Raw genomic sequence first — 56,985 nt, forward strand, 5'->3', positions numbered from 1 at the left:
GTACTAGCTCGGGTCCCACCACGGCTTTCACTCCCACTTCATCCCAATACAGTGGTGATCAACATTTCCTTCCATAAAGGGCTTCGTATGGAGACATTCCAATGCTGCTGTGATAGTTGTTGTTGTATGCAAACTCAATTAAGGGTAAATGAGTGCTCCAGTTGCCACTGAATTCAAGGGCGCATGCTCGCAACATATATTCTAAGGTTTGTATGGTTCTCTCAGTTTGCCCATCGGTTTGACGATGATAGGCCGTACTAAGGGTAACTTTCGTTCCCATGGCCTCTTGAAAGCTCTTCCAAAAGCGCGAGACGAACCTCGGATCTCTATCAGATAGGATGCTCACCGGAACTCCTTGCAGCCTCACAATATTTTCCATGTATAGTGAAGCCAGCTTGTGGAGATTGTAATTCATGCTGATGGGCAAAAAATGCGTAGATTTCGTGAGTCTGTCTACGATTACCCATATACCGTCGTGGCTTTGCCTTGACTTTGGCAATCCCACCACAAAGTCCATGGAAATATGCTCCCATTTCCATTCGGGAATTTCCAGAGGTTGCAGTAATCCTCCAGGTCGCTGGTGTTCTGCTTTGACCTACTGGCATACCTGACATCTTGAGACGAATTCGACTACATCTCTTTTCATGCCATTCCACTAGAAATTATCCTTGAGGTCTCTGTACATTTTTGTACTGCCTAGATGGACTGAGAATTTTGACTTGTGCGCCTCTGCCATATCTCTTGGCGAAGGTTATCACTGTCGGGCACACACAGTTTTCCTTTCATCCATAAGATTCCCTTGCCATCAATTTGATGGTCTTGAGACTTCCATTCTCTGACTTACTCCTTAATTTTGGTCAATACCGGGTCTCGATCTTGGTTTAACTTGACGGTCTCCTGTAGACATGGCTGGGCCGTGAGGAAAAGCTAGAGTCACTTTGCCTGGGCCCTTCCGACTTAGCGCATCAGCCACTTTGTTTGCTTTACCCGGATGGTAGCTTATGGTCAAATCATAGTCCTTCAGAAGTTCGATACATCACCTTTGCCTCATATTAAGTTCCTTCTGGGTGAACAAGTACTTGAGGCTCTAATGGTCCGTAAAGATTTCACATTTAGCATCATAGAGGTAGTGCCTCCAAATCTTTAAGGCGAAGACAACCGCTGCCAGTTTTAGATCATGCGTAGGGTAGTTCTGCTCGTGCGGTTTCAAATGCCTTGATGCGTAGGCGACCACTCTTCGTTCTTGCATGAGTACGCATCCTAGACCTTCGTTAGAGGCGTCACTGTAGATAGTGAAATCTTTATTCTCTGCGGGCGGGATCAACACTGGCGTGGATGCGAGTTTCTCTTTCAATGTCTGGAAACTCTTCTCGCAACTTTCATTCCACATGAACTTAGAATTCTTCTGTGTAAGTTTCGTCAATGATACGGCTGTCGAGGAAAACCCTTCGACAAAATTTTCGGTAGTAACCTGCCAATCGAAGAAAGCTTCTGATATCAGTGGCGTTTTTAGGTCTCGGCCACTCTGTAATTGCCTCTACTTTCCTTGGATTCACTGACACTCCTGCTTTTGAGATCACATGTCCCAAGAAGGACACACTCTTTAGCCAGAATTCGCATTTGCTGAACTTAGCATAGAGCCCATTTTCTCTTAAGGTTTGCAGATAAAGGTGAAGGTTCTCTTCGTGGTTTGTCTCATCACAGGAATAGACGAGGATATTGTCGATGAATACCACTATGAAATGATCTAGAAATGGATTGAATACTCTGTTCATCAGATCCATGAATGCTGCCAGTGCGTTTGTCAGGCCAAAAGGCATCACTGTGAATTCATAATGCCCATATCAGGTTCGAAAGGCTGTTTTGAGAATATCTTCAGCCATGACCTTCAACTGGTGGTAACCTGTCCTCAGGTCCAATTTAGAAAAGACGGCGGCTCCTTTAAGCTGATCAAACAGATCGCCTATCCGAGGTAGAGGGTACCTGTTCTTGATTGTGATATTGTTCAGTTCTCTATAGTCGATGCACAATCTCATACTCCCATCTTTCTTCTTCACGAAGAGTACTGGGGCTCCCCACGGGGACACACTCGATCGAATCTGCCTTTTATCTAGCAATTCTTGGAGTTGTTCTTTCAACTCTTTGAGCTCGGCTGGTGCCATTCTATAAGGTGCCGCCTTAGAGATTGGTGCATCACCGGGAACCAAGTTGATTTCAAAATCAACTTCACGGTTCGGGACCGTCCCAAATAGTTCTTCTGGAAAAACATCCGGGAACTCTCTCACTATCGGGATGTCCTCCAGTTTCAGCTCGACTTCCTCTTTTACTTCACTGACCATTGCTAGGTAGATATCTTCTCCGGACTTCATGGCTCTCCAAGCTTGAGATGCGGAAAGCAATGACTTCCGTTCCTTGGATTTACCATGATACAAGACTTCTTCTTGATTCGGGGTTCAGAGTTTGACTTTCTTACCTTTACAATCTACTATCGCATTATTTCTTGCTAACCAATCCATCCCTAAGTTGAGGTCGAAGTCGACCATGATCAACTGTATCAAATCGGCGCTAAAAGTCAGGTTGCCAATAATGATTTTACAATCTCTGTAAATTTCGTGAGTTTCAATGGCCCTACTTGTAGGTGTGGCTATTCGAAAGAGCTCAGTTAGTTCTCGGGCTTACATCATAACTTCTTAGCAAAACTCTTAGACATAAAGAAATGTGTAGCCCCACAGTCAAATAACGTATAAACAGGGAATTTTTGAATTAGGATGGTACTTGACACGACTTCACTTGCGTCGTCTGCCTTTTCCTGAGTAATGACAAAGACTCTGACGTTGAGCTTGTCCTCCTTTGGTTTACTAGGGCCTTCTCTCGCATTTGGCCCAGTTATTTTGTTCGGTCCTGCTGGTCGGTTTGTGGCGATAGGACACTCTGCAATTCTGTGCCCCGATTTTCCACATCCAAAGCATACACCGCTGGCCCTTCGGTATTCCCCGGGGTGTCTGAAGCCACATGTTAGGCATGGCTTGAGTCCTTGATAGTTAGTTGCGGGGGATTGCCCTGAGGGAGGTCCACCTGATTGATTGGGCCTCTTGAACATTGGTCTTCCTTGAGAAGGCTGGCTGTTAAGAGGTCGCTTGTTCCTGTTTTTCCCATTTCGTCAATGAATGTCAGCTTTGGCTCGGATAGCCGTGCCCATCAGGTCTGAAAAGTTGGCAGGTTGATAGACTGCTAGAGCTGATTGGATCCTGCTGTTCAACCCCTTCTTAAAGCGGTGCAATTTCAAAACTTCGTCCGCCATGATTGCCAAAGCATAAGATCCAATGGCATTGAACTGGGAGGTGTATTCCACAACTCACATATCCAGAGCTTGAATGAAATTTTCAAACTCATTCAGTTTCTGCAGTCTGACCTTGGCTGGAGAATACTGTTTCAGAAAAGCTTCTTGAAAATGCTGCCATGTGATTGGTCCCGCAGCTGTCATGGCTGGCGAGATTGCTTCCCACCACTTGCCTGCTTTATCCTCAAGGAAAGGCACAATGACGTCCACTTTCAGTGCCTCGGGAACTTCCAATAGTCGCAGCTGAGTCTCCACACTTTTCAGCCATCTCTGGCTAACTTCAGGGTCGGCATCTCCACTGAAGGTTGGACACCTGTTCTTGCGAAGTGATTCATAGTGAAACTTGATTCCTTGCTGTGGTGGAGGTGGTGGTGGCTGATTGGCGTTTGGGTTTACTAACTATTGCAATGTCGTTGCCACGATTGTGGCTATAGCCATCAAGTCTGCCTGGTTAAGACTGAACCCAGGTGGAGGTCCATTATCCTCCTCGTTGGCATGGTTGTTGTTAGCATAGCGGGGGTTGCGGTTTTGTCTCGGAGGTCTACCAGCCATCTCCTACAATTTAAACGTTTCTAAAAATTTGTTGTGCATAACGACATGATTGAATAAATAAGTTATGCTGGAACAACTGAAATTAATAAATAAACATAACTTTATTGATTTCTGAATATAGAGAAACAACTGAATGGAAACAATCGTACTAAATGAAAATAATATAGCAACAATAAGAAAATAAACTCCTAGTAATAAAGAAAAGGTCACTAAGATATTCTAGCCCTCTATCTCTCCATCTCCAACGGCTGCTATAGGCTCCTTTATCTCTACAGGCTCTTCCTTTTTCGGCTGATCCTCTGGCTTGTCTTCATGAAGTAGCTCTATCATATGTGTGAGTTGGGCATTCTCTCCAGTAAGCTGTGCGACTTGCACCTTCAACTCCTGTATCTCTGCATCCACCTCGTCCAACAGATCACTGGCATGATGTTGGTGCTGCTCACGCTCCATCTTTCTTCTGCTTGACCTGGCTCTTCAGACTCTCAACCTCCTGGGTGAGATGGTGGGTCACATCCACAAGGCTGCTCACAGCCTCACATGAATTCTCCAGTCTCTTCTTACCTCTGGCATTTTTCTGCCTCTCTTACTCCAGCTCCTTTCGGTACCACTCTATATCTTCTCGCAACCTTCCCTCTCGATACAGGCTCTGCTCTATGACTTCCCTCAAGTCCATGTTTTCTCCTCTCACAGCTCTCCCTGATAGATCTCCTTCTTGAGCTGGACCCATATCTCCTCCTTTTCTATGGCTAGGGTCTCAATCTCTCGTCTCCTCTCGCCTAGTCTGGCTCTAAGTCGCTTCATATGGCGCGACTAATAATCAAAGGCAAGCTGTTTCATATGAATAGTAGCCTGGGCACGAGTGCGGAATCGCAGGGTTATTGATGGAACCATTTCCTCAAATCAAAAATGGAAATGCTCAGAATCGAAAAAAGACAATATAGAACAAGAGACAATATGCTATGTATACGAAATTTTCGAGAAATATATACAAATATTTTTTTTTCCAAAAATGGAAGTTTGGAAATAGGCACATGGGTTCGAAGCATATGTCGAGAGGATTCCAGAACAATTGACGGATTCGAATTCGAAATTTCCTATGAGAAGTTATAGGGTCTACGAATATTTCATAAAACGGCAAAAACGAAGTTTCAGAGGCCTAAACAAAGGAATTTCGCGATTTGGACCCTTACCTCACAACAAAGTGGTGATTTTCGCTCGTTGAACCGTTTCGAAGTGGATAGCATTGGTGTTTCTCAAAAATTCCACCGAAAATTTCTTTTTGTAACATTTTTTCTCATTTTTCCCCAACCGGATTATGAACCTAGGCGGCTCTGATACCACTTAAATGTCACGTCCGAAACTCAGGGTTGACACCGGCGTTGTTTAAAAATCACACAATCGAAAAACAATCAGCCTCTTAGCACAGTGTAAACCAAAACCAGTTTATATGTCATAATTCAAATGAAATAACAATTTTCTTTACAATCCCAAAATAAAAAAAAAAACGATAGAATCTAATGCGGAAACGTTACAACTGAATAATAAAACTTAAACTTAAATATAAAAACTGGATAGTTCACCAGCCCCAAAACTGGTCCGACTCCTCTTTCTCGAGTTCTTCCTCGGGTTTATCTAGGAAAAGGTTGTAAGGGGGGGTGAGTATTTTGGGAAATACTTAGCAGGTGGGGGCCGTTCGAGCAAAATATAACAACATGCATAAAATTACGAAAACACATGACTTGCATAACATCATTCATATCACATTCATAACATTTACCAAGCATTGAGATTCATATAATTTTTATGGTTTACTGATATCAATCCCTAATTTTTATTCCTATAAGGGGGCGAGGCCATATAGCGGTTATATCCCCACCGCGTAAGGGTCATGTCAAGGTTGGGATTTTCCACCAATATACAGTCGACTCCTCACAGTGCTCGAAACCGTATGACAATCAACAATAGAAAAGAGTAGGAGAAGATTTATAATTGAAGAATTTTCGAAAACAACATATGCATAAATTCGAAATTTCAACTTTAAAACAAGCCTACTTACCGTATATCTTGATGCTAAAAACGTGGACTGCACGACCTTGGATTGGATTGCTCCTTGCACTTCATTCGGGCAGCACTTCGGCTAGATTTATAGGCTAACCTTGGACGATTTTTGGTGCAAGATTTCGGCTAGGATAGCTGCTGGAATTTTCGAAATTGCAGCAAGGGATTTCGAGATTGTGGTGTGAGAATGGCTATGGTTGATGCACTATTTATAGCTGAGAAGGATGTGGCTCGTTATGGTGGCTAAATCATGCCTAAAATTTCCTCAAATCTCACAATATTTGACTCCAAATATCCTTGCCATTTTCGAAAATTCAGCTACCTAAGTTGTGAGATTTATTCCTTGATCCCATTGCCCTCCATTGATTCAAAAATATAGGTGGCTAGGTAAATGATTTTGTGCCAAAGTTTGATGGATTATTTTCAATTGGCCTAGTATCTAACCATCACAATAATTAGGCTTCAATATAGGGAAGATTTCGAAATTTTCTTGCAATCCTAATGCCTTAATTCCTCTAAACTTGTATGGTATTCCAATATTGTAAATCTCCTTCCCAAATTTCGAAATTTGCATGCCTTGGTGCATAAACTAATACCATTTAATTAAACATTGCATTACCAAAAATTATTACAAAATAATCCAATCCAAAATATGTATAACAAAATTTAATGGTTACACACGCAGGTTTTCACAGGGTTTACTTTTTTTTTAAATGCCATGAAAATTAAGGAAAACTTAATGAAGCATGTGAGTATCAAATAATTAGATTATTGGTGATTTGTTGTTATTTTCGAGCTAAGAAATACGGTGTAAACGGGTTGATAAATGTGAAAATATTGGATCTTTTAAAAGACATACCTAAGTTTGAGTGGTGGAGAGGACTAGAGAAACAAAAGCAATTAAAGAATCACATGCATTTGCCTGTAAGATTTTATTATAGAAACCAAAATTTAGAGATGACAATAGGAAAGCGCCATCAAATTTTATCCTTTTTCTCGTTTAGAGGTGGTCGGTACGGTTTATAATATCGAAATTTCGGATGCCGTATACTATATCGAAAATATCGGTATAAGAAAAATGATACCGTTACCTTACCGAATTTTCGGTATACCGAAAAGTCGGTACGATATCGGTAAAATATCGTCATACCGAGAGTGTATATAAAAAAATTCATTATCTTGTAATTCCAAGGCCAATGATTACCAATACTAAACAAATCCTCAAGTTAGTCAAAGAGACCAGGAAAAATATATACAAAACAAATCCATAAAGATAATAAACACCAACCACAACATGTGTCTGGAGATCCAAGATATCAATGAACACCAATAAACTTCAACCGCAACATGTGTGACTTTTTCATCCGCTATCTTTGAAACAATATCTGAGGTCCTGTGATTTCTGAGGCCTGTCAGCTTTTCAACAAGTCGAGACTCAGCATCTAGTCCTCTAGCTAGCTGTAAGGTTAGGCTACAGAGATAAGACTTCGTAATAGTTTAAATTCTCAGCTATGAGTCCAGTTGCTTCACTGAACTTTGATTTGAAATATTCCAACATGATGAGTTCAAACATAAGTTAAATTTTTTATTTTGTACGGTATCGATATATATCGTTTTATAAAAAAATACCTTATATTTTTTAAAATTTAACTTTAGTATTTAAAAATATTATATATTTTTTTAATTTATATATATTATTTTGGTATTTCATTATATACCAAAAATTTCAAATTCCCTACCGTTATCATACCGAAAATTTCGGTATTGGTATTATACCTTACCGAAAATTTCGGTATACCAAAAATTTCGATAAATCCAGTATTTTTCGGTACGGTAATCTCGTTATACCGAAAAATCGGTATTTTTTTCCATCCCTATTCTCGTCCACTCTTCTAGCTAATCAGGGAATTCCCATCCTCGATCCTATCACTTCCCTATCCTCACTTCAAATACACATTTGAGTTAGCGAATGAATATATATTTTTTACTAATAATATTTTTATTATTAATTCTTACCATTCTTATTATCGAGCAGGTTCAGGGATGGGGTAGCATCCCTATACACACCCCGATTTGGAGTGTGAATTTAAAAAAATTCCTCAAACTTGAACTCATACCCGATAACGCGCCCTCAAACCCATCCTGTTTCGGGTATTCTCCATTGGGTTTCGATTATTTTGTTTAATTACTGACATGACATTAAATAAATTAGTATTTTTCGATATCATATAAGACATTCTCGATATCATGTCAACATTCTACCGAAATAAAGCTAAACTGTGAAAAGTTAGTTGACTAAAACTCAAAATTGAAAAGTTAGTGAATCAAAAAACTAAATTTCTATATTCGAATTTACGAAATATTGCTCGAATACAAATAGGAAAAAAGAATTCTTCTGAGAATGAGCAAAAAATTGTGACGCACTCAACATTTGCAAATTGTACATATACTGATGTAAAAATCGCTAGATAAGAATCCCCAAAGAAGAGAACTAGTTAATTAACTAACTAGTATACAAAATTCTACTCCCTAAAATCAGTATAGTACTCCATATATATCATATTCTCCGCAATCTAGAGGTTAAATCAATAAATAAATCTTCGCTGCACGGGATGGTGAGTCCACCCATTGGATGATTGAACCCGAATTCTTTTTCCGTTTGATTTAACAAATCTTGGAACAAAGCTTTGTTCAAGTAAGATATAGGAATCACAAATCTCTGCTTATTTTCGGTTTCCCCAACATAAACAGCAAAATGTCCCTTCGGAACATCCTTGGATTCCTTGGAGTTTGATCTTCACTCACTCGACAAAGAACGTCTAAAAATTTGTTTCATAGCCATTGTTGTTTTACCGATGCAAAAGGCTCGGAAGGTGAAGGAAATAAAAGAATGTCTTTGTGAAGAAATCGGAACTTGTCAAGATTAGTTTTTTTATTACGATTGTTGATTGTTTTGGACTGGGAAATGTGTTGTATATATAAATAGATTAAAATGTCAAATCTTTCAAGAAGGCAGTTCGCCTTGAGCGATCAAGAGGTCCATTGGATAAGTCGTGGCTGGAAAATTTGAGAAACATAAGCACATGAAGCATAACATGGCTTTGCCTTCCATTATTAATGTTGAAGTTATTGTTTCCTACCCCATCTCCTACGACAAGAACTGGAGGGCCCTGCTGAAATAACTCAGCTAATGAGTTGAGATTTTCAATTTTCTTTGGATTCTTTACGAGATTTTCTATGCAACCACAAATATTACATAATCCTTGCAACGACTTAAACTATCCGGTGTGTGATTCAACGCGTGTGCCGTAACCTTTAGCACGGAGGGGATGTAAGATTTATCTATTGAGGCTATGTGAAATTAGAGCAAGAGATCCCAGATTCTAAATTTAGTGAGAGGCTACTCCAGGAACATACAAGAAATTGCTTTGTATAGAAATTGTTGAAATCTCCCTACTTTTCCGCAAAATTAAATATTGCAGAAGGATGGTACTCCAAGTTTATGGCCCACTCTTTTTGGAAGATCTGAATTACGGCATACGGCACATCGCGCGACTTTTCTTTCCCAGATCATATCATATTCCTCAGTCAATTAGACCTCTCTCGATATCCATTGAAGAGCAAACAAACTGATAAATTGGGCCCAAGACATCATCATATAAAAATCATCCCACTTAACATTTAGTAAATAACCCCTCAATTTAAAGAATTTATACCAAACAGAGTTGTGGTTCACATGAATTTGGACCAACTGACTGTTTGATCAGAAGATAACAAGATAAAGTTTGGTGGGGTGTGGCTTATTGTAACGTGAATGATTTGAGTAGGGTCATACAAGACTTTGTGGCTGATGGTGGTGGGGAAAAAGGGTTCTGAAATGACAGATGCTTCATAATATACGAAGATTTGAATACAATTTCATGTGATTCTTCATGTGATTTCGTTAACTTTAATTTTCGCCAGCCACCGTACATCCACTTGCTGTTTCTCTGGACCACAATAAATATTGTAAAGGATTAAATGACACTCCAAATTCATCTATATATATATTCCTCCAGTAAAGCTTCAAACCAACAAACCAAGTACTACTCAAACATTTCTGATTCAAGTTTTCCGTATAACAGTTCAGAGTTCCTTGCTCCAGTAAACAATATTTTAATACAAGAAATGGCCATTCGACAAATTCTTAAAAGATCTTTATCAAGCGAGAAAAGATCGAATTCGACACGACGAGCTGATGTTCCGAAAGGATATTGTGCTGTTTACGTGGGGGAGTGTGAATATAAGCAAAGATTTGTTATTCCCGTGTCATATCTGAACCATCCTTCATTTCAAGATTTGCTATGCCAAGCTGAAGAAGAATTCGGGTATTACCATCCAATGGGTGGACTCACAATTCCTTGCAGTGAAGATTTGTTTGTTGATGTCACATCTCGCTTGAGCAGATCATGATGTATTATTCACTAGAATTTATATATATTAGTTAGCTGGTTTGACGGATTCTAGTCTTCTTATCTATTCGAACCACTGTACATATTAGTGGGAAAATATTCAAAATTATGAATACAAGAAAATTTTGGTAAATATATATTGTGTCAATTTTTTTCATTCAAATGCATTATCTTGTTCTAGTTGTAAGTATAAATGCTTTGTCCAACACTCTGCAAGATCTGAAATACAGATATACGAAAGGAGATTTCATGGTTTATTATTTTTCTATTTGCATAGGATGAGAACGATACTTTTTTTCGTTGTTATGAACATCTTCTAATTCCTGTGATGCTCAACTTGTGCTAACTTGATAAACCGTGAGAAATTTACTTCTGATGCATTTCTTTTACCAAGATAAAAATTTCTTTCAGATCCCATTGATGACCAAAACTACAAAATACATTTTACAGTACGACAGACGTTATCCATTTTAACGTGTGGTAGAAGATAAAGACTTTATAATGGAATAGTTAACTCATTAAATCATGTATCTGTCATGTTCTCATCTCACATCATTAATAAATCTAGTTTTTAGATAAATCTAAAGGTCCGTAGGTGACTAGAAAAGTAGATATATGAAAGGGATCTAAAGAAAATTGAAGTGTTTGAAGAGGACCCTTCGAGTGTTTGTTGAAGAAATTGGTAGGGAACAATGTCTCCAACATGACTTGTAGCGATTCACGGAAGGCAAAACCATGTTACTCCTCATGTGCTTCTGTTTCTCTAACAGTAAACATGGCATGTGCCAGTGACACCCTTAAAATCCCCAAAATGACTTTACTTACTGTTTTATCTCACCGATTAGCCTCGAAAACTTTTATGCATGCTTGGATTTCTCCTTTTCTAATGCTAACACCCATCATTCAAATTCATAATTTTTTCTGATCGATTAAGAATTTGTGTTGAACTACCACAAGTTGCACAACTTACACTCGATGTAGAGGAAACAATTGTTGATGTATCCATATACGAGTTAAAAGCTCTTGTTGCCTCGTCTATGCTTGGTAAGAACTGTGAGTAGCTCCACTAAATTTGTTTATTTGAGTATGTGGTTCTTGTTGGTTCCACGTGCGGAATTTGAGATAATAAAACCCGAAAATAAAGAATAAACTGAACACCGAGATTAACGTGGAAAACCCCTAAAAATTATTAGGGTAAAAATCACGGGCAAGATGAAAAGAATTCCACTATAATATTTTGTGGTGTACAACTCACTTCACTGTGTTTCCAAAGAGAACACACACTCTCTTAATATAGGAGAACAAAACACCTCACAAATATTATAGAACTAAGCACTCAAATGCTTATAAGATGAGAGAAAACTCGAAGAAGGGATGATTTCAAAATGAAGGAGGGAGCTCTATTTATAGAGCCCATTGACCATGTGAATACACGTTAAAAACGCGTATTCATATTTCCACGAAATTTCCGTCAGTGGAAAAATCCATAACATGTCACCACTCTCCAAGCTGAGATAGCGCCTGTTGTTTCCATTTAGTCTACATCCATTACAGATTAACCCAATTGCATGAAGACAATTGCACTTACTAAACCAGAGATCCTAATCTCTGTTGAAGCCAACACAAGAAAGAGATTGGAAAAGAATAATGCAGCTCACGAAAAAACATACTACAGAAATCAGAAGGAAAATTGTCAAAAGACAGAAGTACTGAAGCTCATTCAATCAACACCGATAAATGAACTACTCAAGCAACAACTGGAAAGCATAAAAAAAATTCATTAGCAGTAATGCGAAGAAACAAAACAACAATAAACTAAGTGCAGTAGTTGTTGAGTAATTTATTTAGACTACTAAATGCATATGTCAAAAGCCAATCAAGAAGAATCAAGCAAAAAAAATAATGGTATAAAATAGAGTACATATCCCAGAAACCACAAATAAAAAAGAAATCATAAAATTGAAAATTATTAAATCATGACACGACGTTCTCCGAATAATCAATAATAACAGAAGACATGAAGATGACAACTTGGATAACTAAAATATCACTAATATAAAATATATCACAACGACAACAATTCATCTCAAGCAATTATCTCAACAATAAAATATATCCCAATGGCAACAATTCATCTCAATCAATCAACAAATTTATCCCAAGAAGAAACTCACCATCTTTTCCAACTGTGAATCATTTCAATCGACTATCTCTTTCATGTACCTCATCACACAATATCCACATTCAACCGAACCACTTTGTTTCAGATTACCCTATAATGGAATTGAAAATTTAATGCAACACTCACAATCTAATTAATAACCATTACCAATTCATGTATTCATAAATAAGTACGATACATACCGTCAATATTTTAAAACCTGGCCCTTTAGAAATACCCTTCGAGGCATTGTACATCTTCACCCCACTACATTTTAAAAAGTAAGAAGTTATTTTTTTGCATATTTATAAGTTAATGTATTCAAAATCAACATAAGCTACTACCTACTTTGTCACAATAGTTTTCCATGTATCATCTCGGTTCCTGTTAGACGTAGAATCCAATAAATATATCATATTCTTATCTTCGTTGACGATTGTCAAGATCCAATGGTACCTGAAAAAATGAAATTACAGCATTGACTATCATGAAGTAGAAATCTATAAATAACTAAATTCTTACCCAGTGTTGTATGGGATGAGGCAGATGCTATCTCTACACACTGCTTCCAACTGGTCAACAATATGTTGTGATAATTCACGGCCATCTATGCCAATCAGGGCATGTAGGTATATTACCGGGATCCACAAACGAAAAATAATCAGCCTTGTCTTTTTTCTTCAAATATTTGTAGAGGTGACTGCATGAGATAGATGCACAAATATATCGTTTAGAAAATTTTCAAAATATGAACAAGTACCACAAAAATATTATATAAATGCACAAATATTGTAAGTTAGACATTGTATATACCCCATGTAAACTAAAATTTGTCTGGCACTTATCTCCCTCATCTCCATAAAGCGTAAGATATCTTCTCTTGGCAACCGTATGCTTTTAGGACGTCCAAACATAGCGTCCTCAAACTCAATGTATATGGTATCCGATTCATTCAGCAATCTAACAACATGAGAGTAGATATACTTGCACGACATGGGTGATGTATTCTCAATTTCTTTGAACTTGTCGCGCTGACCAGGAACATCCGCAAGCGCAAATGATTGAGGTTTCCCCTTCCTCTACAATTTAAAATATTATTCATACAAGTATTTTAAAATAAAACATTGTTCGAGCAACATATCTGACAGTTACAAACACAAAGTCAAATGAAAACCTAAAGTACCTTTGTCGTTGGAAAAATAACCAACTCTTTAGGCCAACAAACAATGACTCCAACAGCATCATTGATGATTGTTGGTCCAAACTTAATTGGGATCGGAAGCTGTGCTTTTTCATGTAAGACAACATCAATAGATAACTTGAAGTTCTATTTCCCAAGTGGAACATGGTGAATCATAACATTTGGACCTCCTTCTGATATTATTGTGCCATAAGCCACCACGTTTTCGCGTTCTTTTACAGCCAGATGACATTTTTTCCTCTTTCAAGATCAAAAAGACATGATATATTTTTATATGGAGGTGAATAGAATTTAATTGACATTAAATTCAGAGACATACAACCTTCGTATTTGAAGTGCCGCAATCATAAACTTCTTCCACATCATCTGACAATTTTGAGTCTTTCACTCCTAAGAACTTGTTTGATGCTACAGTCTCAGAAGATCGATCATTGATTAATGGAATCACAGCAGCAAGTTGAGACCTCAGCATCTCCAATTCAGCTTTCAAACTTTTAGTCTCCTCCGATTGTGCTTTTACATTTTCAATCACAGCTTTTGAGATTGTTTCTCTCTTCTTTCTTGGAGTTTTAAAGTATACTTTTGGTTTTACGAAACCTCCCACACCTCGAACCCTTCCGTAGTGTTCTTGGCTTCCTAAGGTAGCGGTTAACACGTCATTCATTCCAAAAGATTTGAACTCTCCTTTGCCTTTCTTTTCCAACAATTCATCCTACAATTGTAGACATGACAAATCAATTCACAAACTACAGTGTTATTTATCTAGGCAATATGGCGATTGAATAAAACTAAACATTTACAATTTTTTCAGCTACTTCTGATGTCTCCGAACATGTTATGTTGCCAGATTTGTCTTCTCGAGCTTTACGCCGAAGCACAGATCTATCAACTTCCTCATCTTCAGGAACCAATTTTTTGTTCCGCTACAATTTCAAAATTCATATGTTTAATAACATGAAGAACATGCTAAAAATTACAAATATTTTGCTCTGTTTCTTACCAGTTCAGCATCCAAGCCGATGTAACCCTTGCGAGACATTCTGTGGTGATATTTACAATGCATGGTCCGTTGTTTTTGTTTTTCATGAGTAACCTGCATCATTATGTTGGCTCAGTTAAGTATTGAATTTAATAAATTCGTGAGGAGACATATCAATTATTAAAGTACCTCCCATGATGGATCCAGTCTCGCATCCACAAATGCTTTCCAATCCGCTAGTGTGAGTTGATACTGACTTGGTGGAGAAATCAACTTTTCAGGATTATCTTTGTTCGGCCAAAAAAATCTACTAGTCAATTTGTTTTTGAGATCTTGCCACTTCTGAGATGCTGAATTCATCACAGCATACTCACTTTGTGCCGCTAGTTCAAAGACATTCTGCAACAAAAACAGATTAGTTAGAGGTGCAAGTATGACTGTAAATTCAAATTGAAGCCTGTACTTACCGAAATCTCTTCCCACAGTTTTTGTTTTATGTTTTCTGGAACTTCAGACCATGACTTTATACTGATTGGCACCATGGCTCTAGCAATAGAACCAACGTATGATTGTAAAGCCCTTCCATTTGCATTGTATGCTGACCGCCCCATGTCATCATAATCAATCTTTTCTTTTTTCCCCCATCTGGCAGTAGCAAGATGGGGGAAAAACCGTTTGAAAGAATGTGCATGAGGTCGCCTACATGGATCACGAGGGCTCTCGGGTGGGGTGGTACCGTGATCCAACCCGAGCCACCCTCCCGGATCATTTGTAAGCCGCTTGTGTTGCTTTGGTGGATAATGCTAAGGATGGTGGAGTCGGTGTGGGCCGCCAACCCCATGGCACGGTCTGGATCCGAGCATGCTGGGTAGGAGTTCAACTGTAAGACGTCGGTTCCTCCTTCCACCTCTCCTTTTGGGCCGGCCCATTTGACTTCCTCTTGGGTTATGTCCAACGACCCAAGCATAAGCAACATAAGCTGATGTGCTAGGTTTTTCATCTCTTTTTTGCATAGTTCTAGTGTATCACTGGAAAATTTTGAGAAATACGATTAATAATGAGCATAGTTAGCATGATGAATTTTCTCTTCATACACATGTTTGGAGGCAGATTATAGGTGACCAAAATAATTGGCCAGCAACTGTACCGACTACTAAGGTTGCTATAAGGATTAATGCCATCAGCTGCAATTGCCAGGGGAAGATTTCTTGGTTCACTTTCAAAGTCGAGCCACATATGATCCACCAACTTCCAAGATGATGAATCAGCTGGATGACGTAACTGACCGGGAACTCCTGTGGTTTCTGCATGTCATGTTAAATTTTTGGATGTATGTAGAGATTTAAACATGTGCTTAAATCTTTGTATGGGAGGGAAATACCACAACACCTTTGCAGGAACATCCTTTCTTCTCAACAGTTCTTCTTGCTTAGCTTCCACCATGACAAGCCACATTTAGGGCAGTTTACGCAGTCTTTATATTGCTTCCTATAATGAATGCAATCATTGGAACAAGCATGAATCTTTTCATGACTCATCGCCAAACAACTCAATGTCTTTTTAACATCATATATTTTGGTTGGCAGGTTGTGATTATCTGGTAGCATATCCCCAAAATCCATTAGTAGATCGGAAAATAGAGCGTCACTCATCCCATGCTTTGCTTTGGTGTTGTATAGTTTCACAATTGCACTCAACTTTGTGTAACGCTTACATCCATTATACAAAGGTTTCTCTGCTTTCTCCAAAAATTCCATAAACGCTTCTGGATTTTCTGTATAGTTATCATATGCTGCCTCACACATATTAGTGGTTTCAAAGTGTCCGTGATAGTTACCAATTGGCTCCTTGTTGGTGCTCCAATTTACTTTGTCACTTTCAGCAGACTCACCGTGCCAAATCCAATTCACATAATTTTGACTAAAACCATGGAAATAAAGATGCTCTTGAATGGACTTATCTGGTCTTTTTTTAAGATTTTTACATTTGCAACAAGGACAATGAATTAAATTGTGGTCAATATGGGGATTCTCTAAACAACCTCTGATAAACAATTCAACACCCTCCTCGTACTGTTTTGACCTTCTATCCGAGTGAATCCATGATTTATCCATTTCAGTAAAGCAAAATACCAGAAATATATAACAATAAATTTGATCTAAACCTGAAAATATTACATTTAATAATGTCATTTTCAATTTAATCTCTTGAACGCAAAAAAAAAACGAAAGAAGACTATCTATTGATGAAAATAAAGCAACATTGTTCCTAATTAATTTTGATTTGAATTACTCTCACATGTGCCGAAAATTGGGAACCCAGAGACGGACAACCAAGGCGACAACAAGAAATTATCCAATTATAGTTCCAATCAATACCATACCTCGGGAAACTGGTGACGGACTAACACATGTAAAGCAATATCGTTCCAGTCAAAATGGATAAGAAACAAAGGCGCAGGGGACGGCGGTTGTGTATCTCAGTCGCTTCTTCCGGCTCAGTGCTTTGAACGGTGGTGGTGGTGGTGGTGGTGTTTTGCTTCCCTCTCGGTGAGTGGAACGGCGGTGGTGTTGGTGGTTCGAAGCGAACGTGGTGTATCTCCAGTCGTAGCTTCTCTCTCGGTGCTTGGAACGGTGGTGGTAGTGGTGGTGTTGTTCGTCCCGCCTTCTTCTCTCTCGGTGGTGGAACGGTGGCGGCGGTGCGTGGAATGGCGGCGGCGCGGCGCGGTTCGAAGCGAAGATGACTGAAATTAGGGTTAATTTTGAAAGAAAATGTGGATCGATCGAAATGAGCTCACGTGTCTAAATTGAAGGAATATATATATGATATAATCGATATTAAATTAATTAAACTTATCGGTTCATCTTTTACTTCAGTATTAACTTATTTTCCTTATTTTTTACTTCATCAACATTGATATGCCGAAGTAAAATATAATAAAAAATACAGTGAAGCCCGTGTTTTTAAACATCCGAAATAAAATATATTATTTTATTTCCCTTGTGTTATTACTGAAGTTATTGATAAAGTATTACTTTGTAATTTACTATTGCCAAAGTAACGCATGACGAAGTAAAATCCGATTTTTCTACTAGTGTGATGGCGACGAAAAAGAAATTAAAAATTCGTCACTCCTCGAATTGGATTGAAAATTAAGCCATCTGATTTTGGTTTTGGGGATTTTAGGTGAGTGACTGTCAAATGTCACGTCTACCGTTAGTTTTAATTATTAAAGTGAAGAAAAGACTAACCCTGTCAAAATTTGGAAACGTTTGGACTAAACAGGGTAAGTCGAAACATTTGGGACTAAACAGTGAAAATGGTCAAACATCTGGAAGTGAACTGAGTCTTTCTCCATCACCTGTCATATTTACCATTAGTTTTAATTATTAAATTGATGGAAGGACCAACTCGATTAAAATTTGTAAATATATATAACTAAACCAGAACGGCGAAAAATTTGGGACGAAACCCTAAAAAAACCAAAGATCTAAGCCTGTACCGTGTCTTTCTCTAAAAATTTATAAGCTTTTTCGTCTTTCGCAAAACTTACAAAAATGGACATTCGGAAGACTCTTAGACGATCTTTATCAACTAAAATATTGGACTCGAGAGGATTAACATATGGGCATTTTCGTGTTTATTTTTGGGAGAGCGAAAACAAGTGATACCCCCATAAAGATCCAGGTCATTATTAAGCCGGTTTGTCACTTGGATAGTCGAGATCATAGCCATTATGCCGGTCAGTTTCCTAAAGACCTGGGCAAATCTTCTCTGCTCGGGCACTGCGGCTCTTCTCGGGCAATCATCATAAGCCCGGGATCTCCACCGACCACCCGAGTACTCTACTACCCGGGTCACCTCGAAACTTTGCACCATACTCGAGTGTGATGTTTACAGGCCGTCTATTCTGTCAGAACCACTTGGGTTTGGAGTATCCTAGAAGTAATCAGAAGCTAGAGTATGGACAACCGACTTGCCATACTTAGTAGGTGGCACGAGAATCTAGGTACCTACCCCATTTTCTACTATAAATAACAGGTATTAATGTCATTTAATGATTCTGAAATCTTTGAACTCTCAAGCATTACACATATTTTCTCTAAAATATTGCTTGTGTTTACCTGAAATACCTGCTGACTTAAGCATCGGAGTGGATACGTCGGACACCCCTCCGGCGCCCATTCACGAGTTACTTTCTTGTTTGTAGGTGTTACTCCAAGCCATTATTTTCACTCGAAATTCTCAAACACTATAAATTGTTGATTTGATCCGTTGGAGCTCCTTACCCGGCTCACTCATTTCAACGAGATCACATCATTGGCGCCGTCTGTGGGAAACTTGAGTTCAAGACGTTGATATGGCTCATACGAGAAGAACTAACCAAGATAATTATCGGGCCCAGGAAGATGGAGGGCATACTTCGAGACAAGGTAGTGTTAATAACACCGGACCAAATCTCATTACCATGACCCCGGAAGAGTTGAAAAAGATTGTATCTGATTCTGTAAAGCAAGCCATGACCAGGAAAAAAGTTTCTCAACATGTTAGACCACACGGAAATAGACAGGAGCGAGAGCAGGAGCAAGAGCAGGAGTTGAGGGAGGAGGATGAGGAGGAGGTAAGATGAGAAGACGAGGAGTCCAGCGTCGGGTCCAAATCTCCTACTATGGCGGAGGAGTTTTTGGAGTTGAGACAGAAGATGAAGGTGCTAGAAGGGTAGTTGGAGAGTAGGGGTACTTCCCGGGCAGTCACCAGGGGATGTCTGTTTACTGAGATAATTGTCCGGAAACCTCTTCCCGGGAATTTTAAATCTTCCAAAATAAAGGACTACGATGGCAATGCGAACCCTGAGGAACACTTGGCCAGATTTGAAAACATGGCCATGCTGCACTGTTACACTGATCGAATAAAGTGAAAGGTGTTCCTGACGATATTGGTAGATTCTGCCCAGAGATGGTTCGAGGGATTAGCCCCTCAAAGCATATATTCCTTCAAAGACTTTCAAAAAGTGTTCTCACATCATTTCAGCAGCAGCAAAAAGTACAAAAGACTGCTTTTAGTCTTTTCGAGGTCAAGCAGAGCCCAGAGGAGAGTTTAAGGGCTTTTATCAAAAGATTCAACAGAGTGGCTCTGGATTTCCCCCATTGTGCCACTGAAACAAAGACTACCGCATTCACCCAGGGCTTGAGGAAGGGTGAGTTTTTCAAATCATTGACCAAGAAGGTGCCCGGGGATTTCGAGGACTTATTGTCCTGGGCAGAGAAGTATATCAATATGGAAGAGGCTCAGAAGCAGAAGAGGGAGGCTGTAAAGAAGAAGAGAGGAGACCGGGTGTCTAAGCCCGAGGAGAGGGGACAGAAGAGGGGTAATCCAGGGCACTTTTCTCATCACGTGCCTCTGAAGATTGCCAGGGAGAGGGAAGTGCAAGAATGCAGGAGAGACTTGGTCCCGGACAATCAATTATCCCTGCCAGAGAGGAGAGGATTCTGCTCTCTCCACAAAGTGTGTTATCATAACACCGAGGACTGCAAAATATTGAAGGGAAATTATGTCTTACCTTCCATCCCGGGACCCAGTCACGATAACCAGAGACCGAGATTGCCACCCTGGACATCTCGGCAGCCAGGATCCAGTGCCCGAGGGGGAGGTATGAGGAATAGTCCGAGGAGTGAGCCTGGGAGAAGAAGAGAGCCCGAGCCCGAGAGAAAAAAGAATTTGCCCCCTGCTACGGGGTTGATTAATGATATCGGGAGGCTCCAATGATGGAGACTCCAATCGGGCTCGGAAATCAAGAAGTATGAGGGAGTATATGGAGGTAGAGGGGACGAGAAGGAATGAGGCGGTCATCAGTTTTGGCCCGGAGTATTTGAAGGGGGTGAATCTGCCCCACAATGATGTCCTGGTTATCCAAACCCGGGTGGCAAATTATGACATTCTGAGGGTCTTTATTGACCCGGGCAGCTCTGTAAATGTAATTTTTAAAGATGCTTTTGTGCAGATGGATTTGCAGAGCTATCACTTGGAAGGTGTGGAAACTGTCCTCTTTGGCTTTGCTAGCCATGTGGTCTACCCAGAAGAGGAGATTGTTTTACCACTGCGGTGGAGTCCCAGGATCTCAAAAAGACGGTGATGACTTCCTTCACTGTGGTGGACTCCCCATCATCATATAATATCATTCTGGGGAGGCCGGCTATGAATGAGCTGAGGGCTGTGGCATCTACCTACCACCAAAAGATAAAGTTTCCCGTGGGAACCCAGGTAGGATAAGTCTGGGGAGATCAACCTTCTTCCCGAAAATGCTATGTGGAAGCAGTCCGGACTGATCAGAGCAAAAACAAGAGAGAAGGGAAGAAAGCAAGGGTGAATGAAGTAGGAGGAAGAGTGGTGGAGAGAGGGGAAGTACATTTTGTAGCAGAGGAGGAGCAGGAGATGATAGAAGTCGGACCAGGCCAGCAAATCCGGGTGGCTCGGGACTTAAGTGCATCCACCCCAGTTAGTTTGATTAACTGTTTGAAAGCTAATATTCATGTGTTTGCCTGGTCCCAACAGGAATTGACATGGATTTCTCCCCTAATATCGGAGCACCAACTGAACATTCTCCCGGGATCTCACCTGGTGAAGCAAAAGAAGAGACACTTTGTTCCTGAAAAGGACAAAGTTATTGATGAGCAAGTGAAAGAACTTTTGAAGGCCGGCCACATTCGGGATATTCAATTTCCTACATGGCTCTCGAATGTGGTGTTGGTGCCTAAATCTACCGGGAAGTGGCGGATGTATGTAGATTTACGCGATCTTAATAAAGCTTGTCCCAAGGATCATTATCCCCTATCTAGGATTGATCAGCTGGTGGATTCCACCTCAGGTTTTGAATTGCTGAGTTTCATGGACGCATATACCAGGGGTATCATCAAATCTCCCTGGCCAAGAGTGATCAAGATAAGGCCAGCTTCATCACCTCGGGAGGTACATTTTGTTATATTGTAATGCTTTTCGGGTTGAAGAATTCAGGGGCTACTTACCAGCGTCTAATGAACAAAGTCTTTGAGAAGCAGCTGGGACGAAATGTGGAAGTTTATGTGGATAAATTATGGGAAAGTCCCGGGAGGTTGCGAACTTTATTGTTGATCTAGAAGAAACTTTTGCCACTCTCATTCATTACGGGATCAAGCTTAACCCTGCCAAGTGTATTTTTGGGGTAAAAATGGCAAATTCTTGAGATTCATAGTGACAGATCGGGGGATCGAGGTGAATCAGGAGAAAGTCAAATCTGTACTGTGCATGCCATCTCCTCGATCTGTCAAAGAAGTACAGAAGCTGACCGGGAGGATTGCTTCCCTTTCTCGATTTATTTCCCGGTCAGCACACATGAGTTATCCTTTCTTTCAAGTCTTGAGGAAGGCCCAACAATTCGGATGAGATGAGAAATGTGAATAGGCCTTCCAGGATTTGAAGATTCATCTTGCAGAGCTCCCTGTATTGGTGAAGCCGGAGCCCAGGGAGAAGCTATTCGTATATCTATCTACTACAGAGTATGCTGTCAGCTCAGTTCTAATAAAAGAAGAAGGCTCTGATCAAAAGCTTATCTATTATATCAGCCATGCTCTAAGAGGACCCGAGCTCTGGTACAGTGAAGTAGAGAAGATTTCTTTGGCCTTGATCATGACCGCCCGGAAGCTAAGGCCCTACTTCCTGTCACATCAAATCATTGTTCTTACCAATAGTCCTCTCGGAAGGATTATGACTCACTCAGAAGTATTCGGGCGAATGATCAAGTGGACAGTAGAGTTGGGGGAATATGACATCAAGTACAAACCCCGGGTTGCCATCAAAGCACAAGCTCTGTCAGATTCTTTACCAGAAATGGTCCAACCCAATGAAGAGGAAGTATGGAGAGTATTCGTTGATGGGTCGTCTAGCCTTGCCGGGTGTGGAGTAGGGGTTGTGATAATATCTCTCCCGAGAGAAAAGATTAAACTGGCACTAAAGATGGACTTCCGGGTAACAACCAATGAGGCCGAGTATGAGGCTGTTCTGGCTGGTATCCAAGTTGCCCGGGAAGTCGGAGCTTCCCGGATTATTCTGTATTCCGATTCGCAACTCATCACTCAACAGATATAGGGCGTGTATGAAGATAAGGATGACATGATTCTAAAGTACTTACAGCTCATCAAAGCCCGAGCAGAAGTCTTTGCGGATTGGGGTATTGAACAAATACCCCGGGAGGAAAATGGCGAGGCAGATACTCTGGCAAAAATGGCTGCTCCTTTGTCAGAAGTTAGCACTCGGAAGGTCTTGCATGTTTCCCGGTTGATCCTTTCCACTGAGGAAGAAATATTACCAACACCTGAGGACTCCTGGATGACACCAATCATCAAATTCATTAGTAATAAAGAGATATCCGAAGACAAAGCCCGAGCTCAGAAGATTAAGAGACAAGCTCCCAGGTTTGTTCTCTTAAATAATATGTTGTACATGAGATCATTTCAGGGACCTCTTTTGAAATGTTTATATGAGAAAGAGGTGGATTATGTCCTCCGAGAGATTCATGAAGGGTGTTGTGCTGAGCACCTCGGAGGAATATCTATGGCTCGGAAAACAATTCTTGCTAGTTTCTTGTGGCCAACTCTTAGTCAAGAATCTGCTCGGGTGGTCCAATCTTGTGAGGGCTGTCAACATCATTCGAATTTTAAACATAGCTCGGCTACTCTCATGAAGTCTATTTGGGCATCTTGCCCTTTTGATAAGTGGGGCATAGATATTGTGGGTCCTTTCCCAATTGTCCGGGCTCATATACCCTGGCGCTCGGGGGGTCATTTTCTACCGCCCGGGCGCCACCTCTTCTGTACAAATGTTTATGTTCGTACTATTTTGGCGTCCGGCCTTTCCAATCAAGTTCTTACAACGTCAATTCATATACAATATTCATTTTCTCAATTCCATTGTCATGATATACATCAAATACATAATCACATATCAAATTCATTAATTATCGATAATCATATAAGATTTACGATAATACGATACACGGTCCTTACATTTCTCCCCCTCTTAAAAGATTTCGTCCTCGAAATCTCAAACATCTTTATATACATAACATTGGCAAACATTTAATATGTCACCAGTTATAGTACATATCAAAGCTAAAATCAGTAAAAAGGTCAGAATACATCGAATACAATGGAACAGATGTCATAGAATCAAACAAATGCGGATACGAATCTCGCATCTTGCTCTCCAATTCCCACGTTTATTCTTCAATACCATGTCGTGTCCATTGTACTCGAACTAGAGGGATCGATTTGTTTCTCAATATCTTTTCCTTTCGATCCATAATGCGAACAGGTTGTTCAACATAGGAAAGAGAAGGATCCAGTTCAACCTCATCAGGTGCAAGTACATGTGATGGATCTGGTTCATATTTCCTCAGCATTGAAACATGAAACACATCGTGAATGGCAGATAGAGCTGGTGGCAATGCCAATCGATACGCAAGATCATCAACTCGATCAAGAATCTCGTATGGACCAACATATCGAGGAGATAACTTCCCTCGCATGCCGAATAGAACAGTGCCTCTAAAGGGAGATATTTTCAAAAACACTCTGTCACCTTTCTGGAATTCCAAGGGTCGTCTTCGTTTGTTCGCATAATTCGTTTGACGATCCTGAGCAGCTTTCATTCGCTGCCGAATTAACTGAACCTAATCGTTCATTTCCTGTATCATTTCAGGTCCAGTCAATTGTCTCTCACCAATCTCATCCCAGAATAACGGTGATCTACATCGTCTCCCATATAGAGCTTTAAACGGTGCCATACCGATACTCGTCTGAAAGCTATTATTATACGAAAATTCAACCAATGGTAAGGCATCTTGCCATCCCATTCTGAAGTCCATCACAACAGCACGCAACATATCCTCTAACGTTTGAATCGTACGCTCGGTCTGGCCATCAATTTGAGGATGATAAGCAGTACTCATAGCCAAACGCGTACCCATCGCTTCTTGAAAACTACCCCAGAATTTAGAAGCAAATCTGGGATCACGATCAGATACAATCGAGACTGGTACACCATGCAGTCTCACAACATTCTCAATGTATAAACGAGCCATTCTCTTATAAGGATAAGTCCGCTCCTACGGAACAAAATGTACAGATTTCGAAATCCGATCAATAATAACCCAAATAGCATCACAGCCCTTGGGCGAACGAGGTAAATGAGTCACAAAATCCATAGCAATATGTTCCCAATTCCATTTCGGGATTTCAAGACTATGGAGTAATCCTCCAGGTTTCATTCTCTCGGCTTTCACTTGCTGGCAGACAAGACATTTAGAAATAAACTCAGCAATGTCCTTCTTCGTACGTTTCCACCAGAATTGAGGCCTCAATGTCAAATACATTTTTCGACCTCCAGGGTGAATGCTGTATTTGCTACAATGTGCTTCTCGAAGAAGGGCAGATTTCAAATCAGAATTATCAGGAACTACCAGCCGACCATTAAGTCGTAAAGAACCATCAGATGAAAACTGGAATCCAGACTGATGTCTTGCAGACACAAGTTCTTTCGACTTTTGGATCTGAGCATCGCTTCGTTGGGCCTTTCGTATTTTCGATATCAAGTTCGGCTCAATTTGCAATGCTGAGACAGTGACAGAATTCCAATTCGAGTGAAAAGTCCTGCCAGAAGTACATATATCCTCGTGTACTTTGGCGACATTGACAGAAGCTAGAACAGAATCATGAACTTTACGGCTCAGGGCATCCGCAGTAACATTCACCGATCCAGGGTGATATTGAATCTCACAATCAAAATCTTTCATGAGATCCATCCACCTGCGTTGCCTCATATTCAAATCAGATTGAGAGAAGAGATATTTCAGACTTTTATGGTCCGAATATATAACAAACTTTTCTCCGTACAAGTAATGGCGCCAAATCTTCAAAGCAAATACAATGACAGCCAATTCGAGATCATGAACAGGATAATGAGTTTCATGAGATTTCAATTGACGAGACGCATAAGCAACCACTTTGCCATGTTGCATCAAAACACATCCTAAACCTTTACCAGACGCATCTGTACACACCACAAATCCTCCGATACCTGAAGGAATAGTAAGCACAGGTGATGTGGTTAATCTCGTCTTCAATTCAAGAAAACTAGCTTCACATTCATCTGACCAAATGAATCGCTGATTCTTCTGTGTCAGTTGAGTAATAGGTTTAGCTATTTTCGAAAATCCTTCAATAAAACGACGATAATATCCAGCTAAACCCATGAAGCTACGAATCTCAGGAACATTCGTAGGTCTTGGACAATTCAATACAGCTTCGACCTTCGCAGGATCAACAGATATGCCATGTCTCGAAATGACGTGGCCCAAAAATATCACTTTGTCCATCCAGAATTCACATTTGGACAATTTAGCATATAAATGACTAGTACGAAGAGTTTGAAGTACCAGTCTCAGATGTTCAGCATGCTCCTTTTTCGATTTTGAATACACAAGAATATCATCAATAAAAACAATAACGAATCGGTCTAGATAATCTCGGAAGACACGATTCATTAAATCCATAAAGATAGCAGGAGCATTCGTAAGACCAAAAGGCATAACCAAGAATTCATAGTGGCCATACCTCGTACGAAAAGCAGTTTTGGGCACATCTTCTGTAAAAGCCCGAAAATTCTTACTTTGAAAATTGGCGGAAAATTAAAAATTTTTCTTTTAAAATAAATGGAGTGCCTCATCCATAAAATCAACTGATGAATCAAGTTCAATTTTTAAAAATAAAAATAAAATATAGCAGCGGAAGAAAATAAAGTTTGCCAAAAATAACAATTCAAAGAATGTCCAACAACTGGTAAAAATGTTTGAGCATAAAATGACATGTGCTGAAACTGAGGTCCTCGGGTGCCACTACTGCCAACCCAAGCTGGCTCACTGGTCCCCGCCCTCGGCCTTGGCCTCATCAGTACCTACAACAATCAAGTCTAGTGAGCCTAAAGACTCAGCATGCAAATATCGTAGGTAACGAGAAAATGTAATTTGTATGGATAAAATATCATGTCATGAGGCTTACTTAAAATAACTTGTACTGAGCAATTATAATACGTGCATAACTGAACAGAAAGTCATAGTAAATAGATTGTTTGCTCCTTAGAGCCCTGTACTGAAATAACTGATAAAAATTTTCTGTTGAGATTATGGTCTACGCCTGTGGCCCCTGCACTGAACTGAACTGATCGGTAACTGGCTACCGGGGAGTATCAAACTGAACTGAGCTGACCGGTCACTGGCGACCGGGTGGTACCAAACTGAACTGATCGGTCACTGGTGACCATATAAAATAATGCTCCCATAATAGTGAATTGACCACAAGCAATATCGCATAAATCTCAAAAATAAGTATTTTCTATTTTCATGCACGTAATATAATTAAATGGCATAATGAAAATATCCTGTATATTTTACCAACTGGATTGGATCGTTCCTAGGCTCGCTGCAACCTAAATATGCCATGAAAAATATGCAATAACTTATACTTGACCAAACTATGCAATTAAGTTTGAAAATGCGACAATTACATCTAACGACTTCGTATTTAATCATGACTCCGAACCAACCCGAACCAACACTGAACAGACGTATAGTCATGATTAGAATACGCTTAAAATTATGAACTAATGCTCATAATATGATGAGGGTCGAAATCTAGGTCAAATGGTGGCCAAAACAAGAAACGCTCTTTCGAGAGTCAATTTGGCACATCGCACCGTAAATTCTCGTACGACCTCAAAAATGATCCGAATCACAAACGGTCAAAAATATGACCTTCCTAACTCAATGGGGCACTGTTCAGTCCAAGGCCATAGGCAAAAATCCGACCGATAACTCGAACGAGCCTCCAAACCAACACAGCAACTTGCTGTAAATTTCCAGCAGCTGTACCATCGCGTATCTTGTGTTGTTTACGAGACTACCGGCCATTGGGGCGTGAACCACCTACCAGAGACTCTTACCAACATCCCAAGGAATGATTTGAACCATGGCTAAGGGCCCTAGGCCAGCCACAATCCTCACCATTCCAGCAACCAACCAAAAGCTCTTACCGAGGGCCCTCATGCGTGCGTGTGTGGTGTTGTGCTTCGCTTGCTGTCTCGACTCGTTCCAGTGGCCATTGATTGACCATAGCACGATCTAGACATCTAGGGGCATGGTATGAAACGTGGCTAAGGGCCATAGGCCAACCAAGATCCATACCAACCCAACCAAAGCCGAACTCATATGCTGTCAAAATCGAAGGGGGCCGAGAGGGGAGGGGGCTGTTCTTGTTTTTAAATTGAAAACCGATGAGCCATGGACCAAGCCACCAAAAGGGCGAACTTAGTCTCGTCTTAGACATGCTAGGGGAGTGATCCAACCATGGCTATAGGCCCCTAGGGCAGCCATGATCAGATCCTTACCCTTGGACAACAAAACTGAATTTTTGAAGCTCAATATGACACTCATGGGGGATGTGCTGTCATTGACGAATTCTAGTGTGTATGGGACTGGAACCAACATTCTATCATGACCCTAACATGTCCTAGTACATGTTCATATGCAGATTTGAGCCCCTGGAACGAGCCATCCCTGAAATCGAAACAAAATATACCAATCGTGAAGCATGGTAGAACCAAAAATCTGCATGTTATATTTTTCTGAAAATTCTTGGTGTGTTTCGGTTTTTGCATGGAAATGATGATCATGTAATGTAAAAATAATGATAATAGGACTTGATTGAGGTTTGAAAGAATCTAGACATGCCTTGGTTTTCGTTTGAATGAAAAACGAAAGAATACGACGACTCGACGCGGAGGAGGTGGAGCGTTTTCTTATCTTGCTTCTTGCTCGATTTTTCTCTCTTGTTTCTAGCTATGAGGGTCACGATTTTTATACTCTATAAGCTCTGAATTTCGGTCATGGGGGGAGGGAGAATGATGGTTAGGAGAGTGAGGGAAGTGGGTGCAAGATATAGGGGATAACTCAAGACCAGGTCTTCACCTTTTGAATTTTGAATTCTAGTTTGATATCAAATGATTTGTTGGTGCTTGTTGGAGTGAGGTGGCCGATCATATTACCATCTAGACTAGGTGAGGATAAGGTTGATCATTAATTAAATGGTGCTCCCAAAAATAAAAGAATTATCCCACTAATTAAATACAAAGAAAGGGTCTAAGGTGTTGAGTTGGCATATCAATGCTTAATCAACTAAGGGTGGCCGAAATTACACAATAAAAATGAAGGGGAAAATGTTGTTTAGTTGATAAATTTTAATACCTTAAGAGCCTTACCTATCCCTCAAATAATTTAGTGAACTAACCCCTTAATTATTGAACTTAAATGAATTTATTTTCTACTCACCTCAAGTAGCTTAAATAATTCCTTAAACTTCTTTATTAACTTATTTGCTAGCTAAAATAAATCCTGGAAATATTTCCTAAATCTTAAATTTATCTCTAAACTCCAACTCCAGTCCGGCCTCACTGAAATAACTGAAAGAATAAAATTAAACTGCTGGCTAAAATAATTAACTTCAAAGAAAAACATTTAAATAATCATGCAATGAAGTCAATTAAATTCAAAATATTAGAATTATGCATGGCTCGTACGTAGTCTAATTTACGGGTTCTACAATCCTTCCCCCCTTAAAAGAAATTTCGTCCTCGAAATTAGAACTCACCGAATAATTCTGGGTATCGACTCCTCATTTTTGGCTCAGACTCCCATGTAGCTTCCTCCTCTGAATGATTGAGCCATTTGACTTTGACTCGCTTAACCAACTTGTTCCGAAGTTTCTTCTACTGCCGGTCTAGGATCTGCACTGGTCTCTCCTCATAAGACAGGTTCGGAGTAAGCTGCAATGGCTCAAAGTTCAGCACATGCGAAGGATTCGCCATGTACTTTCTCAGCATGGAGACGTGGAACACATTGTGTACTCCGGCCAGATTCGGCGGAAGAGCAACACGATAAGCTAGCGTCCCAACTCTGTCAATGATCTCAAAGGGTCCAATGAATCTCGGACTGAGCTTCCCTTTCTTCCCAAATCTCATGACACCCTTCATAGGTGCCACTTTCACAAAGACATGATCGCCCACTGCAAACTCTAACTCTCTCCTCCGCTGATCGGCATAACTCTTCTAGTCGACTCTGAGCAGTCCTCATCCTATCACGGATCTTGACTACTACATCTGCCGCCTGCTGAACAATCTCTGGACCCAACTCTGCTCTCTCTCCTACTTCATCCCAATGAACAGGAGATCTACACTTGCGGCCATATAGTGCTTCATACGGAGCCATACCAATGGAAGACTGGAAGCTGTTGTTATAGTTGAACTCAATCAATGGTAAGTTCGACTCCCAAATCCCGGAGAAATCAATGACGCAAGCACGGAGAAGATCCTCTAAGATCTGAATAACTCGCTCTGACTGCTCATCTGTCTGCGGATGGAAAGCTGTGCTAAACAGCAACTTCTTACCCATAGTCGAATGCAAACTCTTCCAAAACGAGGAAGTAAATCTGGGATCTCTGTCAGATACGATAGAAACTGGAATACCATGGAGTCAGACTATCTCTCGGATATACAGCTCTGCATACTGAACCATGGTGAAAGTCGTCTTAATAGGCAAGAAGTGCGCTGATTTGGTAAGACGATCTACAATCACCCAGATAGCATTCGATCCTCTGGCTGACCTCGGCAATCCGATCACAAAGTCCATGGTAACATTCTCCCACTTCCACTCGGGAATAGGGAGAGGCTTGAGTAAACCTGCTGGTCTCTGATGCTCGGGCTTCACTAACTGGCAGGTCAGACACTCGGACACAAATCGTCTGATGTCCTTCTTCATACCAGGCCACCAATACAATAGCTGCAGATCTTTGTACATCTTCATACTCCCTGGATGAATAGAGTACGACGACGTATGGGCTTCTGATAAGATATCTGCTCGGATAGAATCACTGCTAGGAACACATATCCTGCCTCGGTATCTCACAATACCATCACTGACTGAATACAAGACACTGCCCTTGGCTTCATCTCTCTTCTTCCACTGTGCCAATTGCTCATCTGCTGACTGACCACTGCGAATACGGTCCATAAGGGAAGACTGAATGGTCAAGGTAGATAGACGAGGAACTCTACCTCGAGGATAAGTCTCGAGATCAAACCTCTGTATCTCAAACTGAAGAGGTTTCTGAATCGTCAAATGAGCCATCACTGCAACTTTTCTGCTCAATGCATCCGCAACTACATTAGCTTTACCCGGGTGGTAGCTAATGTCACAATCGTAGTCTTTTACAAGCTCCAACCAACGCCTCTGACGCATGTTCAGCTCCTTCTGCGTAAAGAAATACTTGAGGCTCTTGTGGTCGGTAAAGATCTGGCATTTCTCTCCATACAGATAGTGCCTCCAAATCTTCAAGGAAAAAACTACGGCGGCCAACTCTAGATCATGGGTAGGGTAGTTCTTCTCGTGGATTTTCAACTGTCGAGAAGCATACGCTATCACTCTCCCATGCTGCATCAGAACTGCACCTAAACCGAGCTTCGAAGCATCCGTATAAAGGACAAACTCGCCGGGCCCTGATGGCATGGCCAAAACTGGTGCTGAGATAAGAGCTTGCTTCAAAGTATCGAAGCTCTTCTGACACTCCTCGCTCCAAACAAATTTCACATTTTTCTTGGTCAGTACTGTGAGTGGAACGACAATGGAGGAGAATCCCTGAATGAACTTTCTGTAATATCCTGCTAGCCCAAGAAAACTGCGGATCTCGGATGCATTCTGAGGCACAACCCAATCTCTGACTGCTGCAACTTTTGCTGGGTCTACCTCAATACCACTACTAGAAACGATGTGGCCTAAGAACGCCACCTTCTCTAACCAGAATTCGCATTAATGAACTTTGCGAATAATTTGTGCTTTTGCAATGTCTGCAACACTGTGGCCAGATGTCTGCTGTGATCCTCCTGATTCTTGGAGTAGACGAGAATGTCGTCTATGAATACTATCACAAGCTGGTCAAGATACGACTGAAATACGCGATTCATGAAATCCATGAAGATCGCTGGCGCATTCGTCAGTCCAACGGCATCACAAGGAACTCGTAGTGACCATAACGAGTCCTGAAAGCTGTCTTCGAGACATCAGCATCTCTCACCCTCAACTGGTGATAACCGGAACGCAGATCTATCTTGGAGAAAATCGAAGCTCCCTGCAACTGGTCAAACAGATCCTCAATCCTCGGAAGTGGGTATTTATTCTTCACTGTAACCCTGTTCAACTCCCGATAGTCAATACAAAGCCTCATCGAGCCATCCTTCTTTTTCACAAATAAGACCAGCGCGCCCCATGGTGAAAAGCTCGGGCGAATGAACTCCTTGTCGAGAAGTTCCTGAATCTGCTTCTTAAGCTCTGCCATTTCTGTCGGTGCTAGTCGGTACGGCGCTTTGGATATCGGAGCCGTACCTGGCATAAGCTCAATGGAAAACTCCACCTCTCTCTCGGGTGGCATACCAGAGATGTCTTCGGGAAAAACGTCTAAGAAATCTCTGACAATCGGAACATCTGAGGCTGACTGGCTGGGTTCCTCGGGGACAGATAAAAAGGTCGCTAGAAATGCCCGACACCCTCTATGCATGAGCTTCCTGGCCTGAACATAAGGAATAATGCGCAGTAAAGGAAAGTACCTGTCCGGCTCAAATAAGAACTGCTCCATTCCAGGCGGTCGGACAAGAACAGATCTCCGTTGGAAGTCTATCAACACTCTGTTCCTCAATAGCCAGTCCATCCCTAGGATAATGTCAAATCCCGGCATCGGTAGCACAATCAGATCCGCATAAACAAGATTACCGTGCAGCTCCAGGTCTATATCTCGGATAACATTGGTGGCTGCCATCTCCTCGCCTGACGGCAACACTACTGAAAAGGCTATGTCTAGCCCAATGGTCTTGATCTTGAGAAAGTTTGCAAAGACCTCCGAAATAAACGAGTGAGTGGCCCCTGAATCTATCAAGGCCTTGGTAGCGGAACCAGATATAAAAATTCTCCCTGAAAGAGCGGAACTCTAAGTTGAATCCAGTAGCTACAAGAACTAAACTTATAGACATGCAATGGTCAAAGTTCTTCTAACTTAAATCTCCAAAATACTACTGAGTAGAGTATGCAATCCTATCACAGTTCTAAGTTCAATCTTAATCTTTATTCCCAAAACACGGAAATTAAATAATAACTTAAAGTTTAAAGGTACCTGTCAACAACATAGTCTCCGGGTTGGTTTCCGCGGCATGGAGAGCAAAAACTCTGCCTTGGGTAGGCGGATTCCTCTGAGGGCACTGCAGCAACATGTGGTCTGGACATGCCACACATAAAACACTTTCCTAAGCCAGACATACATGCTCCAGGATGGCGGCGTGAGCACCTGGGACAGACTGGGTGCTCATAAGTCCTCGGGGCTGGGCGTCCCCGCTGCTGCTGCTGTTGCTGGCCTCTGTTTCTAGGCGGTCCATGAAAAGGCCTCTTGTTCTGCTACTGATGCTGATGAGGAGGAGGGCGGTGTGGTACCTGGACTGGGCGCTTGCCCTGGCGATCCCTCTCGATATCCCGCAGATCCTGCTCTGCGGCTAGGGCTTTGGAGACAGCAATCTCATAAGTAGCAGGGTCAGACACCCTAACATCCCGGCGCAAGATCGGCCGTAGACCCACCAGGAAATGCATCAACTTGGCTTTGGCATCATTCGCGATCAGGGGCACAAAATGACAGCCCCTCTCGAACTTACGGATGAACTCCGTAACCGTCATGTCTCCCTGTCTCAGGCTCATGAACTCAGTGGTCAACCTGGTGCGAACTTCCTCAGCAAAATATTTGGAGTAAAAAACCTCCGTGAAGCGTGCCCATGAAAGTGTAGCCAAGGTCAGGGCTACTGACGCTCCTTCCCACCATAAGCGGGCGTCTCCAGTGAACAGATAGGTGGCACATCGGACTCGGTCTGCGTCTCCCAGCTCCATGAACTGGAAGATAACCTCGAGGGATTTGATCCATCCCTCGGCAATCATGGGGTCAGACGTCCCAGAAAACTCCTTCGGGTGCATCTTCATAAACCTCTCATAAACAGCCTCGGGCCCTGTCGGCCTGGCTGCGGCTGCGGCTGCGGCATTGTTCCCCGCAAACTGTGCGAAGAACTATGTCATCCCAGCTAGCATCTGGGCACTCATGTCAGGTGGAGGCGGTGGTGGAGGTGGAGGTGGAGGTGGAGGAGGAGGAGGAGGTGTCTGCCTCTCTTGTCTCTGATCGTCATCGTCCTCGCGACGGTGCTCGCCACTACCTCTCGGGCGTCCTACTTGACGTCTAGGGGGCATACTGTTCCAACATAACCCATACGTAACTAACATGCATAATTTCATAATTTATTTTAAATGAACACTGAAATGCTGAAAATATGGTCGAAATTATTTCATGGAAACATGCTGTCAAAATAATTCATGCTTTAAATAAAATGCTGAACTGTAAAACTTACAGACCGAAGGCGCGGCTTCGTGAGCTTCTCGTGGTCAGTAGTAGTGTAACCCTATACAGAACCACCGCTCTGATACCAACAGTAAAAGCCCGAAAATTCTTACTTTGAAAATTGGCGGAAAATTAAAAATTTTTCTTTTAAAATAAATGGAATGTCTCATCCATAAAATCAACTGATGAATCAAGTTCAATTTTTAAAAATAAAATAAAATATAGCAGCGGAAGAAAATAAAGTTTGCCAAAAATAACAATTCAAAGAATGTCCAACAACTGGTAAAAATGTTTGAGCATAAAATGACATGTGCTGAAACTGAGGTCCTCGGGTGCCACTACTGCCGACCCAAGCTGGCTCACTGGTCCCCGCCCTCGGCCCTGGCCTCATCAGTACCTACAACAATCAAGTCTAGTGAGCCTAAAGACTCAGCATGCAAATATCGTAGGTAACGAGAAAATGTAATTTGTATGGATAAAATATCATGTCATGAGGCTTACTTAAAATAACTTGTACTGAGCAATTATAATACGTGCATAACTGAACAGAAAGTCATAGTAAATAGAATGTTTGCTCCTTGGAGCCCTGTACTGAAATAACTGATAAAAATTTTCTGTTGAGATTATGGTCTACGCCTGTGGCCCCTGCACTGAACTGAACTGATCGGTAACTGGCTACCGGGGAGTATCAAACTGAACTGAGCTGACCGATCACTGGCGACCGGGTGGTACCAAACTGAACTGATCGGTCACTGGTGACCATATAAAATAATGCTCCCATAATAGTGAATTGACCACAAGCAATATCGCCTAAATCTCAAAAATAAGTATTTTCTATTTTCATGCACGTAATATAATTAAATGGCATAATGAAATATCCTGTATATTTTATCAACTGAATTGGATCGTTCCTAGGCTCGCTGCAACCTAAATATGCCATGAAAAATATGCAATAACTTATACTTGACCAAACTATGCAATTAAGTTTGAAAATGCGACAATTACGTCTAACGACTTCGTATTTAATCATGACTCCGAACCAACCCGAACCAACACTGAACCGACGTATAGTCATGATTAAAATACGCTTAAAATTATGAACTAATGCTCCTAATATGATGAGGGTCGAAATCTAGGTGAAATGGTGGCCAAAACAAGAAACGCTCTTTCGAGAGTCAATTTGGCACATCGCACCGTAAATTCTCGTACGACCTCAAAAATGATCTGAATCACGAACGGTCAAAAACATGACCTTCCTAACTCAATGGGGCACTGTTCAGTCCAAGGCCATAGGCAAAACGCCGACCGAGAACTCGAACGAGCCTCCAAACCAACACAGCAACTTGCTGTAAATTTCCAGCAGCTGTACCATCGCGTATCTTGTGTTGTTTACGAGACTACCAGCCATTGGGGCGTGAACCACCTACCAGAGACTCTTACCAACATCCCAAGGAATGATTTTAACCATGGCTAAGGGCCCTAGGCCAGCCACAATCCTCACCATTCCAGCAACCAACCAAAAGCTCTTACCGAGGGCCCTCATGCGTGCGTGTGTGGTGTTGTGCTTCGCTTGCTGTCTCGACTCGTTCCAGTGGCCATTGATTGACCATAGCATGATCTAGACATCTAGGGGCATGGTATGAACCGTGGCTAAGGGCCATAGGCCAACCAAGATCCATACCAACCCAACCAAAGCCGAACTCATATGCTGTCAAAATCGAAGGGGGTCGAGAGGGGAGGGGGCTGTTCTTGTTTTTAAATTGAAAACCGATGAGCCATGGACCAAGCCACCAAAAGGGTGACTTAGTCTCATCTTAGACATGCTAGGGGAGTGATCCAACCATGGCTATAGGCCACTAGGGGAGCCATGATCAGATCCTTACCCTTGGACAACAAAACTGAATTTTTGAAGCTCAATATGACACTCGTGGGGGATGTGCTGTCATTGACAAATTCTACTGTGTATGGGACTGGAACCAACGTTCTATCATGACCCTAACATGTCCTAGTACATGTTCATATACAGCTTCGAGCCCCTGGAATGAGCCATCCCTGAAATCGAAACAAAACATACCAATCGTGAAGCATGGTAGAACCAAAAATCTGCATGTTATATTTTTCTGAAAATTCTTGGTGTGTTTCGGTTTTTGCATGGAAATGATGATCATGTAATGTAAAAATAATGATAATAGGACTTGATTGAGGTTTGAAAGAATCTAGACATGCCTTGGTTTTCGTTTGAATGAAAAACGAAAGAATACGACGACTCGGCGCGGAGGAGGTGGAGCGTTTTCTTATCTTGCTTCTTGCTCGATTTTTCTCTCTTGTTTCTAGCTATGAGGGTCACGATTTTTCTACTCTATAAGCTCTGAATTTCGGTCATGGGGGGAGGGAGAATGATGGTTAGGAGAGTGAGGGAAGTGGGTGCAAGATATAGGGGATAACTCAAGACCAAGTCTTCACCTTTTGAATTTTGAATTCTAGTTTGATATCAAATGATTTGTTGGTGCTTGTTGGAGTGAGGTGGCCGATCATATTACCATCTAGACTAGGTGAGGATAAGGTTGATCATTAATTAAATGGTGCTCCCAAAAATAAAAGAATTATCCTACTAATTAAATACAAAGAAAGGGTCTAAGGTGTTGAGTTGGCATATCAATGCTTAATCAACTAAGGGTGGCCGAAATTACACAATAAAAATGAAGGGGAAATGTTGTTTAGTTGATAAATTTTAATACCTTAAGAGCCTTACCTATCCCTTAAATAATTTAGTGAACTAACCCCTTAATTATGGAACTTAAATGAATTTATTTTCTACTCACCTCAAGTAGCTTAAATAATTCCTTAAACTTCTTTATTAACTTATTTGCTAGCTAAAATAAATCCTGGAAATATTTCCTAAATCTTAAATTTATCTCTAAACTCCAACTCCAGTCCGGCCTCACTGAAATAACTGAAAGAATAAAATTAAACTGCTGGCTAAAATAATTAACTTCAAAGAAAAACATTTAAATAATCATGCAATGAAGTCAATTAAATTCAAAATATTAGAATTATGCATGGCTCGTACGTAGTCTAATTTACGGGTTCTACATCTTCGTCTCGAACTCGTACTTGATGATACCCAAAGCAAAGATCAATCTTCGAGTATACAGAAGTACCCTGAAGCTGATCAAACAAGTCATCAATACGAGGAAGTGGGTACTTATTTTTCACAATAGCCCGATTCAACTGCCTATAATCGATACACATTCCCATCGTACTATCTTTCTTTCGAACAAATAAAACTGGAGCTCCCCAAGGTGATATACTCGGTCGAATATATCCCTTATCGAGAAGGTCCTGTAATTGTTCTTTCAATTATTTCAATTCCAGAGGTGCCATGCGATAAGGAGCTTTAGAAATAGGCGCAGTCCCCGGCACAAGATCAATACTAAACTCAACTTCTCGATGAGGGGGAAAATCAGGAATCTCATCGGGAAATACATCCGGGAATTCTTTCGCAACAGGAATCTCAGATAAAGAAGACTCCTTCTTTGACACATCAATAGCGTAGATAAGATAACCCTCATCTCCGCTAGTCAACAATCGGGACATTTCCAAGGAAGATACCAATGGAATTTTGGCTTGGGAACCCTTGCCATAAAAATTCCACTTGGGTCCATCATTCGGTCGAAATCGAACCACTCCATGACAACAATCAACAGTAGCTCGATTTGTCGTCAAGATATCCATGCCAACAATACAATCAAAGTCGTGCATTGGGAGGACAATCAAATTCAAAAATACCACATTATCCTCATATATCAATACACAATTATGCACAACTTTCTCAGACAAAATAATCTTCCCTGCTGGCGTGGCTATCGACAAAGTATCATACAACAGGGTACACTCAATATCGTGAGATGCAACAAATGCATGAGATATGAATGAATGAGATGCTCCTGTATCAAATAAAACACGTGCAGGATAATCGCAAAGCGTGCAAATACCTGCAATCACACCTCCGGGAGCTTCTCTCGCTTGATCCTCAGTCATGGCATACACTCTCACTTGAGGAGGAACTTGGGCACTCTGCCCACCCGGTCCTCGATATCGCGGGACACTCGACTGCTGAAAAGAGGGAACAGGAACAGCAGGTCTCATCATAGTATTAGAGCCACCTCTAAATCCTGGCTGGGGTTGAGCAGAAGTCGTACCCCTGTTCGGACATACTCGAGAGAAATGGCCTTCCTGCCCACACTGATAACAAGTACCAAACATACCTCGACACTGCTCGATAGTATGTTTGCCTCCACAATAGCTACAATAGGGAGCAATCACAGGACTCCCTCTCTGTGATCCACTAGAACTCGAAGAAGACGAAGAAGCAGAGCCAGTCTTCTTGAACTTTTTACCTCTCGGTCGCAAAGTAGGTTGCTGAGCTGACACCGGAGGTGGAGGAGTATACTGTGGACCTCCTCTCCTAAGTCCAGCCTCGGCTGCCTTGGCTCGTTCAACTGCCTCTGCATAGCTGGTAGGCAATCCAGAAACAACATATGTATACAAAGCAGGATGTAAACCATTTACAAACCTATTATATTTTGCCCTCGCATTCCCAGCTACGTGAGGTGCATACTTCAGTAAAGTAGAAAAATTCGAAGCATACTCTGCAACAGACATCGTTCCCTGCTGCAGATTATTGAATTCATTCTCCTGAGCAGTATAATAGGAAGGAGGGGAATACTGCTCCAAAAACTGGGCCTTGAAGACATCCCAAGTGACTTCAATCCCCGCCTCTTTCAATCCATTCTCAGCGGCTTCCCAGCAAGATTTAGCTCGGTCTTTCAGCTGATACAAAGCAAGTTTCAGTCTCCGAGCCTTGGAATACTCAACAATATTAAACAAGTGCTCGATATCCTTTAACCAGGCTTCAGCTCTTTCAACACTCTCGGTGCCAAAGAACCTCGGTGGTTTCAGATCCTGGAATCGAGCCATCACAACATCCATGGACAACCCTTCAAATTGCCCAACAATCCTCTCAGTACTGCTACTCGCAATTTCATTTGTGTGATCCATCTACAACTCAAAAGATGAATATCACCATTTCATTTCAATTCATAATGTCATCATCTCATAACATCAATCTCAACATATACTTACTCAAATCAAATCACACATAAGAGCAAGTAATACAAATAAATCAAACACATGCGCACAATTCATTTGTGCCTATTCAAGTGTACACAAGACTCAATCGAGCATTCCCAGCTATGCTCTGATACCATCTAGTGTGGGGCCATTAGCTCCTAATCGTTATTACAACATAATCTGATTAGGGTTAATTATTTCAGCGGAAAACGACTTTAAATTTTCTTTACAATGAGCCCAACTCATTTCATTTGAATACTAAAAATAGTATTTTATCTCATATCATAACATGCCCACACGTAATCAAAACCAATCACATACAAACAACTCATATCCTCGGGACATGCCCTGGTATATCGATACATATACATATATACTAGAAACAAGACATAAACATAAAACCTCAGCCCAAGCTGTGGCTCCCTCCAGAAGTACCGTCTCCGGTCTCCTGATATCCTGGAGTACCTGCCATTGTCCACACACAAAGACAACAACAGCACCCCTTGGGGGTGAGCAAAGCTCCGTATGGAACAACCAATCATATATACCACAGATATCTAAACAATGATATATGGTATGCAATGCATGTATGTCGTGGAGGTCTCAGGTCAAATGCCCATCCACTGAGCACATGTCAGAATCAATCGAATCGCTATCAAATCAATGCTCGAGCTGGCACACCGGCCAATATGGGATACACATATGATAGCGTCGGCAAAGCGCCATCAAATCCCAAATCTCATATCCAATCATATGGGGCCACAATTGTCTATGCTTTACGGGTCATATAATACCGGCATAGCGATTGTGTTCACAAACCCCGGAATCCAATCAAATCATATCAGGGTATCCAAGGATCATAGCTCAACGTGTATGTCATGTATCGATGTATGTACAAAATGACGTGTGTTAACAAAACATTTATTTCATACATCGATATCTCAAATCTCAATGTCATGTATGCCACATCACATCAACAATTAAGACATATAGACACATAATCTCATTCCAATCAATCAAATAAATCCGACATATATCATATACTACAGATACCTGTCGTATGTTACCCGATCGCAACATACCTCAATTCTTCGTTCCAGTTGATGTAGCCTGAAGATATTGATATTACACTTTATCTACATCAATAACATACTCATTCCAATCAATAACATACTCCAAAATCATTAATATGAGTTTCAAATATCATTTGAAACTTCAAAAATTCATATAAAATCATAATCATATCATAATTCAATTTCGACTTCGAATACGAGTTTCTTGTCGGTTATTCTACTACATATTAGAAATTCTTCTTCAAATACATAATATTCCAGCACTTTGATATTTAAAGCTGCTGGAACTAGAAGAAAATTACCTCAGTCAGAAGCCCTCGATGCGACGATCACAAATATATAATTTGTTTCGCGTTTAGACAGTGTTTCGAAGTCGATTTAGAAGGAAGAAAATCGAAATCTCTCGAATCCCCTCGAAGTTACCATATAAGAAATGAAGAAAAAGAGGAAAAGAACTTGTTCTTATCTTCACCGCTCTCGCGCTCGGGCGGTAGAATTCTCGCGCCCGAGCGCGAGACATTCTGTCCCCGAGTGTTGCTTGTACCGCGCTCGAGCGGTCACAATTTACCGCTCGGGCGCGGCATGTTCTGTCCCATGCCACTCGCTTCGCGCTCGGGCGGTCACAAACTACCGCTCGGGCGCGAAGTGTTCTGCCCAAACACAGACTTCATATACCCTGGCGCTCGGGCGGTCATTTTCTACCGCCCGGGCGCCACCTCTTCTGTAAAAATGTTTATGTTCATACTATTTTGGCGTCCGGCCTTTCTAATCAAGTTCTTACAACATCAATTCATATACAATATTCATTTTCTCAATTTCATTGTCATGATATACATCAAATACATAATCACATATCAAATTCATTAATTATCGATAATCATATAAGATTTACGATAATACGATACACAGTCCTTACAAAGATGCTCAAGGAAATTATCTAAAAAGGCCTTGGAATGTATTCAATTTAATGAAATATTAAGCTTAACAAATGTAACTGTTTGGTTGGAGATATAATGAAAGATCTATTTTTCTCAGAGAGAAGTGTTATATATTGTCTCTTGTATCTTAAACCCAAGAGGTACCAAGCCCCGGTTAGCTAAAAAGCCCAGGACACTCTTAAAAGCCTAGGGCACTATACACTGGCTCGGGGAACCACACCTGGACCATTCACAAGTCCCGGGACATGTTTCCCTCCCCAAGGCTCCGCACCTTGGTTCTTAAAAGCCCAGGGCACTACACCCTAGCTCGGGGAACCACACCTCGACCATTCACAAGTCCCGGGACATGTTCCCCGGCCTAAAGCTCAGCACCTTGGTTTTTAAAAGTCCAGGGCACTACACCCTGGCTCGGAGAACCATACCTCGACCATTCACAAGTCCCGGGACATGTTCCCCGGCCCAAGGCTCCGCATCTTGGTTTTTAAAAAAGCCTAGGGCACTACAACCTGGCTCGGGGAACAACACCTCGACCATTCACAAGTCCCTAGACATGTTCCCTGGCACAAGGCCCCGCACCTTGGTTCTTAAAAGCCCAGGACACTACACCCAGGCTCTGGGAATCACACCTCGACCATTCACAAGTCCCGGGACATGTTCCCCAGCCCAAGGCTCCGCACCTTGGTTTTTAAAAGCCCAGGGCACTATACCCTAGCTCGGGGAACTATACCTCGACCATTCACAAGTCCCGGGACATGTTTCCCGGCCCAAGGCCCTGCACCTTGGTTCTCAAAAGCCAAGGGCACTACACCCCTGCTCGGGGAATTGCACCTCGATCATTCTAAAAGCACGAGATATGCTCTCTTTGAGCACATGTTAAAATTTTTACATCTCGGCTGATTGATAAAGTATGAGTTTCTTTGTGTATTATCTGAACTTAAAACCCGGATATTTATTCGAAGATACCGACCAGTTCTCAACACTTAGATAAATTTATAAGTGTTTATAAAGTAATCATACTACCATGTTTTCTTGAAGACTTACCATGCTATTATAAAGAAACAATGGAAAGAAGGAGAAATTTTTCATTAAGCCCGAGGGCGTGAATTACAGGAAAACAATAAAAGAAAATACAATCCAAGTCTATATCTACGGGTTCGGACTCTGGCTGGTCTTCACAAGTTCCCTCCTTCTCCTCCTCACCATCCTTGGGAAGGAAAGCAATGGCCAGGCCGAAATCAGGAAAATTTTCCTTATCTGGAGGCAAGAGTCCAGCTTCCTCAAATTTTTCCCGGCATTTATCGAAGCCGGTCTTGAAAAGAGGATAAGCTTTATCTACCATGGCATTCTTGAATTCAGGAGTTTGGAGGAGGGAAGTCTGCCACTTGCCTTTATTGTACTCAGCCAGGGCCAAAGCACTCTCGGCCTTCTCTGCCTGGGACTGCTGATCTTCTATCTATTCGGATAGAGAGTGGTTTCTCAACTCCGAAACAGACAGAGCACCTCACAGGTTTTCCTCCTGAATGACAGCTTCTTTGAGATCTTCCCGGGCCTTGTCTAGTGCCATTTGAGCCAACTCCAAGGAAGCATTGAGGATGCATGTTTCCTCTTCATGAAGCCTTTTAGCCCGGGCAAGCTCTCCATGCAGTTGATCTTGATTTTTTTGGGCAGCCCGGGCTTGTTGGCTTTTCTTGGTAGCCACCGCCGCCACTTCCTCGAAAGCCGAAATCATCATTTGGGCAGCCTGTACAAAGCAAGTTAGTAAAAGAAAGAGGAAAGAAAGGAAAAAAGAATGAAGAAAAGACTCACAGATAAGAATCGGTTGGATCCCTCAAGAAATCGGGCACCAGGCCCAGAGTTCTTCAGAAAAGCCTCCTCATCAGGAGTGAGCATCTGCTTGAAACGCTGAATGCCTGTTGAAGTGGCCCCCTCCAGAAAAATATTGGCCCGAATAGGCCGATCAGTCAAAGGTGGCTCTCGGAGGGTCTCCTCTGTGGATTGTTACCGGGGAGGAGTGGCTGTTCGAGTTTCTTGGGAGGAGCTCTGGCCCCCCTCCTGGTTAGCCTCAGCCAAAGTCAGCTCCGGGCTTGTGACATCCTTTCGCTTCCTTTGGATAAGAGGGACATGATCTTCAGGATCTTCCCAGGAATCGCCCTGGATCGCCTCCTCTTGTTGAGACTCAACCTGAGTCAGCTCAGCTTGCCGGGCTGCCATCTCCTCGGCCTGTTTCCTCTCAATTCCAGCCTTCCGGGCTGTCATTTTCTTCTCTTTGGCCGCCTTTTCAGCTGCCCATTTCCTGGAAAATGCTTCATGCATTTTTGAGTTATCTGCACAAAAACAAGTAAGAAACTTTTGAAACAAAGAGCAGAGTATCAAGAATTACCTGGTTGAGCGCCCGAGACAACAACCTCATCAATCATCCTGTCCAATGGGTCCTCAGCCCGGGCACTCAACTCATACGCAGTCAAGTTTTCATCTGAAATAAGAACAGCGGAGGAAAATTTCTTGCCCTCCACCAAATCTTGGCTTCGGGTATAGAAGTACTCGAATTTATAAGCCCGTGGAAGGGCAGGTTGCTAAGGAAGGGAAGGAAAAAACCCGGTCAAACAGGGAAAAGGACCCGGGAGTTGAATGTAGAAAAAGCGTCCTTCCACCCCTTTTGGGAAGAAGGAATGTCATCAAGGAACCGAGAATTGAAGCGAGCAATCAAGGAGAATGCATTATCTCCGAGTCTGCAAGAAAAGTAATTGTGGAGAATGAGGGGGGTAATGATAAGATTATTCATTTTGAAGAGGACGTAGGCCGAGGCCATAATCCTAAAAGAGTTGGGGTGAAGTTGGTTAATGGGCACGTGATAAGGCCAAATCTTACAAAGATTTTAGGAATTTGATTTGATAATATTTGTCCTTATCTAGACTTTTTATCCCTAATTATATGCTTAATTGAATTAATAATTGTAGATTTAAATAAAAGAGGAAAAATGATTAAATTTGGAAATAAAATAAATTTACAAGACTTCAAAGAAAGAAAATACCAAAGGAAAAGAAATAAAATATTCTTATATTTCATTATCTTGATATTATTGAAGTTTTGATAAAGATTGAGTCTCATATTTGAAAATAAAATCTACAATCTTATTTACAAGGGTTAAGTTTGAGATGGGCTTAAAAAGAAATTGGAAAATTAGGCCCATGAAGAATTATAAAAAACAGCGTACGTGAGCAGAAGAGAGGAGGCGCACAAAAGAGAAAAAATCAGTGCGAAAGAGAGAGGCAGAAAAGCAAGGAGGAAGAGAGAGGCAGAAGCGTACAGAGACGTGAACAGTAAGAGAAAAGAAGATAGAGGCAGAGGAGAGAAGACGAAAGTGCCGAACAGAAGACAACACGAGGGAGGAAGAAGAGAAAAGAAACAGTGAGGAAGATAGAGGAAAAAGCTGGAGGAATTCCTCACACACGCCTAAATCACAGAGAATTCCTCCTATTTACTTCTTTCTTTTGTTTTCTTCTATGAAATTAAATATGTGTTCTCACTTTTGTTTTGAATTCATGGAGTAATTTTATTTAGACTAAGACCACGATAGGGCCAAACAATATTTTATTTGATATTTGTTTTATTTTCATTATATTATTTTTCTAGATTTTAATTATTGATTGATGTTAGTTTAATATTTATTGTTAATAGCCCGATCAACTATTTACATGTATGTTGATTAATCACGAATCGGAAGATGATTGATTAAATATAGCAACAAAGACATCATCAACACATGGTTAAACTGACTAGAAATAGTATTCAGTTTTAGTGTGCGGTTTTAGGTGAAAACTGAAATTCCACGAAGATTTAATGCATTTAGATCTAATTAAATTCAATTAGAAATAATTGGACTGTTAGATTTAAATAGGTTTCTTAACTCGAGGAATCGTTTAACAAATAAATTTGGGGATTTCACCGTGATTGTCAAGAATTAAATAATTAATTGAATTTTAACACGTGTCAACATAGTAGAGTTTGGTACCGTTGTGTGTCTTAGTTATTTATTTAAATTTGAATCCCTCTTTGATATTTGAATCCCTCATTTTTAATTACAATTATTTTATTCAAAGTTTAGATTAATAATCCACATATCATCTTTTTATTTATTTTGTCTAGCTTAAGTAAAGTGATATAAATTCTAGTAATTAAATATTAGTTTCTGTGGGATCGATACTTGGACTCATCATCCATTTATTATAACTTGACCTAGTCCGCTTGCTAGATTTATTCCCAACCGAAATCGTCGGTCAAGTTTTTAGCGCCGTTGCCGGGGACTAATTTATTTAATATTAGAATAAATTACTTATTTGAGACTAGACATTTTTTCGAATTTTTTTTCTATTTTATTTGATTTATGTTGGAACTTTTCAAGTTCTAAATCTTGATTTTGATGTTAACAAAACTTGTTATTGTGTTTCTAACATATTTACTCAAGTGTGAAGTTGCAAACACAAGAAGCAAGCTGAAACTGAATTCTACACAAACTGAATTTCTGGCAAGCTTAGGTGTTTTGAAGATATCTCTCAACTGGATGATCCAAATGACAATCCGCCAATTGAACTGATTAGAAAACTCAATTTGGAACAAGTTGTATTTCACGTTAGTTGGGTAAAATCGGATGTTATCATGGTCTAACTGATCGCTCAATTACCGAACTGATCACACAAAAACAGCAATCAGTTGTGTTTGAGCAGCTGCCGTATTTTGGTCATATCTCTCAGCTCGGTTATCGAAACGAAGCGATTAAGTATGCGTTGGAAAGATAAGACAAAGATATACAAATCATTCTCAGAAGTCAAAGTGTGAATCGAAGCTTACGATGCTGATAAATGACGATGAAGCTACTAGTTCTGCACAAACTGAAATCAGCTAAACTGATTTCAGCACATCAGCTGAAACTGAACCAACTGAACCAACTGAACCAGCTGCTGACCAGTTGAACTGAACGACCAGTTCAGTTGACCAGAGTTGACTAGAGTTGACTAGTCGGGAAAATGCCTAGCAAGACGAATTTGACCGTTGCAATTCCAGAAACAGTACAGAAACTTTCCAACGATCATATTCTTGTGTCTAACGTATATATCAGTGTTGGAGCCTATAAATACAACATATTGAAGATCAAACAAGAGCTTTTGAAGAGGATTCAAAGCATGGGCAGTTAGCATGAAGATATCAGCTAGTTGAGAGCACAAGCCCTTGTGTGAGGATACATTTGAGATATACACTGTAAATGATAAATTCCTCACACACAATCATTCACACAAATACAAGAGAGTTGAACTTCAAAGATTAGTTGAGTGAGTCTTGCACAAAGACGTAAAACTTGTGTATGTAGTCTTTGCATATGAGATATTAAACAATATGCTGATTGTGAGGTGCTGCCTACAATCTTGAGTGCTAGGAGTTCAATTTAGGCAGTGGAGTAAGTCCTAGCTGAATGGGTTTGTACAAGGTGTTGTATAAATCAAAGTCTTCTAGTGGATCCTTTCCAAGGGGAAGAAGGGGTGACGTAGGAGTGTTTGAAATCTCCGAACATCCATAAACAAATTCATGTCTATTTGTTTATTGCATTTACTTATCATTTTCATAGTTTTAAAGAAGCATTATCGAAGTATTTTATGTGTTCTTCAAATACCAAAATATTGCATACCAAGTGTTTGATAAAATGCTTCCACTAAAATATTTTCTACTCATTCAACTTGCATATATTTTAAATGGTTTACAAAATATTCAATTGGTTTCTACGAAGGATTATTTCGAGTATTTTCCGCTTGGTTTTTAACCAAACTCGATTTAATTCATCGGTGTTCAATATTTCAAGAACCGAGCTATTGTAGCTCAACGATGATCCCCTTAACCGATCCCAACAATTTATTTTTATTTTATTGTGAGGTCCTTCAAGATGGATCATCGGGGAGTGTTCACGAATTTTGCCCAACAATACTCAGAACCATTCTATGCTGCTTGGGGGAGATTCAATGATCTGGCAAACAACTTTCGGTTTCATGATTTTTCAAACTACACTCTTATTCAATTTTTCTATTTTGGTTTGGATGAGGCAACAAGAAGTTGGGTAAATTATGGGGCTTTGGCAACTGGTAGTCACTTATTTAATAGAGAATATAACAGTGCGATGCACTTGTTAAATGATATGGCAGATTTTGACTACCACTGGCATTGTGATCCTTCACTGCAGGGTTGGAGTCACCTATATCCCCCACAATTTTCTCCCGATTTTGTAAACCAACCATTTGAGCAACAAGAAGAGCGTAGTGCACATTTAGATGCAATCATAGCCCAGTGGAAGAAGATGGTCAACTCTTTGTGTTTCATCGATGAACAGATTGAGCTTCTAATGCAACCAGTGTTCGAAATTAACCAAGAGGACGAAGCGATTTTTGTCGATCAATTAATGACCAATCAGGTATGGGTGAATGATGACAACTCAAACAATAAAGGTTTGGAGAGTGATTCAAATCATGTAGAAATTTCATCTGAATCTGATCTTCCACAAGTATTTGAGCTGAAGGAAGAAGAATTCTTCGAGGAATCCATACGCAAAGATGAGGCAGAAGTGAAGTTGGAAGAATCCATATGCAAAGATGAGGCAGAAGTGGAGCTGGAGGAAGAAGAATTCTTCGAGGAATCCATACGCAAAGATGAGGCAGAAGTGAAGTTGGAGGAATTCCTATGCGAAAATGAGACAGAAGTGAAGTTGGAGGATGTAGAAGAACACAAGTCGAATGATTTGAACTCATATATGGTCTTAACATATATTCCACCAGCAGATTCTTTATTTCCATCAACGCAAACTCAAGAATATTACATCCTCTACGAGCTTTATCATGGATTAGATTGTTCTTCCCCTAATAATCAGTCTTTGTCGAGTGTTGTTGGAGCGACGAGCTTACAATATCAATATCATGCCAAGCTTGAGGGCACATATAATCAAGACCCATATGTAATATTGTATGATATTTACTATGGGCGGAAGCCGCTATTTGATGGATGCTTCTCCGTAGTCAAGCTATAGACAATGAATTTAGCGCTTGCTGAGAGGCAACCCAGTGATTTATTTTATTTCATGTCATTTCATTTTTATTTTTATTTTTTTCATTTTGTTAGTTTAATCCTCTGTGATTTTGGTGTGTGTAGGGAATATTGGAATGAAGTAAGATAACTTAGACTCTGGAAAAGCTAAACTGTTGAAATAAAAGATTTCCAGCACTGAGGAATTCTACCATCCCCATGTAGCACTCCATGGAATTTAAAGCAACACTGTCAGGGAAGTGCTCTCTTACTATTCTACATCCAACTTTTATATTCTTTTTGAATAGCATGACACTGAGGACAGTGTAGATATAAAGTGTGGGGGGAATTTGTGTTTGTTTTCACGTCACAACACTTAGCATGTGCTTTATTGTTTAACCCTCGAGCATGAAATTTTTTTTTGATTATTCTTTGAGAAACTGCACTTGTGATTACATGACATACTAATTGACTTCCTAGATTTTTGATCACTCGAGAGATTGAATCACACATAGAATTGATTGAGATGAGCTGTAGTTGTAGCCGAATGATTTGAGCACAAACTAGTTTTGTATCATATTTTGAGACATAATCTATGCACTTTAGGTCATACTTATATGAATTAATTGTGAATTGGCAAGAGGTGTCCTCATAAAAAAATCAAAAAAAAAAAAAGAAACAATCTAGAACTTGTCTGATTATCCTTCGAGGCGAAAATACGGAGGAGAATGACTTGGGGATGATTTAGGCGATCTTTGGACCGTTTGAGCCTTTCGAGCCTACCCAATGTATCATTTATATCCCTAATATTTCCTTTTGAGTCTAATAAATCGAATGGAGTGTGTCAAAGACATACAATTAGCCCCCATTCGTATTCCTTCGAAATCCAACATCAACTACCCAATTTTAGCTCATACACTATTCCTCTACCTAATTTTGAGAGAAATAAACCCCTTTAGCGCTTTAAATTTTCAATAACTCCCATGTGTTGATAATTGATAAGAAAAATTGGAGGAGTTTTATAAAAAAAAAAACATGAAGAATGAGAAGGGGATTGATGAAAAAAATATATATACATAATAAAAAAGAGAGGAAGGAGGAATATTGATGTGGTGATTGAAAAACCTGAAAGAGAATGTTGTTAAGGATTGAAAAAAAAAGACCGAAAGAAAAGAGAAAATAGTGGGGGAAGATGAATGAAAGTTGAAGGAAGATGGAAAAAAAATTGATGGAGGATGATGAAACTCAATAAGGAGGAAGATAAGAGATGAAGGAATGCGCTGAAGGAATAATTGTTTATTTTCTCTCATTTTAGCCGTGAGCCGTGGCCTAACGTTATAAGCTTAAAAAGACCTATTGACCGGGTCATATTCCTCCAACATTTAGTGGAGAAGGGTATGAAACACGAGCTTATGGAGAGTTTCTTAAAAAAAAATCAGAAAATATGAGCATTCCTTGAACTAAAACACCTTTGAGGAATATGAGTTTTGACTTCCACACTACACGTCTCATTATCTCGATCTTTTCTAGTGAATTCTTGAGTTTTAAAGTTGCAATGAAAGTGAATTTTATGATTTTTGACGTGTAATCTTTTGATTGAGTATGACGGAATTTAGTAGGTTGAAAAGTGTTGATTGTGTCAATTTTGTGGTGAATCATTGAATATTCTTCGGTTATACTTTTATTCTCTGATTTGTTCGAGGACGAACAAAGGCTTAAGTGTGGGAGGATTGATAAGGCCAAATCTTACAAAGATTTTAGGGATTTGATTTGATAATATTTGTCCTTATCTAGACTTTTTATCCCTAATTATATGCTTAATTGAATTAATAATTGTAGATTTAAATAAAAGAGGAAAAATGATTAAATTTGGAAATAAAATAAATTTACAAGACTTCAAAGAAAGAAAATACCAAAGGAAAAGAAATAAAATATTCTTATATTTTATTATCTTGATATTATTGAAGTTTTGATAAAGATTGAGTCTCATATTTGAAAATAAAATCTACAATCTTATTTACAAGGGTTAAGTTTGAGATGGACTTAAAAAGAAATTGGAAGATTAGGCCCATGAAGAATTATAAAAAGCAGCGTACGTGAGCAGAAGAGAGGAGGCGCACAAAAGAGAAAAAATCAGCGCGGAAGAGAGAGGCAGAAAAGCAAGGAGGAAGAGAGAGGCAGAAGCGTACAGAGACGTGAACAGTAAGAGAAAAGAAGATAGAGGCGGAGGAGAGAAGACGAAAGTGCCGAACAGAAGACAACACGAGGGAGGAAGAAGAGAAAAGAAACAGTGAGGAAGACAGAGGCAAAAGCTGGAGGAATTCCTCACACGCGCCTAAATCACAGAGAATTCCTCCTATTTACTTCTTTCTTTTGTTTTCTTCTATGAAATTAAATATGTGTTCTCACTTTTGTTTTGAATTCATGGAGTAATTTTATTTAGACTAAGACCACGATAGGGCCAAACAATATTTTATTTGATATTTGTTTTATTTTCATTATATTATTTTTCTAGATTTTAATTATTGATTGATGTTAGTTTAATATTTATTGTTAATAGCCCGATCAACTATTTACATGTATGTTGATTAATCACGAATCGGAAGATGATTGATTAAATATAGCAACAAAGACATCATCAACACATGGTTAAACTGACTAGAAATAGTATTCAGTTTTAGTGTGCGGTTTTAGGTGAAAACTGAAATTCCATGAAGATTTAATGCATTTAGATCTAATTAAATTCAATTAGAAATAATTGGACTGTTAGATTTAAATAGGTTTCTTAACTCGAGGAATCGTTTAACAAATAAATTTGGGGATTTCACCGTGATTGTCAAGAATTAAATAATTAATTGAATTTTAACACGTGTCAACATAGTAGAGTTTGGTACCGTTGTGTGTCTTAGTTATTTATTTGAATTTGAATCCCTCTTTGATATTTGAATCCCTCATTTTTAATTACAATTATTTTATTCAAAGTTTAGATTAATAATCCACATATCATCTTTTTATTTATTTTGTCTAGCTTAAGTAAAGTGATATAAATTCTAGTAATTAAATATTAGTTTCTGTGGGATCGATACTTGGACTCATCATCCATTTATTATAACTTGACCTAGTCCGCTTGCTAGATTTATTCCCAACCGAAATCGTCGGTCAGCACGCCAAAAAACTTGGCAACATCAATATAGAAAGAAGGGAGGGGAAATCGAAGACCATTTCTAAGTTGGTCTCGGAAGAAGGTAGTATAACCCGGGGGAGGGTTTTTGGCCCTATCAGAAGCCCCGAGAATTATAATAGAATAAGTAGAAAGAATAGACCCCAGAGCTCGGAGTTCCTCATCCGCCCCCGAGCGCAAAGTGCTGCTCATTGAGGAGAACCAAGGAATACCCGGGGTCTCAGTAATAGGAGGGCTTGTGGCCCGGGCTTTGCCCTTACCCTTGCTCTTTTGAAGAGCCCGAGAATGGCCAGAAGAAGAAGGCTTGGAAAGAGAGGGTTCTGAAGAAGATTGGTTTGAAGAACTGTTGGTTTTTTGGAAATAGAACGACGAGGGGGGGAAGGTGAAGATTCGGAACGCATCGCGGTGGACTCATACCCAGATGAGCCTCGCACATTGGCTCCTGAGGTGGAAGAAGTAGAATTAGACATGGCTTAGAGAAAAGAGACTTACGAGTTTTTGAAGAAAGAGAGGAGAACTAGGTAGTTGCAGCGGCAGAAGATCACCGGAGATAGAGGAGTTTGCGCGGAGGAACTTTGAGAGAAAAATTTGCAAGGGCTTCATCGAGTTTTTGAATTTGCAATTTTTTTTTCAAAAATAGGAGAGATAATATATATAGGCGGTGGGGGGAGATCTCGGCCGTTGATTTAAGCACACGTGGACGATCAAGTTGCGCCTCGTAAATTCTACTGAGCATATGAAAGGACGTGCACGAATATCAATATGTCAGACTTATCGGATCCTCGAAATATGAAACGATTTTCGGCGGGAAGTTAATGCTAATGCGTGCGTCATAATGACACCCTTTGGACAACCCGAGAATACTAAACGACACTACATTCAAAGCCCGAGAGATATAAGGCCCCGACATCTTACTCAAAGCCCGGGAGATATGAGGCCCCGACATCTTACTCAAAGCCCGGGAGATATGAGGCCCCGGCGTCTTATTCAAAACCCGAGTTGTATCAGACCCCGGTATCCCATTTCATCTATGGGATATTTGAAGCCCCCGATGCTCTTACTGACTCTAAATTATGTTTCAACAAAAGAACAAATATGACTGACGGGACAGCGAGTCAAGCTCTAGCCCGAGTATTTTAGGGATGGGTGGTGATACCTCCATAATGATCCGGGTCATTATTAACCCGGTTTGTTACTTGGATAGTCGAGATCATAGCCATTGTGCCGGTTAGTTTCCTAAAGACCCGGGCGAATCTTCTCTGCTCGGGCACTGCGGCTCTTCCCGGGCAATCATCATAAGCCCGAGATCTCCACCGACCACCCGGGTACTCTACTACCCGGGTCACCTCGAAACTTGCACCATACTCGAGTGTGATGTTTACAGGCCGTCTATTCTGTCAGAACCACTTGGGTTTGGAGTGTCCTAGAAGTCATCAGAAGCTAGAGTATGGGCAACCGACTTGCCATACTTAGTAGGTGGCACGAGAATCGAGGTACCTACCCATTTTCTACTATAAATAGCAGGTATTAATGTCATTTAATGATTCTGAAATCTTTGAACTCTCAAGCATTACACATATTTTTTTCTCAAATATTGCTTGTGGTTACCTGAAAAACCTGCTGACTTAAGCATCAGAGTGGCTACGCCGGACACCCCTCCGGTGCTCATTCACGAGTTACTTTCTTGTTTGCAGGTGTTACTCCAAGCCATTATCTTCACTCGAAATTCCCAAACACTATAAATTGTTGATTTGATATGTTGGAGCTCCTTACCCGACTCACTCATTTCAACGAAATCATATCAACAAGCAACGTAATGTCATTCATATATCACATTTGAATCACCTTTCATTTCAAGATTTTCTAAGCCTAAGCCAAGAAGAAAAAGAATTCTCGTTCCATCATCCAACGAGTGGACTCACACTCGCCATTCCCTGCAACGAAGACTTATTCATTGGTCTTACCTCCTGGTTGGCCGGAACAAGATAAACTTGGGTTTAGTATGTTGTAGGAGTATAAATCTGAGAATTAGTTAGCTATTTTTGTGATGGTTTTCTCTCCTTTTCTCTACTCAAGATCAATATATAAGTGAGATGAGACAAAAGTTATTACCAGATGAGATTATGAATTAATATACTCCAAAAGCCTTTTCAAAGAATTATCTTGTTTAATAGTCTATTAACTATCTAATATTTCAATATTTCAATATAAAAAATAATAATAATAAAAGCATGAATAAAATTCTTAATTGTGTACTTATATTTATGTCCTTGTTATTTCTAAATTGCCCAAATTGTCCATTGATTCTTGGTCTTACATCATTTGGTTTTTCCATTTTAGTAATTATTAATATTAATTTCTTATTTGATTCTTGGTCTTCCATCATTCGGTTTTCCTCATTTTAATTATTAATATTAATTGCTTATTTTTATTTTCCTTTTTATTTTCATTAATTGATTATTTATCCGATGTATTTATATATAAACTAAATAGTTTGGATATGGACTACAGAAGTTGGACAATCATTATTGAACGACACGGTGCATGAACCATTATTCATTATCATTAAATTACAATATTTATATATCTTTTGTAGCTTCTTTCTCTTCTTTTATCGTATATATGTAACGAATATAATTATGTAGTCCTAATGAGGGATAGAAGATCATTTTTTGCATGACCTCTGTCATTATTATAAAGTGGGATGTAATTTTCTTGCACCTATACTTTAGCATAGATGTCTTATTATATGATAAATGAGAATAAAACCAATTATTCGATGATATTTCTATTTCTGATTATTTGAAACAATTTCAATTTCATCGAATTTTTCTGATTACCTGGTTCAATGACTTTGCTTATAATCTGAAGGTTACAGTTTCAATATTATAAATAGTATTTTTTTGGCAAGGTGTTATTTATATATTTTATACGGAGTGTCATTCACATATCAAAATATACATCTTATTTTTCATTTAACTAACTTTCGAGGTTGTCTTTTTATGTTTCTTTTAGGTTTTAAAAGATAAATGATATTTAGTATATTATAAGTTAAGACTGTAAAATAATTTTTGAATTAAAATATTCTGTATTTTTAAACCTTTTTTTTATAAAAAAGTAATTTAAATTGAATATTTTAAGCGAACAACAATCATAAATGGAACTTGGGGAAATTTGATTCATTTTGAATTAACGAATTCAGAATAAAGGGGCTCACTTTGACCGTTAAGAGTAGGGAACCTGTCTCATGTCTTTGTTTCTATCTCATCATATCTCATTCTGTTCTGCGAGATTTAAAAATGACCGTCAATACCTCGGTGTAGGTCCGGAATAATCCTTTGCTCCACTATCATAGTATTGCATACCTATTTTAGATTACAAAAAAATCTCATGAAACTGCTGCACGAATTAATTTTTTTTTAGACAAATCTCTTTCCGATTTGATGTATAAATTTTTTAATTTTAATTAAGGCAAAAACTTGTGTGAGACGGTCTCACGGGTCGTATTTGTGAAACGGATCTCTTATTTGGGTCGCCCATGAAAAAGTATTACTTTTTATGCTAAGAGTATTACTTTTTATTGTGAATATGGCTAAGGTTGACCCGTCTCACAGACGGTCTCACATGAGATCCACTCTTTAATTAATATCAAAATATTACTTTTTATTCTAGATATTAACTGATTTACTTTATCTAACAACTTACAATCAATAAACTGTATAATTATACTTCATTATTTAGGACCATGCATATAACATTATTTTAGAAAATATTTAGATAAAAACAAAAATTATTCTAAGGTGTGGGGGCATTATACAATCCATTGGTTGTTTTTCAGTTAATTAAAATATAATCAAATTAAGAACATATTATTAGAATCATTCGGTTTTCACTTGCAATCAAACAATAAAAAAAGACAATGAAAACTATCGATATAACTAAATCAAATATATCAATGAATTTGAATTGATTAAGCAATATAAGAGTATAGGTAGAATTATATGAATGTATTTTAATTAACTAAACAATATAAGAGTGTAAGAAAACATTTTAGTGTATGTTGATATTTTTCTATTAATTAATCTTTGAGTTGATAAATATGCTCCTAAAGTTAGAAAATTACATCTTGAAAATCTAAAATAGTACTTAATTATAATTTTTGGAATAACTAAGAATATGTGAAAACAATTGGTCATTTTATGTTATATTTTAAACTATAACTACGTGAATATTGTAAATCCGAAATCTTTCAAAAGCCTGCATTTTGTTAGTTAATGGGTTATATAAAAAAATAACAAAACATTATATTAGCTAAAGAAAGTCTATGGACATAAGTTGTATTTTGAGGAAAAAAATAATAAATTTAAACATGATAAATGAAAATAAACTAAAAAAATATCATTCACCCCTTTTATGCCCAATATATACTTGTTTAAAGCAGTGAACTAAGAAAATTTCATTCACCCTTGTGTCCGGAAGCAATTCTTAGTTCAGACATGAGTTGATTGCAAGCATGCTTGAAGGATAAGATAAGAGAGAACCTATTGGTCGAAATTTTTTAATATCATCATCTCTTTAAAGAAAGTATAAAACAAAAAAAAAATGGTAATAATTTTGTAATTTCCACTAACTCAATTTTTTCACAAGGATATTTTAAGTTCTTGGCCTACTCTGCTCAAACGAAACTTGTTTATACCTTATTGGTCTGACATTTCTATGGAGCTAAATATACAGGTACAATATGCATCATTTGATCAAAATGATATCTCAGAAGTTAGGACATGATGTAATTTTTTTGACATGGTTTTTCACCAATGTATTTACTCAGTAAGTCCTTAATCATCTGCCACTGCCTGTAAGAATCACACTCTCTCGGTTACGTTCAGCACAGATGGATTAAAATATGGCAATAAGTGATATAGTACTCCTTAAAAACCGATTTAGTTTACATTGTTCTGCAACTAATCAAATAGTTTACTAATTTCTACTCCCTAAAATTCATATAGTACTCTTTATATCTCATATTCCACCCAATCTAGAAGTCAGATCAATAAACAAATATTGGCTGCAGGGGATGGTGATTCCACCCGTTGGATGATAGAACCCGAATTCTTCTTCCGCTTTGTTTAACAATTCTTGAAATAAAGGGTTGTTCAAGTATGACACGGGAATCACAAATCGTTGCTTGTTTTCAGTTTCCCCAACATAAACAGCAAAATGCCCCTTCGGAACATCGGTGGATCCCATGGAGTTTGATCTTTTTTCACTAGATAAAGATCGTCTAAGGATTTGTCGAATCGCCA

The 56,985-nt window shown here is 39.9% G+C and overlaps 3 protein-coding genes, 1 long non-coding RNA gene and 1 pseudogene across 5 annotated transcripts; 3 read left to right on the forward strand and 2 right to left on the reverse strand.

Annotated features, from left to right (window-relative positions):
- Positions 1 to 8,362: 8,362 nt before the first annotated feature.
- Positions 8,363 to 9,064, reverse strand: LOC142541413 (indole-3-acetic acid-induced protein ARG7-like; annotated as a pseudogene).
- Positions 9,065 to 10,117: 1,053 nt separating this feature from the next.
- Positions 10,118 to 10,402, forward strand: LOC142504840 (auxin-induced protein 15A-like). The gene has a single exon (XM_075617689.1). The coding sequence runs from the start codon at positions 10,118 to 10,120 to the stop codon at positions 10,400 to 10,402; it is 285 nt and encodes a 94-aa protein (XP_075473804.1).
- Positions 10,403 to 12,630: 2,228 nt separating this feature from the next.
- Positions 12,631 to 17,329, reverse strand: LOC142541422 (uncharacterized). Of its 2 annotated transcripts, XR_012819337.1 has the most exons (4): positions 17,254 to 17,329; positions 12,911 to 13,262; positions 12,766 to 12,829; positions 12,631 to 12,674 (listed from the first exon to the last, which is right to left on the reverse strand). It is a non-coding gene; the product is annotated as an uncharacterized LOC142541422 (long non-coding RNA). The 2 variants fall into 2 exon arrangements; XR_012819336.1 differs by lacking the exon at positions 12,631 to 12,674 and having other exon boundaries at positions 12,723 to 12,829.
- Positions 17,330 to 20,874: 3,545 nt separating this feature from the next.
- Positions 20,875 to 23,245, forward strand: LOC142504851 (uncharacterized). The gene is made up of 5 exons (XM_075617700.1): positions 20,875 to 21,003; positions 21,073 to 21,708; positions 22,189 to 22,783; positions 22,877 to 23,189; positions 23,233 to 23,245. Exons 1-5 carry the CDS (start codon positions 20,875 to 20,877, stop codon positions 23,243 to 23,245), a joined length of 1,686 nt encoding a protein of 561 aa, XP_075473815.1.
- A 24,129-nt stretch (positions 23,246 to 47,374) lies between these two features.
- On the forward strand, positions 47,375 to 48,505 carry LOC142504869 (uncharacterized). Its single transcript, XM_075617716.1, has 2 exons — positions 47,375 to 47,896; positions 48,002 to 48,505. The coding sequence occupies exons 1-2, from the start codon at positions 47,375 to 47,377 to the stop codon at positions 48,503 to 48,505; spliced, it is 1,026 nt and encodes a 341-aa protein (XP_075473831.1).
- Positions 48,506 to 56,985: the final 8,480 nt, after the last annotated feature.

Source organism: Primulina tabacum, chromosome 1, assembly GCF_025594145.1.
Source record: "Primulina tabacum isolate GXHZ01 chromosome 1, ASM2559414v2, whole genome shotgun sequence".
NCBI classification, from domain to species: Eukaryota; Viridiplantae; Streptophyta; class Magnoliopsida; order Lamiales; family Gesneriaceae; genus Primulina; species Primulina tabacum.

Excerpts from the sequence above, each read along its gene's own strand:
- LOC142504840 (XM_075617689.1), top strand. The coding sequence starts at position 10,118 with ATGGCCATTCGACAAATTCTTAAAAGATCTTTATCAAGCGAGAAAAGA.
- LOC142504851 (XM_075617700.1), top strand. The coding sequence starts at position 20,875 with ATGACTTCCTTCACTGTGGTGGACTCCCCATCATCATATAATATCATT. Across the intron at positions 21,004-21,072 it reads AGTTTCCCGTGGGAACCCAG|AGCAAAAACAAGAGAGAAGG; the intron begins GTAGGATAAGTC and ends CGGACTGATCAG. Across the intron at positions 22,784-22,876 it reads GTATGAGGCTGTTCTGGCTG|ATAAGGATGACATGATTCTA; the intron begins GTATCCAAGTTG and ends GCGTGTATGAAG.
- LOC142504869 (XM_075617716.1), top strand. The coding sequence starts at position 47,375 with ATGGATCATCGGGGAGTGTTCACGAATTTTGCCCAACAATACTCAGAA. Across the intron at positions 47,897-48,001 it reads ATCAATTAATGACCAATCAG|GAAGAAGAATTCTTCGAGGA; the intron begins GTATGGGTGAAT and ends TTTGAGCTGAAG.